This window comes from Protopterus annectens, chromosome 8.part1, assembly GCF_019279795.1.
Source record: "Protopterus annectens isolate FY-2018-M chromosome 8.part1, PAN1.0, whole genome shotgun sequence".
NCBI lineage: Eukaryota > Metazoa > Chordata > Ceratodontiformes > Protopteridae > Protopterus > Protopterus annectens.
The window spans coordinates 148,057,727-148,129,815 of record NC_056742.1 but is presented as its reverse complement, the minus strand read 5'-3'; positions in this window follow the sequence as shown (position 1 = coordinate 148,129,815).

The following is a 72,089-nucleotide window of genomic DNA, read 5'->3' as shown; positions in this document are numbered from 1 at the left end:
CCACCCCTTCCTTCTACACCCTTTTTAATAGGTGCATGTCAATTTTTAAAAAGCTTGCTTAAAGGAAATTATCCCGATCAATGCAACTAGATCATAAGTCTTTTATACTGAAAAATTTCACTAGTGAAACAGTGTTGCTATCATCAAAAATTATCTGTTGTTACAGAATAGCATAGTTTTTGGAGTTGCAATATCAGATGTATGTGATTGTATGGAATTCATTAAAAAGACATGACTTCCTTTTGAGTTACTATATGCTTCTACATGCTTCATTGCTGATTGCCCTAAAAAAGTCCTATACACCTCCTTAATTACTGCTGTCTCTTGTCCCACATTACGAGCAACCTCACTCATACAACTAACTACTCTTTTTTTATTGTTGTTTTTAATGACACGAAGATGCATTCTTACCAACAGCCCTAGGATAATACTTCTCATTAAATATTTTATGAAGTTTAGTACTAAGAGATGCATAAATACAGTAATAACAAAATATTAAAATGGACAGTAATAACATACATCATACATATCTTCTTAGCTCTTTGACCTATCTCTATGCATATATCCTATTACCTTTATATATTTTATGGAATCATATTGAAATCTCTCCTTTACTCATACATGTAAAATCTTTCCACTGCATTCACCAATATAAAGAAAATACCTTTCAAAAATGTTTTACATTCAACATCTCCCCATACAGCATCTTACTGCATAAATAAGCACTGGATTTCTGCAAGAATCCTCCCTTACATAACTTAAATAATCAAAGTCCATTTCATTCACACACACACACACCTCACTGATCATTTGTGGTTGTCTGCTGCGCAGTCCATATGTCTTCTGGAATTCATATTCCACCCGTGTGGAATCCGAAGATTTAAACAATCTCTGCTTCTGCGTCTGTGCGACCCGATGCAAAGGGCGTTCTTGAAGAAGAATGCCCTTAATAAAAAAGTTAATTTTTTTTTAAAGAAAAGACTTTATATTTTTCCAGACAATACACAACAGCTACTTGTTTTATTAAAAAGTGCCACCCAAGGTGGACCGCCCCTCTCACCCCACCCCACCACCCCCAGCAACTCCACTGTGTGGAAGTATGAGGAATGTTTTGTCTGCAGTTTCTTCTTGTGAGGACAAAATGTGCTTTAAATAGTTTAGTTTCTTCCTTTGTACAAATCACGACTCATTGTTTGCAGTGCGTGTATAACTCAGTCGATACTTCCAGGGCTATGGCCACTGGTACTGTTTAGAGGAGGTTTGCTTGGCTGCATTGACAGAACCTCCCAGATGATTTTTTGCTGATTTGTATGCTGCTCTGGATTTTTTTGCTTTTCAAATGTTAGTACTTTTGAAACTTTACATTTAATTGTCATTGTGATAGTGGAGCTTTTCTCCCTGGGCCACCACTGAAAATGGGCTCATTCTGGCCCAGTGGACTTTCCTGGTAAACAAACATCAATAAATAACTAATAAATAAATTATTTGAAAGTTTAGATTTTAAATTCTACTTTGGATAGAGATTTAGTTTTTGGTTCCTCGGGTACAGAGATTATCAGAAAGTGTAATGAAAGGGTTAAGAATGATAAGATTTTTTTAGCCCTCCTTTTCCAAATTTTCTAAGGTACTCTTAACTCCTCATCCAATTTTGCCAAACAAATTATTTCAACAACATGCTGTTCAGCAGACATTTAAGAAGAAATGGCAAAGGGGGTTACAAAAAATTCAGGAACTCCCAAAACCAAGGACAGTCAAGCAAGTCAGAATGACTGTTTAAGGGACCATGTACCCCCATCCCACCCTGGTAGTCTCTTTTCTCTTCCAGGAAGTCTGAATGCCCACTTTTCTCTTTAGTAACAGATAGTTTCAAACAAAAGGGTTCTAAAAATCATTCAAGTTTATAGATGGCACTGGCAGTGGGAGGAAATTCCTCCTTTTCGGGGGGGGGGGGTAATTCCTCATCCACCAGATCAGCCTCTTTTATTTCTCCAGGACATCAACACATGCTATCCCAGGGAGTGATAGAACCAGTTCTTCCTTCCCAAGATGGAAAGGATTTTTATTCAAGGATGTTTTTAGTGCAAAAGAAGTAATGGAAATGCTTGGAGACTAGCTCTGGGTCTTTCTTTCCAAAATGTGTTTGTGATAGGGCCGCAGTTCAAAATTATGTCACTTCACAACCTGTTACTACTTCTTCCTCATTCAAGTTTCCTGGTAACAGAAGATTTAAAAGATGTTTATCACATCCTTATTCATCCAGACTTCAGGTGTTTCTCAAGGTTCTTACTATATTTGGGATGTGGAAGGGGAAGTGTCCAGGAGCTCATGGAGAATGGTCCTTGCAAAGACTGATCTAGACCTAGAGAAAGAATCAAGCTTATAATGCCTTGTAAAGATATGTATAGAGGACCATGCTGCTGCTTCTAGAATACTTGTAGAATCCAACCCTTTACAAAAAGCCATAGATGAAGCCAAGGCCCTGGTAGAGTGGGCCTTGACTCTGCCTAGAATAATCTCATTGTGGTGAGTAATACAAAAGGTTAAAGCCTGAAACAACCATTTGGAAACAGCCTGTTTTGATATGGGTTGTCCCTTATTCTTACCTTCACAAGAAATGAGTCACTGATCCTAAGATTTGAAAGATTTAGTTCTGTCGAGATAGTACCAGAGTTGTCTATGGACATCCACTGTATGGAGTATTCTTTCTCCCTCATTTTTAGGTTCAGAAAGAAAATGGATAGTTTGTCTTAAAGTAATCAAGAATACTACTTTAAGAATAAAATAAAGATTACTTTTCAAAGAAACCCTGTCTTTGTGGAAAATGAGAGAGGGTTGACTCACCATAAAAGCTTGCATCTTCTCAGATACTCTTCTTGTGGAGGTCAGAACAGTCAATAAAACAGTTTTCCATGTTAAGAATTTCAAATCAGCCAGATTAATTAAGATCCTGATTATGGATCACATGTTTTGTTAGAGGCCACTTATGCAAAACCCCTTTCAAGAACATTTGGACATGCAACTGCCTTGAAAGAGGAGAATTCATGGGCAGACATGCTGAAATGGCTGATAAGTAAACCCTGATAGAGGAATAAGAAAGGCCATGGGTTAATAACTCACACAAGTATTGTAAAACCAGAGAACAATTAGACCTGAATGAGTGCTGGATATGTTGTTGGCACCAACTAGAAAACTTTTTTCCCTTTGCTAATATATGATTTTCTAGTAGCAGGCTTTCTTTCCTCCATTTGTACCTGTTGCACCTCCTCAGAAAACAGGTGCTCAAAAGGATCTAAGACCCTATTATCCAAGCAGTCAATTGAAGATGATTAAAATTTTGGTGCATCAACCACCCCTGTTCTTGTGTGATTAGATTCCCTGGACAATTTCAAAAGAAGGGAGAACCACAGTTGCCTGGGCCAGAAGGGAGTCACCATAATGATCATGTGGGGTTTCTTCTGAATCTTCAGTGTACCCTGGATATTAGTTGAAAGGGTGGAAAGGCATACAGGAACTTTCCTGCACAAAGAAAATAAAGGCACCTGTCTTCCAGGCCTTCTTGTGTGTGTTCTGCAACAGACTTTTTCAAATTGATTGCTCAGAGAGTAGGCAAAGAGGTCTGATTTAGGAACTACCTGCAGATGAATCAAATGTTGGAAGACCCCCGGATGTTGTTTACATTCGTGTGGGTCTGCCCTGATCCTGCACAGTTTGTCTGCTACACAATTTTCTTCTGACTGAATGTAAGATGCCTGTAGAGTGATATTTTGTTGTGAAGCTATATCCCAAGCTAACATGGCTAGTCTGCAGAGGGGTACAATCTCGTTCTCCCTTGCTTGTTGATGTACCATATATGTGCGGTATTGCTTGTAACCACTTGAAGATGTCCCAGTGACAAAAGATGGTTCAGAGAATCAAAACAAGCATCTCCTTGATATTTATGTGCTTACATCTGTCCTTGGTGTCCCACAACCCTTGCACTTTCATCTCTCCTGAAACTGCTCCCCACACTAAGTCTGAAGCATTTGTGGTGACTGCTTTGGAGCAGTGAGGAAGAAGGAGAGACCATGATTTAAAGATACTGTTGTCTCCACTAAGTGATTTCTTTTGTGACAAACCCCAGTACTGGGATATGAAAAGATAGAGGGTGTTGATGCTAGGACCAAAGAGATTTCAGATACAACTGTATCTTTGTCATGTGGAGTCTTGCCAGGCATATCATGAGAATCATAGATGCCCCGAGACCCAAAATCTGGAGGTATTCCCTCATAGTGATTGAAGTCTGAGTGGAAAAACTTAGAAATAGATCTAAATAAAAATCTATTTTTCCTGTGGAAGAAAATCTGTTTGAACTGAGGTGTTTAGTTGACATCCCAAAAACACAATCCTGTGTGAGGGAGTCAAAAAAGACTTTTGAATGTTCTCTTAGAATCCCAGCTTGTGCAAGAGATTTCTCACTCGAGAGAGATTCCTAACATTTTGAAAAAAAACTCTGCAAAGATAAGCAAGTCTTCTAAATACAGAAAGATTTGGATACACTGTAGCCTGCAATGAGCTGTAGCTGGAGTTAGACACTTTGGAGTATCTACTGTACCAAGAGTGTTCACAAAGGGTAAGGCAGAGAACTGATAATGTGATCCAGACACACAATATCTTAAAAAACACCTGAAGTATGGACAGGTTGTGAAGTGGCATTATTTTGAATTTAGGCACTATCACAAACAGGTTTAGGAAAGAAAGATCCAGAACTGGTCTCCACATATTTTCTTTTTGTGGGACTAGGAACATCATTGAATAAAACCCCATTCCCTGCCTGGAAAGGAGGAACTGGTTATATCACTCCCTGGGACAGCATGTGATGAAGAACAGGTAGAAACAAAACAGTCTGATCTGCAGGATTAGGAATGGCCCCTTGGAAAGGAGGGATTTTCTCCCACTGCCATCTGTAACCCTGATGGATGATTTTCAGAACCTATTTGTCTGAAACAATCCATTGCCCAAGAGAAAATTGGGGATTCAGGCATTCTGGAAGAGAAAGATGGCCAGGGTTGGGGGGGGGGTTACAAGGTTTCTTAAAGAGTCATTCAGATTTGTTGGCATGGCCTTGGTTTTGGGAGGTTTGAAACTTCTTTTTGGAACCTTCATGCCACCTCTTAAATGTCTCTTTACCTGAATTCTGTTGAGAGTGTTTATTCTTTTTTTGTTGAAATTGGACGAGGAGAAAGAAAATCCCATGGGCGATTTGGAAAAGAAGGGCTGAAAATCTTAGAGATTCCTTGGATCAGCTTGTCCCTTTCATCACATGTTTTCATTACCTTTGCAGCAGACAGACAAACACTAAATCTCTATCCAAGGAAGAATTTAAAATTTCATTTTTTAACTTCATCTGGAAAAATCTGAGAATGCATCCAAGAAAACCTCCTTAAAATTGTACCAGTGGGCATAACCCTGGAATAAGTATCCAGCGAGTCATACATACACTGCAAACAATGATCTGTGACCCATGTTAATAGAAGAAACATATTTTTCTTTAGAAGAAGACACTATGAATAAAACATTCCTTATATTTTCACAATATGACTGAATAAACCTTAACATATGAGCCTGACAGTGTAAAATTTTTAAATTTAAAGTCACAAAAGTATACACTTTTTCCCATACCTATTAATAATTTTCCCATCCTTGGAAAGAGTAGGATTGGAATTAACCAAGTGCTTAGCAGCAGAGGAGTCAACTAAGGCTATAGCTGCTAGGTCATGTTTGGGAATAGTGTATAAAAATTAAAAGTCTGAGGAATTTATATATCCTATCTGCCTTTTTAGGGACAGTTGGCTGACCATCAGGAAAATTGCAGGTAGTAAGACACACATCCTCTAAAGCAGACAGGACAGGAAAAATGGGTGTAGACTCTTGAAAATCCTTCTGTAACAACTCAATAGTATTTTCTGAGGGACTGAGAAACCTCCGTGTTCTCCCACTGAAAACACTGGGGCATTCTAGGAATTGTTTCAGAGAAACAGAAAGCCCAACATGCAGAATCAGAAAGAGAGATCTCCAGAGTCTGGAAAAGAAATCTGAGGACAAAACCCTGAATCCCTTCCTGTATCTTCCTGTCCAGATTCAGAATCTTGAATCTCTTCAGGAAAGGAGGCATCCATCTCTCTTTTACCAGAAACTACTGTACAAGAATGACCAATAGCCTGAATTAAATCCTGAGCCAGTCCCAATAAACTACTCCTATCCAGACACATTTGAGAAGGAGTAGATACATGCTTGGTTTTCTGTTTCTTTTTGACAGAAAAATGAGGCAAACCATGTTATTAATGGCAGCTGCTGCTTCCTCAGGGAAGGGCACAGCATTCTGACACAACAAGGAAACCTTCATTACTCTCCCTCCAAGGCCTGACAAGAGTGGTTCTCCCTTGCCCACAGAGGGAACCCCAACAGCCACAAAGGACGTGGTTAACCCCTGGTCTGTACTGGCTGTAGGTGCTACACCAGAGGGATCTGGAGTAAAAGATGAGTACTCTGAGGTACAATAAATGGCCACAGCAGACTCACCCACCTGCAACTGTGGAAAATGAATAGCCTGCAGTGGTGGCAAAGGCTGTTTGCTTAACTTTTTCTTTGTGAATGGATAAAGGAGCAGCCATGGGAGTGATAATCTTTTCCATTGTCAAGCCAAAAATGGTGCCTCTATCCTGGCAAAAACAAGCAACAGTGCCAGTAAAACTACCAGCCCACAAAAGTTGCTTTATTTGACAGAAAATGTACAGTAAAAAGCACTTTCAAACACTATGGCAACCTGCAACCTTAAAATAAAGACAGCTTCTCCACAGAAAATAGTTGATCAGTTAGATAACACTAAATTTAAATTGACAGAAAAAAAACTAGTGCTCCATCTAAAAGTACATTACAGTCTCAAGACAATCCATTAAAACACAACACTCCTAGCTTTAAAATAACTTTCCTGAAGAGGAAAGTAATAAAACAACAGTAAAAAGTAAAATGGAAGGGTTTTTTTCCCCAAGGGAAACTTACCTGCCCAACAAAGGAAAGCACAAGCTATCTATGTATAATCAAAAACCTCAGAGAAGCATACTGATCGGTGGCAGTAAAGCTCTGAAGGGATTCATGCCCAAACTTGTCTTTTAAGTCAGCTCAGCTAAAGCTGCTTGACAGTTTGAGTGCATGAAAGGTGCCCTGAAGCTTTGGAAGCTGGCTGGCTGTTATATCCTTTGCAGGATATAACCCATATAGCTAAAGCTACTGCAGCAGTGATCAATATGAAGAACATCACAAAGTATAATCTCTGTCATTTAAAAAGGTTCAGAGGAATTTATACATAATCATGAATTTCCAAAAGAACGGTGTGTTTTCTAAGTCTGAATGAAATTTCATGGACAGATCCTGTAACAAATTAAGGAGGTGGGGGGCACTGAATCTCTTCTAAGAGTTTGTGATTCTTTTCTATGTCATTCCCTTACAGGCAATGACATGTCATTTAATCCAGATACTAGGCTAGAGGCAGGAGAAGATATTCAGTAAAGTGTTGATGGAATACACCCTTTAAGAAATGAAGGATTATACAGAAACATAACAGATCTTCTCAAATGGTTAATAATGGGGTGAATGCCCAGATATAAATTGCTAACTGGACTGGGAAATATGATTGTATCTAGCATAAAGTGACCTTCGCAGCTGCCTGGGGCCTAGTACTAGCTGGGGACTCCATAAATCATCATTACCATCATCAGTCCATTTTTTCCCATCTTCTACAAGGAGTTGAGAAGTCATGTCAACTTTCACAATCTCTGTCAATTTAATGAAACTTTCCTATATTCTTCAACAGTCATGACTGACGGTCCCAGATCTTCTCTCACACAATATATCCACCTCTTTGCAGGACAGATTCATTTCCTCTTGCCTTGATCATGTCTGTCACAAATCTTTACCAGATTGTCTTCTGCTTTTCTACACATGTGCCTGAGCCACCATAATTTGTTCTATTTGACCATCTCTGCAATTGGAGCTACTTTGGCTTGTACGCTTTTGTCCTCATTTCTTTGTCTATCCCACAGTGTGCATGTTACCACTTATCTCAGGCACTTCATCTCCATCACCTCTAGCTTCCTCAATCGCTCTGCCATTACTGCATAGGCTCCTGTACCACTATATTGTACACATTACTTTTCAGCTTCTTTTGCATTCCTTTATCATACACTACCCATGAAACTCTGTGCCAGTTGGCTTCAGCCCCTCTGATTCTAGCATTGACCTCCTCATTCAGACTTCCCTTTTCCTCAACTAACCCTCCCAGTTACTTGAAGCTGTTAACCCATTCCACTGTTTTCCCTTCTAACTCAATTTTCAGCTTCTTCTGATTTCCCTCATTTGTTGACATTACAACTATTTTATCTCTACTCAGTTCTATACCGTGTGCCTTCACTTTTGCATGCTATTCACCTAAACGTTGCTGATGTTTTGATTAGAGTCTGCCTGTAATGTCACATCATCTGCATACAGCAACTTTGTTGATCTGTCCCCTCTGACCCATTTGGTAATGTAGTCCATCACCAGTCTGAATAGCAGTGGGCTCAGAGCTGAACCTTGATGCACACCTGCTTGTCAGCATTAAAAAATATATATAGGTATAAATATTTAGGCCTTCTCCATTTCCTTGTATCAATATGTGACAGCTCCACTTTCTTCTCTCTCACTGGCTGAAATGTAGAACCAGTGAAAGTGAGACTTCCTAAACCTTGTCACATTCAAAAAGGAATCATAGTGGACAAGTCTGCAATCTAGCAGTAATGTGGTCTTCTGAAAAAGCCAGTACCATGCAGTTCTTAATGTTATTATATTTAGTGTGGATCTGGTAAGTAACTATGCAGTGCACTATGTATTTTTATATGTATGAGGGGGTCACCCTCTAGTAATGAGAATAGCATATAGCTCTGCTTGTGATCCGCCCTCCCTGGTTTTGCAGAATGTCAGATTGTGGTTCACATTTTTTACCTTCACTTTATCCTCATAAAATGCTTCATTTTTTGGTAAACCATTGAGGTTTACAGTCACTCAGTAATGTCAGTCATTAGCCTTTCATAGTTCATATTGCTAAGAAAATGCATCTTGATGCAAAATCCATTGTTTGCTTAAGATTTTAAGTGAATTAGAGTTGTCTACTTCTCATCTGTCCCTAATTTTGCAAAACATTTTGATATTTTTTAACAAGAAACATCTTTGTTAAAGTATCACTTATGACATAGGCAATCATACATCTCTATAAATGAAAATAAACCATATTGACATATTATCAGTTACAAACATACATCACCTATAATCTTCTATAGAGTTGTCAGTCAGACATTACATAGCTCATTCCTCCTCCAAAACATTATTCTGGATGTATTGTTTCCACAATTCCCATTTTTTTTCTATGTAATTTGCCCCTATCCTTTTCTAAAGATCCCACTTCCAGTTTTTTTATCTCTGTTACTATATTCACTACTTCTAGTATGGTTGGCTTCATAGCTTTCAACCAATTAGGGACACATGTTAACCGAATAACGGACAAATCCAGAGAAAATCAGGGACACTTTTAAAATAGTATTATTAACTTACAACATTGACAGAATAACATAAGGTGAATTAATTTACATCTTTTGAAGGTAAAGAAGTCTAAAACCCTTAATTATTGTCACTATTTATTAAGTGTAATTCACCACCTTTCCTCTAAAAGTCATCTGTTTTAGGAGGGATTAAGAGGGACAGAGCTAAAATATGAGTCAAAATCAGGGACATCTCTGTAAATCAGGGACATCTCTGTAAATCAGGGACAGTTGAGAGGTATGGTTGGCTTAGACTTTGATTTCCATTTTCTAGTAATTGTTTTTGGCAGCTACCAGAATTAAACTCAACAAGGTCCTTAGGTCTAGGCAATGCTGATTCTGTATCACAGCTCTAAAATAATCATGTCCTTAGTTACACCAATAAGCTGACCCAGTATTTCTGACAGAGTAGTCTGCAGGGAATTTTTAAAGTCTGCCAACTCAATACATTCCCAAACAATAAGTTCCTAATTACTATTTTCTTTCTTGTCACATCTCCCCTGAGGACCTGAGGAAAAATTATTTGGAGTCTGCTTCGGTTATAAAAATACTATGCAAATACCTCCAAGTAAATATTTTAAATCTTCTGGACTTTGCTACATATTTGGGAGCCATACTTATATCCTGTCATTGTTTCTTTGTGAATTACTTATCCAGTCTCTCTTCTCAATCCTTTCTAACCTCCTCTGATTGACTCCTATGGTTATAATGCAATATTTTATATGCCCTACTAATTATCCCATTCTTAACGGTAGCTTATTTTCTAGATTCGTCTAAATCTCTACCTGTGTTTGTCTTTCACTTAGTTTCTCACTATTCCTTTGTCTTATAGTTAGGCAGCATAGGATGGTGGTTTGTAGGATGACATTGGTGATCAAGAAGAGGAGGATGAGTGTGAGGGCAGCACCAAGGATCAAATGGTGGAAATTGAAAAAGGGTAATTGTGAGGTGGAGTTCAAGGAAGAGTTAAGACAGGCACTGGGTGGCAGTGAAGAGTTACCGAATAGCTGGGTAACTACAGCAGAGCTAGTAAGAGAGATGGCTAGAAAGGTGCTTGGTATGACATCTGGAAAGAGGAAGGAGGACAAGGAGACCTGGTGGTGGAATGAAGAAGTACAGGAGAGTATACAGAGAAAGAGGTTGGCGAAGAAGTGGGATTGTCAGAGAGATGGAGAAAGTAGACAAGAGTATAAGGAGAATAAGGTGCATGGCAAAGAGAGAGGTGGCAAAGGGTAAGGATAAGGCGTATGAAGAGCTGTATGAAAGGTTGGACACTAAGGAGGGAGAAAAGGACCTGTACCGATTGGCTAGACAAAGGGACCGAGCTAGTAAAAATGTGCAGCAGGTAAGGGTGATAAAGGATAATGAGGGAAATGTACTCACAAGCGAGGAGAGTGTGTTGAGCAGATGGAAAGAGTACTTTGAGGGGCTGATGAATGAAGAGAATGAAAGGGAGAGAAGGTTGGATGATGTATGGATAGTGAATCATGAAGTGCAGTGGATTAGCAAGAAGGAAGTAAGGATAGCTATGAAGAGGATGAAGAATGGAAAGGCTGTTGGTCCAGATGACATACCTGTGGAAGCATGGAGGTGTTTAGGTGAAATGGTAATGGAGTTTTTAACTAGATTGTTCAATGAAATCTTGAATTGTGAGAGGATGCCTGAGGAATGGAGAAAAAATGTTTTGGTACCGATTTTTAAGAATAAGGGTGATGTGCAGAGCTGTAGTAACTGCAGAGGGATTAAAGTGATCAGTCACAGCATGAAGTTATGGGAAAGAGTAGTGGAAGCTAGGTTAAGAAGGGAGGTGATGATTAGTGATCAGCAGTATGGTTTCATGCTAGGAAAGAGCACTACAGATGCGATGTTTGCTCTGAGAGTGTTGATGGAGAAGTACAGAGAAGGTCAGAAGGAGTTGCATTGTGTCTTTGCGGACTTAGAAAAAGCATATGACAGAGTACCTAGAGAGGAGTTGTGGTATTGTATGAGGAAGTCGGGAGTGTCAGAGAAGTATGTAAGAGTGGTACAGGATGACAGCGGTGAGGTCTGCGGAGGGAGTGATGGATGCATTTAAGGTGGAGGTGGGATTACATCAAGGATCAGCTCTGAGCCTTTCTTATTTACAATGGTGATGGACAGGTTGACAGATGAGATCAGACAGGAGTCCCCATGGACTATGATGTTTGCAGATGACATTGTAATCTGTAGTGAGAGTAGGGAACAGGCGGAGAAGTCCCTGGAGAGGTGGAGATATACTCTATAGAGAAGAGGAATGAAGGTCAGCAGGACTAAGACAGAATATGTGTGTGTGAATGAGAGGGAGGATAGAGGAATGGTGAGGATGCAGGGAGTAGAGGTGGTGAAGGTGGATGAGTTTAAATACTTGGGATCAACAGTTCAGAGTAATGGTGAGTGTAGAAGAGGGGTGAAAAAGAGAGTACAAGCAGGATGGAGAAGAGTGTCAGGAGTGATTTGTGACAGACAAGTACCAGTAAGAGTGAAAGGGAAGTTCTACAAGAGGGTAGTGAGACCAGCTATGTTATATGGGTTGGAGACAGTGGCATTGACAAAAAGGCAGGAGTCAGAGCTTGACGTGGCAGAGTTGAAGATGTTAAGCTTTGCACTGGGTGTGATGAGGATGGACAGGATTGCAAGATTACGTTGGTTTGGACATGTGCTGAGGAGGGATGCAGAGAATATTGGGAAAAAGATGCTAAGGATGAAGCTGCCAAGTAACAGGAAAAGAGGAAGGCCTAAGATAAAGTTTATGTATGTGGTGAGAGAGGACATGCAGGTGGTTGGTGTGACAGTGCAAGATGCAGAGGACAGGAAGAAATGGAAACAGTTAATCTGCTGTGGCGACCCCTAATGGGAGCAGCCGAAAGAAGAAGTATAATATTTCTGCCATTCTTGGTATAAATGTTTTATTTTGATTTTCTGGTAAATCAGTATTACAAACAATCAATAATGCCAGTTATTAGAGTTTCATATTTGTTATTGCTCAGAAAATGCATGTGAGTGCAACACCCAATGGCCTGTTGACTTTCTAAATAGATTACAGTTCTCTGCCTCTCAGCTGTCCTTTTTTTTTTTTTTTTTTTTTCCAGAATGCCTCTGATTTGCTTTGTACGTTTGTTCTGTCCCTTGTTATTTATTTATTTTTTTCATTTTCTGGTATATCACTGAGGATTACAGTCAGTCAGAAATGAGTGTGGTAATTCTTATTTTTCAGAAAATGCATGTCCATGCAACACCTGTTTTCGTTAACATTTACACTGAATTAAAATTGTCTGGCACTTAAGGCCCTGATCTGTTTATAAACTGCTTCCTATAGTCAAAAGTACAGGGTTTGATTCCTTCCAACTCCATTTGCCTCCTGTGTGACTTTGAACAAGTCATTTATCCAGACCGTGCTTCTGGGTTGTTCCTGAAAAGGGAAACTTTGTCAAGTGTGTTTGCTAGGATAACACACATATAATTACAAAATAGCAGTAGTAGTAATAGTAATAATAAAAATAATAATACGTAAAATGTGTCCCTTCATATGTTGCACTGACCAATATAAACTGCAGTGGACAAATGTCTTTTTCTAACTAGGACTATAAGTGCACATGTTTGGGGACAAGGTACAGAAAGTTAAGCATAGGGACCCACATAGCCATTTTATTATGAGTGAAGTCATGAAACATGTCACTAGGTAATAGTTCTGTGTAGGAATGAAGTCCTTCTAATGTTACATATATTAACAGATTACAAAAGTGTTTCACATTGTTAGAAGGGCCAGCACAAGTACTGAATAACTTAAGTGTGTGATTATGTGTTAGAAAGCTAAAATGAATGTTTTATTGATGGAGGCAAGTGCATGCATTAACTAAATTCAGTGAGACTTGGAGTTTACAGGGAAATGTTTTTCTGTCCTGTCAGCCAGATTACAGCCACATTGTGGAAGTGAGGATCATGAACTCTGTGTGTAAAATAACAAAGGTGCAGCGAGAGGGTTCATAAGAATTCTTTCTTCAATAACTGTGGGACTATGTGCTGCAGACATTAGGATTGTTTGGTTGATAAAAGTTTTCCAGACTATCCAAAACCCTTATATATCACTCCTCACACTCAGGAGAGGGAATGCATTGGGCCGGTTCACCTCTGAGCCCACATCTCTTCATACTGGTGATGGACTACATTAGTAAACAGGCCAGAGGGGTCAGATCAACAAACCTACTGTATGTAGAAGATGTCACATTACAAGCAGACTCTGAACAGGGACTTCAGCAAATGATAGGGGGATGGAATGCAAAAGTTAAGGCATACAGGATGAAGCTGAGAACAGACTAGACAGTGGTCATGGCAGCAAATGGAGAAATCAAAAGAGGATGGAAACTGAGAATAAAGAAAATAGTGGAAGATTTTAACAGCTTAAGGTATCTGAAAGTGTGGCAGAGGAGCAGTGAAGTCTGAATGAGGAGCAGAGATTCTGCAGCCAACTAGCACCGAGTGACAAACATAGTGTGTGACAAAAGAATGCCAAAGAAGCTGAACACTAGGGTGTACAAAAATAACAGTGTCACCAGTGTTTCTGTATGGCACAGAAACCTAGGTAATGAAGGCAGTGCAGCTTAGGAAGGTTGAAGTGATGCAGATGAAGTGCCTGACAGGTAGCACTTTGTGGGATAGGTGCAGAAATAAGGGCATTGGGACAGAGAATAGCCTCAGTTGCAGCGAAGGTCAAAGACAACAGATTACAGTGATTTGGTCATGCACATGAAAGTGGAAGATGATTTGGTAAGGAAAGTTTTAGAGAAACAGGAAGAAGGCAAGAGGAGATGAAGTCATTCAGCCAAGGGATGAATGAACTGTGTGAGGCAAGACCTGTAACAGGCAGGCATGATTGTCAAAGAAGGTAAGAGAGTGGGTCTGGGTCAGGAGAGGTGGTGACAGTTGATGTACCACATTCCCATCTAGAAATGGGGAAAATAGGTTGATGATGATGAGACCTGCAGTAGGGCACACAACACAACTGAAGAAGACATTTGCTTGTCATTGAGGGTGTAGCTGCTGCCTAAATGACAAGAATGCCGTTGTAGTCCAAGGAAGAATTACTGGCATGTCTGCTCTGCTGTTCTGTACTCATTCTGTGTCTAGCATGCCTGCTTAGAAAGTATTACTAAACCAAATAAAAAAAAATGTATATATATATATATATATATATATATATATATATATATATATATATATATATATATATATATATATATATACATCAGAAATAGGTTAACAATTCAACATGCTTTCCTGGCCTTTTATTTGAACATGACAGTAAAGCTATTTTGGGCATTATACTGCAATGCACGAAGTTCACCAATATTTCCACTCATTGATATATGTTTGTTCATGTCTTTTGGTGCTTGTCTCACTTCATTTGTCTTATGAAGCTTTCTAAACTCTTTAACAGTAACGAGGGTAACATACTGTGTCTTGCTTCCTTTTGAACTTCTGTCTTTTATCCTGTAACCTCCACCTTACCCTTGCTGGAGCCATAACATGCATATTTATTTGATACTGTGCACGTCAGTGGTTGAAGAGGTCAGTGGTAGCTGGTGCTGTCATGTTCCTTGATAATCTTGCCTTACTATTTATTCAAGCTAAAGTAAACAGCTACAGTAGCCCAATAAAATACTTAATCTGGTTCTCAGCTGAACTGCTTAACTGGCCTCTTTAGCTCACACCACAATACGTGGACGTAACTTAGAGGTGTCACAACCTTATTTCCTTCTAAGCAGATTTTTACTCATGACTCCTCTTCAAAGTAAATATTAGACTTTGTAATTAATGCAAGAAAGTGATTTTATCAAAATGGTGCATGTCAGGACAACGATATTACAGCACAAAAACAGCTCTAGCTATTACAAAGCTGCTTCTACTTCTCCAGTTTTTTATTCTCCCTTTTGATCACAAAGTGATCTAAAATTTATAAAAGTGTCAAGTATGGTATCTTCCTAGAAGTTGTCTCAGTAAAATAACTTTTGGAATAAAATGATGGTAATAGGCATAGAAATTGTTTATAAACCAATGTACTTTGAGTAGTAATCTGCCATTTAGTCAAATGCTTGTAATACCGAACATTTTTTTCAACCTTAAGAAATCCAAGCCTCATAATACTGAAGACTGCTGACATCTGTGTATGGAAAGTCTTGGTACACTGGGGAGTGGGAATTTGCACTTTCCCCACTGTGGTGAAATCTTGGTGTTGGTATATATAAGTTGCAGTGAGTATAGGGCAAGCATGGGAGTTTTAATTTATTTTTATTGTTTTTTTTTCAGTTAAGTGGCTTTCGATGTTTTGGAGATAAATATTTTTTTGAGCATTTGGGTTTTTGATGAAAGTACATAGATGTATAGACACACACACACACATACATACTCTGGAATATTAAAGGAGGTGAAACCACCAGTCATATAAAAATAATCCATTTTATTGTATATAAACAAAAATAAGGCAGGTTCTTCCAAGCAGAACAAAATCATGTGGTTTAACTAAATGCACAGCAAATACCTTATACTACTTATACTAAAAACGTTTATAGTATTTTCATGTTTTAAAAAACTTCCATCTCTGCCTACCTTACTACTTAAATACTTAGAAGGGAATCACATTACCAATGTTACAGAACAGAAGCACCTTGATCTAACACTTGACCCACTTATTAATTTCATTAAACAAACCGGGAAAAGCCGAAAGACACAACAACAACAACAACACAGATTACATCACCTCAAAAATAATCACACAGTTAAAATTGTGGTGTGTCTTCTACCTTCCATCCCCATAGCCAAAAATCTTGCAATTCACAACTTTGAATATGCTCTCACCTACTGAGCATGCATTCATCCTACAACTTGTAGAAACTACAAAATACAGAATAAAAAGTAAGCAGAATAGCAACCTTAAATGCCCAAAATTCCCATCACTATGATGTACTAAAGACTTTTCACTGGCTCCCAATGACAGGCAGGGCTAATTTCTTACTTGGTACACTAAGGTTAAAAATCTTACACCTAGGATACTGTCCTCTTCTTAGTGGAAAACAACGTCTTAGAGAACAGTACAAGCAGTAGCCAAGACAGCATTTTTATAGTTTTAAGGCCAACATTCAAACAAGCAACAGGGAAAAAAGCCTTGGCAGAACTGGGCCTGTTTTCTAGAACCAACTGTTTAGTGAGGCAAAAAAAAAAAATCACATCTTAGAAACTTTTTAAAGTGCTTTCAAATAATTGCTATAATGATGCCAAATGCACATTCTTCCATGATACTGGCTAATACTATTCATAAATTCATATACATCGAAACTGACTTCACTTGGCATTACTTTACAGCAATATAAACTTATAAAAGTATATATTTGTCTCTTTGTACATGTACGTACTGCATACTTTATAAATGGTTATTCTTATTGTATGTTTTATAACCTGTGCAAGCTTTCTTGATGGATTCCTGTTAACATTGTATGTGCTGTTATTTTTAATAAATCCAGGGTGTGACTGAAAAGGATCAGTTGACCAGCTTACTTACCAGGTTAGCATATTGCAAATAAATACTTTTAACTCAGTACTGTACTGCTGGGAGACGGTCTCTTTTTGTAGCTCTGTCACTGGACTCCTCTGACAGGATCAATTTCCAGTGTTATTATTCAAGGCCTTCCTCATTATGATTGAGTGCTTCCTGCCAACAGCAGCCACCCTGGACACCCAGAGCCTTTCCACCACAAGTGGCAAATGCTCTGCAATTGGGCTTTTATTAGCCTTCTTTTTATATTATATCCATCAATTCTCAATGAACCTTTACTTATTAATGCAGTCAAGGGTCTTCTGTTGTTATAGCAACAGATATTGCGTAACACAAACACTTACTATATTAAAAAATCCAACAAAGTATGACTGGGGCCATGAAGAAGTAAACCATTAAGAGAAAAAAAACAACAAGCGCTTTCACGTTATAAACAAGGCTTTCTCAAGTAACTTGAGAAAAAGTATTGATGCAATTAGCACACGATTCCAGCTTATAAAGGCAGTTTATGATCAGTTAGTATATCCTTTGGTATCCCTGTCTTGGAAAGCAACAAGCCTAGTTCACTAGATATAGATTCAGCATTAGCTTTTTATAGTGGGGTGGCTTCTGGGTATTTAGTTTCATAGTCCAAGCTAACTGAAATGTATTGAAATCTATAGCTGGAATTTTACTAATGGCCCAACAGTATCCATTGCAATATGTTCAAATGACATCTCTAGGGCAGGCTTTGGAATCTTAAGGATTTTCAGAGCCTGGATGAGGGTCTACCTTCTGACACTAAGGGTATCTTTTAGTAGAAGTTCTCAATTTCTTTCATTATTCTGGAATAGTAAAACTTTATTAGGATCTATGCTTTAGCTTTATCTATTCCTAGGTGTCCCCCTAGTACATGGGTATGTGCCAATATCATCACCAGGTTTCTAAATGGTCTTGCGTATTGTATTACTTCCTCTCTTGTAACTCAAAGTATTGGTAAGAAGTAGGAACATCTTGTTCAGGTTCTTCCCATACAATCCTAGCTAGATTTCCATTGCTGTGCTCAAGATGTCATCTCTCCACTGTGCCTTTTAAAAATGTAGTCAGCTTACTTGAAGGTTCATATGTTCATAGTCAAGTACTAGGCTACCTGCCCTTGTGGGACACTTTAAGTCTATCCATTTACCTTTTAGTGCTTGAATTAACCTATCCCATTTTGTCTTAGATTCGCCTTATTCATTAATTATATGTTATCCCTAGAGAGACAGAATAACTGGGATTATACCTTAGATAATTTCAGGTGATCAGTGCATTGGGATAAAGCATTTAGGAGCTGCCTCTGTCCAATAGTAGTACAGGGGACATTCTGGGGGTAAAGTTTCTATTGCCCATCCATAGATTCAAGTTGCACTTGAATATGGACATGGATGAGCTTTGTTTTATATGGGTGAGTAGTCTATTCCAAAGCAGTGGTATTCCCTGCGAGATATACCTGTTTGTGTCCCTCCAAACCATTCTGTTGATGTTGCAGGAGAGATTTAGATCCCTAGACAGAGTATTTCTGATGCCATTTCACTTTCTGATGTGCAGTAGGTCCATCAGTATTGAGTTGGAGGATGCCTTGAATGCCAGACATGGGTCACCTCTTAGCATTTTGTAAGATACTGAGTATAGTGACACGGCTTTGAGTCAGTCCATGTATGACACAGTTTTTGGCATTGTATCTTTTTAGTAAAGTATCTCTGTGTGCATTCCAGTTGCTGCTTGTTTCTGGACAGATTTACACCAAAGGACACATTATGCTCAATGACTGGCCTAATGGGAACTGAGTAAAGGGAAATAATGACATTCCTAAATCTAGACACAATCCCTTTGTTTATAAGCTGTGCAATGTAGAAGGACTTTCTTCTAACAATGGATGCATGCTGGTTGAAAGTTAGGTCACTGTCCACATAAGTTCCCAAATCCCAAAGAATTATGCCAGTTCTTATGACATCTTGTCATTGTGGTAGTCTTCCTGGGTAGCTGGCTTCCCATATGATATTTTAATGCATTTTTGGCATTTAGTTTCAGTCCATGATTTTGGCATCAGTTATTAATCTGGGACAAACCAGTGTTCCACACCAGAGGTCAATTCCTCGTTGGTCAGATCCGACCACAAGCTAATCAGCCTAGACATCCACATCCCACCCCCAGCCCCAGTTAGGGAAACCATTGTAAAAAACTTCTCAAAAGCCAACTTCACACTTCTTAAGACAGAAGTGGCAAACTTCATGACACCCATGCAGATGGACAATAGAGGTATGACTGCCGAATCCTACACAAATGCACTTTATAAGCACTTACACGAGTGCATGGATCATGCTATCCCTAATAGAACCAAGATGTTATCCTCCAAAAAAAGGAAGCCAATCTGGTGGTCCTCTGCCATAAACAAACTCTACAACAGAAGAAAGAAACTGTTGCAAAAAAGAGTAAAATCCCATGACTGGAGGAACTCCCTGGTCAACCTCGGTAAGAAGCTGAGATCCCTCATAAAATCCTCCAAAGCTAGTTACGAAAACAAAATTGCCACTGACTCTAAAGACAACTACAAAGCATTCTATAGCTATGTCAAGAATCTAAATGGGAACACTCAGATCTGCTCTGAGTTACAGCATAATGGCACTAAATATACAGAACCAACTGATATTGCCAACATCTTAGCAGATAGGTTCAGTGCTAACTTTACCCCCCTCTCACCCCTAGAGGGCCCATCTCTATACCGGAAGAATGCAAAGTTCCTATAATCACGGCTGCACAGGTAAAAAACACACTCTCCAAAGCCAAGAACACAGCATCCATGGGACCTGACAATATCCCAGGCTGCGTTCTACACGAACTACAGAATGAACTGGCACCCTACCTAAGTACCATGTTCAATCATAGCCTCACCTCAGGCTTTGTACCCACTGAATGGCGCACCATGACAGTTATCCCAATCCACAAAGGGGGAGCCACGACAGACCCTGGGAACTACCGCCCCATTAGCTTGACGAGCCTGGTCTGCAAGGCCATGGAATGTATCATCATGGAACTCATAAACAAAGACATTGGTAATCTCCAAACTCTGGACCCTACTCAGTTTGGATTTGTAAAAGGCAGATCATGTCTCCTAAACCTGATTGACTTCTTTGAAGCAGTCACCAAAGCCATAGATGAGGGTAAAATGGTTCACACAGCTTATCTTGATCTCGCCAAGGCTTTCCCCCACTCTGGAATTATAGATAAGCTCACTAAACTAGGTATAAATCCCTATGTCACAAGATGGGTTGCCAACTGGCTCATGGACAGAACCCACACTGTGAAAGTAGCGGATTCCAAATCCGATATCAGACCAGTGACAAGTGGAGTACCACAGGGTTCAGTCTTGGGTCCTCTCCTGTTTGGTATCTACTTCTCTGAAGTGCAGGCCAACACAGAAGGTCTTTGGCTAACAAAGTTCGCAGATGACTGCAAACTAGGAGCCATAATCGAAATTCCTAACGATGTGGACAAACTACAAAAGGGCCTCACTGAGACAGATACCTGGTGTCAAAGCCATGGCCTGAAGCTCAATGCCAAAAAGTGCATTGTCATCCCCTTTGGTAAAAACTCTATACCCATGAACTACCACATAGCTGGTAGTCTACTTAATGCCGAAAATGTGATGAGACCTTGGGACACAGGTGGACAGTAGTCTCTCCTTTGATAATCACATTGCCACAGTGGTCAGGAAATCCTTCTATGTGGCTCATCTCATCACAAAAGGATTCTCATCCAGAAAACATTGTTCCCCTCTACTCATCACTCATTAGACCCATTATAGAGTGCAACGCCCCATTTTGGTATGTACCTCACAAGACATCTACAACAACTGGAAAGACCACAGAAATACCTCACAAAGAGGATTACTGGCCTCAAACAGATGCCCTATGCAGACTGTCTCAAAAAACTACAGCTTTACTCCATCGCATATCGCCTACTCAGGGGCGATCTCTGCCTAACATACAAAGCTATGTCAAACCCAGAGCTGTTGGACATGGCTCCACTTAAAGAAATCCCAATCCCTCCGAGCTACACGCTCTAGGGACCTTAACCTTGTCACCACAATAAACAGAACATGCTGGAGGGATAGATTCCTGTCCCAGAGACTTCCCATACTCTGGAACAGACTACCTATCTATGTCAAACAGAGCTCCTCATTAGCACTCTTCAAGAAAAATCTTGATGATTGGATGGAAAATGGGAAATTCACCCCAGGGATCACTTCTGTGGCTCTGCTCAACAGGGGCACAGGAAAATAATTTTCTTGGGTGGCGAAAGCCAGGGTACATTTTTTGGCTAGGCTTGTATGGGCCCTAGGGCCGATAGCCTAGTACCTACCTATGAACCTATGAACAAACCTTCTTGCAGGATGGCTAAGTCATTTGGGGATCTAATGACTGCTCCTAGCTTCCAGTAATCTAAAAATTTAGTCAGCCAGAGTCCTTAATTTTGGCTTTTACTTCAGAGAAGTAGATTCCAAACAGGAGAGATCCCAGTACTGAACCCTGGGGGATTCCATTGGTGACTGGTCTGTTTGTGGAGATAGCTTCCCCTGTTTTGATTTCCTGTATCCTATTTATAAGCCACTTGGCAATGTATCAAGTCATGTATGTAAGGTCTGCAAACTCTGAGGTTTCCTCAAGTTATACTGTCATGAGATGGAAGGCACTTTTCCCCTAACAATACAAACATTGGGGTCTCAGTGTCTAACTTTTCTCTTAGAAAAGGCAACTCATATTATTATTATATAGAGCCACTTGTTATCTTTGTCTTATATAGTTTTTCTTGTTTCCTGTCTTTATGAACCTGATGCATAGAATCCTCTTCTTTTCCTTAGAGCTCTTATATTTTGAATCAACAGGAATATCATTAGTGCTTAGTCCAAGGTTATATTGTCACTCAGTAACTACTTTCTCCTTTCCCCTTACTGTATGTAGTTAAGCCTCTGTCTTACAATGACTGAACACCATACTCTCAATTTTCTCTTCTTCCCTAGGTTGCTGTCCTTCTGCAAAGGGTTGATCTTCAATTTTTCTTTTTCTTTTTTATTTACAGATATCTGTTGCCCATTTTCAACCCTTATTTGAATTCTCTGTCCTACAATAACAGTTGTTGGTTTAGAACTCTGACCAGGTGCTGGTTCTCCTTCTTTAACTTACTGTAACCAATCTTGTACCTTAGGGCTTCCTAAACCTTTGTTGAATTCCTTCACATTAATGAATATGTCTGGTGGTTGTGCCACCTAACTTATCTAGGATAGGCAGATACACATCTCTGGCATTGTTAATCTGCTGGATTCCCTCCCCACACTGAAATGATGTTCTGTCAAAATAAGTACCTTCTTCCCAATTGCCTCCACATCTCTTCCCTATAATCATGATGTATGATAAACTGAGAACAGCAGCAACTGGATGGACTACTTTCCAAACCCAGTCAGTATTGGCTCTATATTAGATCATCAAAATCTTCTTTCATCGATGGCTTATTCATCTACCTTTATCCATTGAAACTAACTTTAGCAAACATCGAAATTACAGGGTAAATAACCGATTGGCCACTGTCCCACAGAAACACACATTGCACTAAATCAAACACACCCAAGTGGGGGGGGTTGCCCCCCACACCTCCCCCAGCTATATATACCAACTCCTAGAGTGCACTACGGTGGGGAAAAAGGCAAAGTGGGGTATTGTCCAGTTGTTAATTAACCTGTAAAAAATGTTGATGTTTGCTGAAGTCAGTTTCAATGGATATGGGTTGATGAATAAGCTGTCAATGAAAGAAGATTTCGACAATCTAATATAGACCCATCAGTATTTCAGTCTGAATAATAGGATACTGTTTGTTATCACTGTGAATATATACCACTGCTGCTGCTTTGATAGTTTTCTTCTTACACACATACTGATGTCCTTCCATATCACAGCATTCATTACATTAGGGATTCCCTGCCTAGGGCAGCCTGACGTCCAGCCAGTATACCAAAGCCTTAGGTTGCTTTAAGGTATGCCATATATCACACATATGCTCCTCGTGTAGCATGGGGCATAAAGGTGATGTCCAGATGTAGCAACCACTGAGCTTCTTTGCTGCCAGTCTGAACGCCATCTCTTGATCATTGGTCTGAACGCCTATATTCCATTTCTGGTTTTGGAACAGTTGCAGATAACTGCCCTGTTGGGGTTTCTTTTCTACTTGTCTTTTTGGTTGCTTGTGGGATTTCATGTCATCTAAAAAGGGCAAATGCCAGTGTGGGAGACAGATTCTCCATAAAGACTGCCATGAGAGTGTCTGTTTTACCTTCGTGCCTCACTCAACCATATGTCCTGTTTTATCTGTCAGGCTTTTGTACCTAAAACTTTGTGTAGTAGACTTTCTTCTTTGGCACTATATCTTGAGAATCAGTGACTTAAACTTCTCACAAAAGATACTATGGAGGGAACTTCTCAACCCGAGGGACAAGTGTCAGGGAAAAAGAAGGCTAAGAAGCCTAGGCTGGAATCTTCTGCTGTTCAGCCTCTGCAGAATGTTTCTCCCGAGGTGAGTGAATGCTCAGAGGTTTGCCCTGCTTTGTTGTCGAATTCTTCTGCTGCAACTGAGTTGGAGGCTGTCAGGTATCTGACTTTAAGCATGTGTGAGGAGGCTTTGTAGACGTCCATTTTGGATGTTCAGAGGGATCCGCTGTTGATCATTTCTGAGGAGCCTAGGGAAGTTCCTTAGATTTTAGTCAGAGAAGAAGTTCCTACTACTATTATTAAATGCCATGCTGGGTCAGAGCCTTCCAAATTTTATAAGGCAGATGTCCCTTTAAAGAAAAAACAAAAAAATAAACATGTTTTTCCTACCCCTAAGGATCCATAGTGTGAGTGGCAGGTCTTCAGTCAGGGTTTGCTTAGTGCTTTGATGGTATTAAATCCTGCTCAGGGTGTTTCTATTCCAGCTCCCCCTTGCTGCTCCACTCCCCTTAAAAGACCCAGGGAATAGGATTCCTCTGATGAGGAGTTGGATTCTGATGAGGAATCCCTTGCTTACTCTTCTCAGATTCCTTCTCCTTTGGACTATGGGTTAGAGGAAGAGAAATCTACCAATCCTGATACTCCCTTTGAAGAGATTTCTTTTGGAGACACAATTTCCAGGATGATGGAGTTTATTAAATGGGATTATGCTCAAGGCTGAGATCGATAACCGGTACTATGAGTTGCTGCAGATGGCATCTCCTAAACCTTCTGCTGTTCCTCGTGTTTTGGCTGCTTTGTTGTATGCATTTTCCAGTGCCTCTAAAGCTTGTTATTTGCAGCTCCCTGTTCCCAAGAAACCTGATAGCATTTATTGGGTGCCTGAGGACTGTAACCTTTTGTACATGTGTCCTGCTGCTGACCCCTCAGTGGTGTCTGTAACTTCTGACAAGCCCTGTCAATTGCTTCCTTCATTCAAGTTACTGCCTTCTGATAAAGACAGCAGAACCATGGCAAAGCTAAGTAAGAAGGTTTATATCTGGGCTACCTTGGCGTTTAGGGATATTAATTATCAGATCCATATGACCAGATATGTGTTGGCTCTTCTGTCTCTGGCTTGTCAGGTTATTTCTGATCTTCCAAACACTGAGGGTAAAATTTCTGCTCTTTCGCTGTTAGGGACTTCCTTGCAAGTGGCTCATCATTCCATCAAGTGTCATTATGATGCAGCAGATGCTTCTTCTAGGTCTGCTGATTTTGGGTCAGTGATGAAGAGGTATTCTTGGCTATGACTTCAACCATTGTCTGATGATATCAAGGCTAAGCTGATGGATGACCCTCTTGATAGTAAACACTTGTCTGGGGAAGCTGTTGCTGACTTGTTTAAGTCCCTTCAGGATAAGGGGAAGGCTTTACAGGAACTTAAACATGTTTGTTTCTCCTGTTACTAAATTTCAGAGAAACTCCCCCAATAAGTCAGCCTTGGTTCACAGGCAATCTCACCCTCCTCCTAAGGGCAAAAGGGTGGCAAGCGGGCTCCTTCTGCTAAGGCTACTCAGACTTCAGGGGGTTAGAAGTCTTCCTTTCCATATAAACCAGGCGCTGTCTTAACTATCCATTTCTTCCCAGCCACATTCCTCTTTCTCTTTGCCTCTCTCTTTTCCTGTTTGGCTACAGATTACGCAGGATTCCTGGGTTCTGTCCATTATTCGCCAAGGGTATTTTATGGTGTGGAAGCCCCTTCCCCCTTTTATGGGTATTCCTCAGCCTCCTCAGGAACAACTCCCCTTTTTCCCAGAGGTGCTTCAGGTCCTTTTGATTAAGGGTATTATTCAAGAGGTGCCGGTTTCTCAAAGGCGGAGGGGGGTTTACTCCAGAATGTTTCTAGTACCCAGAAAAGAGAGTACTTGGAGACCAATTCTAGATCTCACTCATCTAAACACTTTTCTGAAGGAGCCCACTTTCCAAATGTTGTCCCTTCAGACTTTGTTCCCTTTTTTTTATTCCTCCAGCTTATATGGTGTCTCTGGATCTCAAGGATGCTTATCTCCATATTCCAATCCATCCCCTTTTCAGGAAGTTTTTGCATTTCTCTGTTGTTTCCCGGCATCTTCAGTTCTTTGCTTTGCCCTTTGGCCTTTCTACTGCCCCAAAGGTATTCACCAAATGCCTCACTCCTGTGATTGCTTTTTGCAGGCTTTAGAAGATTCAAGTATATCCCTATATGGGCGACCTGCTTTTTCAGGCATCCTCTCCAGAGATACTGTCAAAAAATCTAAATTTTGTCATCTCTCTTTGTCAGAGTCTGGGGTTTACAATAAACTTCAAAAAGTCTTCTCTGACTCCTTCTCAGGACCATGTTTTTCTGGGTTGCAGGATTCAGACAGTACCGGTGCTGGGATCCCTGCTCCTCCCAATGCCTTGACTCACATTTCCTGCTTTCAAACTCTTTTTTCTCTGGTCTCCATTACAGCCAGAGAGTTTCTGAGAGTTTTGGAATTAATGGCATCCACCATCCCTATGCTTCCTCTGGCCAAACTACACATGAGGAAGTTTCAGTGGTTCCTGAAGTCAGTTTGGCTTTAACATGCACATTCCCTAGAATTTGTAGATGTTCTTCGTTTTTCACTGTTGCAGTCCTAATGAATGGGTTATCCGGCTCCCGGTAGCCCTCAGTCGGCCCGAATACCAGAGTCCTTGGTATATGATGTCGGCTGCTGTTGGATGTAAACTGATGTCAGAATGTCAGGTATAAAGGAAGGCAGCCAACACCATTTCCTTCGTCTTTCTTGCAGCGGAGCCCGAAGTAGATGCAATTTGTACTAGTGCCAGTCGGCCGATTACCTTCTTTCTGCATTCCAACTACCAGGTTAAAGACATCTTCAGATAAGTACCCCATTGGGGATCCTCTTTTCTTGCTTTAACGAATGTCAGATAAAGTTAATAACTGTCTTGCCTGTGGAAAACAGATTCCGCAGCGTGATTTTCATTCTTATTGTATAACTTGTTTGGGCCTTGAGCACAACATCCCTAACTGTGATCTTTCAACCGCGTACCATATGCCGTAGAGCTAAGATTTTATATAAGCATTTCGGAGTCTGGCCTAAGTTCATCGGTATGGCATCTTTTGGTCTCCCGACTTTGGATATACCTAGAAAATGCAAGGACTAGGACCGCGACAGGCCTAGGGTTAAAGCTGCTGACGACATGCCAGTGAAATTGGTTGTCAGCCCAGCGGTAGCTAGTGAGGTGTTTTCACAGCCCCTACAGTCCACAGAGTTTCAGCCACAGGCCTCTGCCGAGACCTTTACGGAGTTCTCCATGTCGCAGGCTGCTATCTTGTCTTTAGACCCTCCGCCTGTTGCCGCCTCAGATGGGTCCGGAGCTGCTATGCAGGCACCGGCTTCTGACGCTTCTTCTCTTCGACATGAGACCAGAGCCAGACCAACTACCTTAGTTCAGATGTCTGCAGTTGTTAGGCCTCTCGAGTCCCTCCGGATTACTAGCAAACCTTTCAGCCGCAAATCTACCCACAAGCAGGCATCGGCCTTCTCTCCTGTGCCTCAGTCCCAGTTTGTTAAGATGGCTGATGATTTTCTTACCCTTATTAAGGGCTCTCACTCCCCCCTTCCAAGAGGGCTAGGGAATTATCTCCTGATGTTTTTTCTGAATCATATTCTGAGGTTTCCAGTATTTCTGCTGGTGAGGAAGGAAATTCTCAACTTTTTTCTGGCTTTGAGGATTCTATCCCCTCTGCCTCCCCTCCAGAAGATTTTTCCTTTGGGGATACTTTGAATACTCTTAGGGAGCACTTTAAATGGGAAAGTCAGGATTTCCCTCTGTCTAAGAAGAGGATCCGGGAATTTTGACATTTGCCACAGCATAAACTTCTGGCTATACCTCCTGTTTTGGAAGTTGTGGATGCTGTTTTCATGGAAACTTAACTCGTAATTATGTTCCTCCTGCTCCGAGAAAACCTGATAGGTATTATAGGGTTCCTGATTCTCATCAGTTTCTTTTTCGAAACCCTTCTGCTGATCCTGAGATTATTTCTCAAGGTCCCAAGGGTGTTAAGGCTACTATTGCTAAAAACCCTGTACCTTCTGATAAGAAGTCTAGGGTCTTGAACAGGTGGGGTAAAAAGGTCTATACCTCTGCAGCTCTTGCCATTAGATCTGTGAATTGTCTTTTTCACATGCTTAAGTATCAGCAGCATACTTTGGAGGCTATTAAGGCTAAGCTCGGGATATTCCTTCCATGTCAGAGAACAAAGACTTAGAAGATTTACTAAATTATGCCACTCTGGTTAATAAGCATTCTCGTCATTGTGGTTTTGACACCTTGGAGGCTTTGTGCAGAGCAGCAGCCACTGGTTCCGTTATTAGAAGGCCTGCTTGGCTTAGGGAGCAGCCTCTTTCTGAACCTGTAAAATCTAAATTTCTGGATCTTCCTTTGCACAAAGACAACCTTTTTGGTAACAAGGCTGAGGAGGTACTGAAAAAGTTGGAGGATAAGGCAAAATCTATGCAAGCTGTAAAAGATTTCCTTCAGGTTCAGCCTCCTCAGTTTAGTAGGCATTATCCTTCCAAGAAATGGTCTTTCCCTGATCCTGGCAAGCAGGGTTGCTCTAGGCCTAGGGGTTTCAGATCTTCCAGAGGGTGGGCTTCTGCCCCTCAAAGTTCTAGACAATGACATCCTTCTTCTGCTAAATCAGGGAGTTCCAAGCCAGCTTCCCAAAGCAAGTATTCGCAATGACTCCGGCCTTCTTGTGCCTACCTCTGCAGGCCCAGGGTTTCCTTTGGAGGGAATGTTAGCCTGGTTCGCAGGGGTATGGGAAATCATCACAGACAACAAATAGGTACTCAACATAGTAAACCAAGGTTACAAGTTTTATTTTCACACCTTCCCTGTTCTACAAAGGTACCCAGACATTCCCAGAACTCCCAGGGCAGAGGTAGAGAATCAAATTTCTTCTCTACTGACTATGGGGGCTATAGAGCCAGTTCCTGCAAATCAGGCAAGCCTAGGTTTCTATTCAAGACTTTTTCTGGTACCCAAATAAGGGGGCACCTGGTGCCCTATTCTGGATCTGTCTATTCCAAACACTTTTCTGGTGATTCCCAAATTCAAGGTGCTCACTCTTCAACAGTTACTGACAATGTTGGACAAGGATTCATGACTGGTAACTTTGGATCTCAAGGAGGCTTATCTGCACATTCCAATAACTGAAATTTGCAGGCAGTTTCTTCATTTTTGGGCTGGGGAGCAACACTTCCAATTCTCTGCGCTGACTCCCAGAGTTTTCACAAAGTGCCTGGCGCCAGCCATTGCTTTTTGCAGGCAGAGGAACATTCAAATTTATCGTTACCTGGATGACTGTCTCTTTCAAGCAAACTCTGCAGAACAGTTAAAAAGGATTTGGACCGTGAAAACCATTCTCACTTTTTGGGTTACACTGTCAATGAGAAGAAGTCAAAGTTGGTTCCTATAAGGGAGATTGTTTTCCTGGGAGCGAGTCTGAATACAGCCACCCAGATGGTATTCCTCCCTCAAGACAAACAATAAGATCTGTCGGCTTATTTCAAGAACTTGGCAAGCATGACCCAGCTCTCTGCAAGGCAATTACTGCAAGCACTGGGGTTCATGGCTTCATGTATTCTGATGATCCCATATGCAAGGCTGCATATGAGAACTTCAGTGGTACCTCAAGAACCTTTAGTGTCAACACACAGGACTTAGACTTGATTCTTCCCCTTATTCCCTGTCTGCAACTGGAGTTTCTCTGGTGGGCAACAGCCTGTTCTCAGAACAAGGGTCCGCCTTTCCACCCACCACCTGCCAGCCAGACTCTCACCACTGATGCCTCAGATTATGTATAGGGGCACATCTGGAAGGCAGGGGCATACAAGGGACTTGGAGCACACAACAGATTCTTCTGCACATAAACTTAAAAGAATGGATGGCAGTGCAGCAGGCCTTGCTGGCCTTCAAGGACCTACTCTACCCTGGGACTCTTCAGGACAGACAACACTACAGTCATGTGGTACATCAACAAGCAGGAGGGGACTCACTCTTACCATTTGTGCAGACTCGGCATGAAACTATGCTCCTTAGCAGCTTCCATGGGCATACATCTAATAGCCCAGTATTTTCCAGGGAGGCTAAACTCCTTGGCGGATCAATTGAGCAGGCATGTTCTGGATCCTCATGAGTGGCAAATGAACAAGATCATTTTCCATTGCATCACTCAGCATTGGGGCACTCCTCATGTGGATCATTTCTCCTTTCACACCAATCATCTCCTTCCAACCTTCTGCACCAGACAAAGCATGGAGAGTGGACGCTTTGTCCTTCAAATGGACACAACTCTCAATTTATGCCTTCCCCCCTCTGCCTCTTCTTCCCAGAATGCTGCTAAAGATAAGGGAAGAAAAGCCAAAGGCTATTCTTATAGCACCAGATTGGCCCAGGCAGGATTGGTATCCCCTTCTTCGCAGCCTTTCCCAAGCTCAGCCTTGGCATCTTCCCTTGATACCAGATCTGTTGGTTCAGGAAGAGGGAAAGTTTCTTCATCCTCATCTTCAAACTCTGCATTTAACTGCCTGGCTAATTCTTTAAATCTTTCCCAACAGGTGGTGAAAGTTCTTCATGAGACCAGGAGGCCTAGCACCAGGAAATCCTCTACAGATAAATGGAAGATATTTTGCTCTTGGATGCAGGCTAAAGGAGAAGACTCTGCCCAACATTCTCTTTCCCTCATTCTTGATTATCTAGCAGGTTTGCTTACTGGTGGACTTTCCTTTTCTTCAATTAAGATTCATGCTTCAGCAATTTCTGCCCATTGTTCTTTTGAACAACCAATTTTTTCTCACCCCTTGATGAAACAGTTCCTGATGGGAGCTACCAATCTTAGACCTCCCAGAAAAGCTCCTACTCCTGCTTGGGATCTTAATGTTGTCCTGGAGAAGATTACTCTTTCTCCCTTTGAACCTGCTGCCTCTGCAGACCTAAAGTTCCTTTCATGGAAGACTGCTTTTCTTTTGGCTATTACTTCCATCAGAAGGGTTTCTGAGCTGCAAGCCTTAATGGCAGTAGAACCTTACATTATTTTTCATACAGCCTGGATTTCTCTGAGAACTAATCCCTCCTTTGTGCCTAAGGTGGTTTCCAGTCTGGCACTTAACCAGTCTGTTCATCTGCCTACATTCTTCAGTAACCCACAGAATAAAGGGGTAAGGATTCTTCACTCTCTTAATGTGCACAGGCAGTTGAGATTTTACTTAAATAGGACTAAACCCTTTCAGAAGTCTCAGCAGTTGTTGGTTAATTTTGCTCCTGGGACTCAGGGTAAAGCTATTTCCAAACAAACCATCTCCAAATGGATTGCTCATTGTATTCACTTTTGTTACCTGCAGCATAGAAAGGTCCCCCCCAGGGCATTAGGACCCATTCTACTAGAGCAGCCTCTGCTTCTGCAGCTTTTTTGAGAGGTGTGCCTACTAAGCACATTCTAGAAGCAGCCACTTGGTCTTCTGTCCATACTGTCACAAAGCATTACAACCTATCTTTGTTTTCTAAGTCTAGGGCTAGTTTTGCAAGGCCTCCTTACTAATCCTTAATCTGTGATTCTTCCTCCCCCCTTTTGTTTTTTTCCTGGGTTTTGGGAATCAACCCATATGTTAGAACTGCAACAGTGAAACATGAAGAACATAGTACAGTTGTGTACACTTACCATAAATGTAGATGTTTGAGTGTATTCACTGTTGCAGTCCTGGTTTCCCACCCTCCATTCCCCTTTTTTTCCTAAGGCACAGACTACTTATGTTATTTTTGGGTGGCTTTTTTCCAGGGTGTTTCCTTCCTGGTTTGGCCTTCTTTTGGGGGCTCCTGACAGTTAAGGCAAGAAAAACTGAGGAAATGGGTCGGCCTCCTCCCTTTATACCTGATGTTCTGACATCAGTTTACAACCGACGGCAGCTGACGTCATATACCAAGCTCTCTGGTATCCGGGCCGACTGAGGGCTACCGGGAGCCGGATAACCCATATGTTAGGACTGCAAAAGTGAATACACTCTAACATCTACATTTATGGTAAGTGTACACAACTGTACTTTCCTCTTCTACCTTGTCTCAAGAAGGAACTTCACTGGTGGATCCAGCATTTGTCCATAACTCAAGAGCTCCCTTTTCATCCCCCCTTCTGTCTCAGGAGCTGTTCACAGACACTTCAACATGGGATGGGGAGCAGCTTTTGGCTCCCTAAAGGTGCAGGGGGCTATGCTCACCTCTTCAACAGAAGGAGCACATCAATGTCAAAGAGATGAGAGCCCTTCTGCTGCTTCTTCAGGATTTTCATCCTCTTTTCACTCCTGGACCTCTCAAGGTATTTATAGACAACACCACAATGATGTGGTATGTAAACAGACAGGGAGGAACATGATCTTATATTCTTTGCCAGTTGGCACTCCGGGTATGGGATCTTGCTGTCCAATATAAAGTGACTCCTCTGGCAGTTTACATTCCCTCAGGTCAGAACATTGTGGCAGACACTCTGAGCAGGTCCTTAACTCAATCCCACAAATGGATGCCTCACAGGGATGTGTTTCTGGACACTGTCCACCATTAGGAAACTCCTCAAGTAGATCTATTTGCCTCCCCTCTGAACAGACATCTTCTGTTTTGTGCCAGAGTTCCAGGTCTTATGGTGTGGAAAGTGGATGTGCTCTATTTTTCTTGGAAGGGGATGTTTCTTTATGCTTTCTTTCTCCTTCCTGTCATTCCAAAAGTCCTGTTCAAAATTCAACAGGACACTCCCAAAATCGTATTGGTGAGTCCCTTTTGTCAGAGACAGCATTGGTTCCCTCTTCTTCTGTTTAGCCAAGGGCAATCATCACAAGTTATCTCACAGGGTGGAGCTACTCACACAAGACAAAGGATCTCTCATCCATCCTCACCTGTCCGCTCTTCAACTGACACTGTTGGTGTTGGCTTTTGATTCCACATAGACATCTTTTTTTTTCAGAGGATGTGCTTAGGGTCCTGCAGGAGCCCAGGAAACCCAATACTAGGAAGTCCTACTCATCCAAATGGACAAAGTTTTCTGTTGGATGTCTCTGTCATAACCTGGGTCCAGTTTCTGTGGATGTTCATTTGGTTCTCTCTTATTTGTGTGAATTGCTCAATGCTGGGTTAGCCTATTCTTCTGTTAAGACCCATTTATCAGCTGTCTCTACCTGTCTGCCTTTATCTCCTTTAGCTTCTAGATTTGAAGCTAAACAATTTCTTAAAGGCATTCTTCATATTAGGCCTCCCATGAAGCCTGTTCCTCCTCTGTGGGATCTTAATTTTGTTTTGGAAAAAATTGACTCAGGCTCCTTTTGAGCCTGCTTCTTCAGCTTCATTGTGACATTGCCTCTTGGAAGACTGTACTTCTGTTGGCCCTTACTTCTGTCAGATAGGTGTCTGAGATTCAAGCCTTTATAGCTTGTCCTCCTTTTATGGTGTTTCATAAGGACAGGGTGTCCTTGTGTATTAATCCTTCTGTTATGCCCAAGGTGGTGAATGAGTTGTCACTTAGTCTATTCATTTTCCCACTTTTTTCCCTTCTCCACAATCTGCTAGTGAGAAGGTGCTGCACGTTAGATGTGCATAGACAACTCAGGATTTTATTTGGATAAGACTAAGACTATTAGGAAATCTGATCAGCTTTTTGTTTTATTTTCATCCTAGGTCCTTGGGATTAGCTGTATCCAAGCAGACTATTTCTGCTTGGATTTCAAAAGCTATTTCTCTTTGTTACTCTTTTCACGGTAAGAGAATTCCTTATTCTGTAAAGGCTCATTCTACTAGAGCTGTGGCTTCTTCTGGTGCTTTTTTCAAGGGTTTGGATACTAACTCTATTCTTGAGGCAGCTACCTGGACTTCTGTGCATACTTTTACCAAGCACTACAGGTTGGATGAACTCTCCAGAGCTAGAGATGGTTTTGCTAAGGCCATCCTTCATGACTTCCTAGAGAGCTCTTCTGGTCCTGCCTCCTCCAAAGTTTCTTCCTGAGCTTTGGCACTCTCCCTAATGTAATGAATATTGCAAAAGTGATATGGCAGGACATAGTACAGTTGTGTAACATTTTACCATACTGGTAGATGTTCTTCCCTTCACTCTTGTAGTATTCATTCCCTCCCACCTCCCCCTGGTCCATTTCTCTTCTGGATGTACTGGTTACCTCTTGGTTTTCCTTGGACTGGTGTTCCTACTGGGGCTTTCAGTTCTGAGGATGGTATGTCCAAATGTCACCTTTACACCCTACAGTAGATGAGCAGCATAAGTGTGATGCACAGTGTACCTTAAAGCAGCCTATGGCTGTGGTATACTGGCTGGATGTTGGGCTGCCCTAGGCAGGGAATCCCTAATGTAATGAATACTGCAACAGTGAAGGGAAGGACATCTACCATTATGGTAAGATTTTACATAACTGCACTTTCTTTTGTGTTACCATACTGCAGATGTCCTTCCTTAAAAGTTTGGAATGCTGCAACAGTGATTAGTAGGACATCTATTGCTACAGTAAATTCTTACAGAGCTATACTTTCTCTGCTATTAAGGCATTGCAGTTAATTAACGTGGCAATTGCATAGTAACATAATAGTGTTAAAACCATTTTAGAAGATAATCCATCACATTCTACAGGCATAATATCACTAACAGCATGCTTTTCAGAGATTATAGTTTTCAAAGGTTTAACAGAAGTTACTGTCACTTGTACAAATGTAGCTACGTGAACATTTTTCCATACTTAATAGATTGCTATAATATTCTTTCTTTTTGTAATTATGTTAACCATCTGGAGCTAACAATAAATTAATGATCTCCTGTGTTACATAATTGTAAACTTATTGTTTTCTTATGAGGAAAAGGTGTAGCTATGAAACTTTCGAGCTTGTGTCTCTGATCTAACACAAACATTGGCAAGTAAAACCTTTATGACATCATCACAGCTGCAGTAGTCGGTCATGTCAATGTTCATGATGGCTTTCAGTATTTCTTCAGTTAACTGAGCTAGTAATTTCCTGACCCAGCCAGTTCAGTTTCATCCCATCTGGTTAACATAAAGTTCAAAGGTGTTAAGATACATTTCCAGTTCCTCCTCAGAGTTAGTTTTTTCAGTGGTGGTAAAAATGTCAAGTAGCCATTGCCTTAGATGTCATTACCATTCCCCCAGCTGCAGCTGCTTCTTCTGAAGTATGTGCTTTACCGTTGTCATCTTGGCACATAGCTCTACAGAATAGTACACTCAAAAAATCTTAGAATATTAAAAGACTGTCTCTCTTCTGGGGAGAAATTACTGTCGCATTGTCATGCCTGGGTTTCAGAAATTTGGCTTTAATTACTTGTACTAAAACATCCCCCCGCAAACTATATATATGTACATGAGTTTATAATGAATAATCTCTAGTGAGATTTGATCAAAATACAAAACACTGAGTAAATTGATCAGTTATTACCACTAATCATAATTAAAATCAATGAAAAAAGTCATCACAAATATGTCAATACGTTACATTTGCGATTAAAAAAAGAAAAATAATAAGCAACTTTTACATGAAGGACTTTGCTCCACACACCCCAAAAATTAAATTTACTAACTAGGGTCACACAAGCACAATCACGAAGAAAAGGAAAATGCCCATGAATTATGTAACATAACACTTGATATAATGAACTTCAACTGTTATATATTTCGACCAAATGTACCACACCGGCATTTTAGCATGCAATAAAATGTATGCAGCAGTAACTTCTACAACACTCACGTAGATATAGATTTATATATGCAAGCCCTGCCCCTCTACTCAGTCTCGTACAGACTACTCAGAGTTGCCTGTGTCTGGCATACAGGGCTGTCTCAGACTCAGCCTTGATGGAGTTGCTTTATATCCGTAAGACAAAGTTCAGTCGCACAACCGACACACAAGGCCATAACCTGGTCTGTGGCATTAACAGAACTTGTTGGTGGGATAGATTTGTGTGCCAAAGACTCCCCCCATCTGTGGAATAGACTCCCTCTCCATGTCAAGCAGAGTACCTCTCTAGCCCTCTTTAAGAGGAACCTGGAAGACACGATGAAAAACAGAAGATATACCCCTGGGATCCCACCTGTATACCTGCTGGACAGGGAAAACAGGTGCTGACATTGTGGGAACATGGAAGAAATTCTTGGCTAGGCTTATAAGGGCCTCCTATATATATATTTATGTAGGTTTCCTTCACATGATTGAACAGACACTTTGCCAAGTGAGTGTGTTGCATGGCAAAAGAGCATTTTGCCAAACAAACTTTTCATCAAGTGCTGCAATTATTGAATGGGGTTAAATGGACAGTGTATTGGTAAGGTAAGTATGGGAAAGACCGAGCATTACAAGTGGAAGTGTGTGCATGTGTTTGCAAGTTAGGTTTAGATTAAGGGCTAGGTAAGGGAACAGATTTACTGTTGTGCATCTGGTGAGATTTTGTTTACAGTGCATGTCTGATTATTTTGTATAGTGGTAGTTTTACTGAAAGTTTTTTTTTTTTTTTTTTTCAGGCAGAGTAGGGTTAGCATTAAGGGCAGCTTTAAGGTTAACACACATTATAAGGTGGAGCAGGAGAGGTGCCCATTTGATATACAGTCAGATACACACACACACACACACACACACACACACCTACTTCAGTAGATTGAATTAACACAACACCAAAATTTAAATACTGCAGATGAAAAAAGTGAATGTTCGAAGTACTGATATGTTAAAAAATCGAAACCCACAATACTGAAAAAGTTGTTGTAGATGTTAGGCACTACTCCCGACACCCTATATATACTTATGAAAATAAATATAAAACCATCTTCCTTGTTTTCCTAAAAAGAAATTATTAACTTAAAACTGTGCAATGTATTCTACTGAAATCACAGTTTACCACAATGTAATTTAAAGGTGTACAACTGCATTTCTATTAAACTTTTCATTTAACATCTTCAAAACTGTTGCTTCAGTTTTAGTAAAGTGCATACAATCGTAATTCCTTTTACGATTTAACAGAAGTTCAAAATCATTATACCTCCATAAAACAGTCATGCCATTACTGCTGTAACTCTAAATTTATCTGCCGCTTTATAATTATATACCTGCTGCTTAAGAATATTAAAACTCCTTTTAAATTATGTTTATATGCTAATGCATATATTTCTTTGATTTTTTTAAAACTTATTACTGTTAACACCGCCAAGAGTGCCAGGTACGTATTATATAATATCCACCTTTTGAAGAGGGCCAAAGAGGCGCTTTGCTTGACATGTATGGGCAGTCTATTCCAGAGTCTGGGGAGTCTCTGGGTCAGGAACCTATCCTGTAACTGCTCTAGTTTCATTTTTCCTGGTTTTATCACCCTACAATTTACTTACATCGTTTTTCACAATTTCAAAAGCCTTTTGCTCTTTGCAAGGAACGTATTTCATGGATAATAACATGAGTATGTTGTCCTGCTTTATGCCGAGTGGTTGTTGCATTATATGTAAACCAAAGGCTTTTAGTGATAGTGTTCTTTTGCAGCTTCTTTTATAGATCAGTTCTTTTTAAAAAGATCATCTCTACAAAATAGGTATTCTCAATATACTTTTCCATGGAATTGCTGTGAAAACTGTACCACTAAAAATCTGAAATCCCAGAATGCTGACTTGCTGCATTACCATGAAAACACTGTAGCCCTTGAGCTGCTGTTTTTAAAAATATGTTTCTGTATCTTGAAAAATGTTTTGGTTTATAAATGTATGTATATATTTATGTAATAGGTTCAATGGTAGTTACTAGGTTTGCAGGTCAGGAGACCATAGAGGAGCCTAGACCACATTCCCTTTTGTCCCAAAGCACTGTTTCATTAAGTGACTACCTGACTGTCACACAACAGGCAAATATGAGCTAAAGGAATCAATGCCTGTACCACAGGAACTACACCTCACAGTCCTAACAATCTGCATTGACTAATTTATCTTATGCATTACGTTTTTGTAATGATAAATGTTATGTCTACAGTTCTTGCATAACTGTCCCACATTGTAGCTGAAAATGGGTCTTGGACCTGTTATCTACCTGATTAAGAAACAAATACAAACATAAAAATGTGGCTCAAATTCTCTGAAATCAGCATTTTGGTTGCATGTTCTCTGTCATGTCCCCTGTGCTGTAGACATACATTGTGTTACTTTAGGCATAATTCCCAACCAGTTCTGCAGGTCTCTAAAATGCTTTCATCATCATCATCAACTCTCTTTTTCCCACTTTTTTGTATGGGGTCAGGGTGTTGTGTAAACTGTCACCACCTCTCCCAGTCCAATACCACTCTCCTACCTTTTTTAACACTCATGAGTGACTGTTGCAGGTCTTCCCTCACATAATCTGTCTACCTTTTTGCTGTATTCCCATATTTCCTCTTGCCTTCTTCCTGTTTGTCCCAAATCTTCTTCACCAGATTGTCTACTTCTTTTTTGCATGTGTGCCCAAACCACCATAATCTGTTCTTTGACCTTGTCTACTTTGTCTTCTAATCTGATTTCCTCATTTCTTCATCTGTCCAATAGTGTGCATCCTACCATCCATCTCAGGCACTTCATCTCCATCCCCACTAGTTTACTCAACTGCTCTGCCTTTACTGCCCAGCATATTGTACCATACATAAGTACTGGTTGTACCACTGTTTTGTATACCTTACTTTTCAGCTGCTTTGGCATTTTTCTGTCATGTAATAACCCTGGCACTTTGTGCCAGTTGGCTGCAGCCACTCTGATTCTAGTTTTGACCTCCTCATTCAAACCTCCTTTCTCATCAACCCACCCTCCCAATTACTTTGGCACACTTTTAAAGGGAGTGTGCTCCTCCTTCCATGTTTATTTTCTTTACCAAGTAAGTCTCAAAAGTGTCCAACATATAGCAGTTCAAATTCTGTGAATCCAGTTGAAAGTTGGGGTACCTCACTTACAGAAAGAGAAGATGTGGAGACAGTTGGTCCCATTTTCTCCTATCTGTCTCTGTAGCCTTTTATAAAAGTTTTACTAAAGTGTCCAGCTGCCCCATTCACCTGAGGGTGAAATATAAATGTCTTTAGCTGTATCACTTAAAAAAAATGTCAAAGTTTGTGCACTGCTATGGACATGAATAAGAAGCCTTAATCAGTAACAATTTCTTGGAGAACTCCTGCCCTAGAAAAGAGCAATAACAGTTCTTTTGCTCTGAATTTTTCATCAGTAGGGGTCTTGCCTGATAACATTTTGTGCATAATCAATGATTACTATGATAAACTGATGGCTCTTACTTTCATAACTGAACCTACAATGCCCATTACTATTTTCTGAAATGCCACTTCCATGATCCATAAGGGTAACACATGGCTGTTAAATACTGGGTTGGATGCTGTCCTTTGGCATTCTGAACAAGATGCACACTTTTTTCTATACTCTTAATAATGCCTAACTAGTAAAATCTAGCCAAAATATTAACTTTTGCTTTATCCATTCCTAAATAACTGTCCCAAAATGTGGCTCTGAGATAACTTCATTATTGATGTTCTAAGATGCTTTAGAATTAATAAATGTTTCAGTATATGTGCTTTATATCTGGCTATCCTGTAGATCAGACTATTTATTATCTCATAGTATCATCAGAGAGTGGAGCTGTTTTGTTGTTGACTCCTTGTCTAATCCTGTATTCTCTCTAGCTCTGCTTGGTTTATTGCATCCCCACTGGGCCTTCTTGAAGCTGACAAAGCTTATGTGGAAGTCAGCCAAGGCAGCATTATTTTCATCAGTTTTTTTATATGAGGTAGATGACATGGGCATTTCTCCTCTATTTACAGGAGGCCATGACCTTCTCTCCTATATTTATAGGCAAGGCTTCTCTCCTTAATCAAGCTCATCCTCTATAAAAGGCAACTCATGAGCGTCATTTTTTTTCACCATGGCCACTGGTAGTTTCACTTTCTCTTCATTAGTTATTATTATTATTATTTTTTTTTTTGCCATTAGAGTCCCGCTTCATTTTCTGATAGCCCTGTATTCTCCACACTAGCTTATTTTATTTTTAACTACTGGAATCTTTATGTATGACTCAGTATCACACTTACTACCGTTTTCACCCAAATCCAATTCTGAATTTCTTTTGTTTTTCTAGCCATTCACTTTTTTCTTACTGGGGCTATGTATCTTAACTATATAGCCAGTTGACTGCCTCACTATCTTCTGCAGCTCTTTTAACTGGTGAAAATATTAACCAATTATCATATCACAAATTATGTTAGACACAAAACCTACTGAGTGTAACACTTTACCTAAAATAAACTGTATTACTATGTGTCCTTTTTCCTTCATGTACACTTTTTTACTTTAATTTTCTGTTTACTCATTTTATGTTTGCAAACATATTATGAGCTAACTGGTATAATCATGTTCCTTGCATTTAATAATCCTTACATCTATTTTCTCCACCACAATATTATATTTAACAAGCTCAGCAACAACACTGTGAAAGAAATATTATTCTGTACTTGTATAAGGAAGATGATGTAGATGGTGAAAGAAAAGAGAGAGACAACATGGATGAAAAAGTGGTAGAGAACTAGGTTATGTGTGGATGTTCTGAAGGCAACATGAAGTGAGATGCTATAGGACAATGCCAGATGAGTGAACAAGTTGAGGAAAGAAGCAAGAGGGAGGTTATATCAGGAATTATAGGAGGAACTATCAGGTGAGAGATACAGAATGGGGAGAAAAGGAGTTGGGGGTTAAGGGGCTGAAGTTAGTTTGAACAAACCAGAATCAAGAAAAGGCAAAACAATAGTTAGAAAGGTGGCTTGCATTATGAAGGGTTGGAGTAGAAAGTGATAGAAAATATTTAGCAAGGAATCTGGAGGACAACAGAAATAAATGTAGGAAATAATAGCTGGTAGGTTTGTGAGGCAATATGTGTGGAGACCAGGATGTAGGAAAGTTGTTTTTTTTGTGTGTGACTTTAGTTGAGGGTCACATGAGGCAAGATGAGGGATGTGAGTGATAACATTATGATAGATTGGGGAGATATTTTATTTGGAGGGGAGAGAGTTGCTAAACAATAATAATACAATATAAAGGAGTGAAGAAAATTAGGTACTTTGAAGGAATGTAGACAAGAGAGTGGAATGAGTTTCAGGGGGATTATTACACGTTGCTAGGACTGAGGATTACAGGGAAGTTTAATAGTGTTTCTCAAGGCATGATGGAGAGGAACAGCTTTCTGGACTTTGTTCGAGATGAGATGGAAACTGTACAGCCAAATAGTAGTGGGAAGTATAAATTGCTTTCCTGATAAACTCAGATGAAAACATTTATGAGATGGTAATGGTAGTAGGGACGCAGAGAGTTCTAGGAGATCTAGTATAAGAAAGCCACATTTGTCTTGTGAAATGGAGATTATCTACTGATAACTTGAGAGGAGTGGAAGAGTTTGTGGGTAAGACAGAGAAGACAGATGGGGATCTTGTCTGATTGCAGAGCTACTTTTCATTCTGCACACCGCAGATTTCTTTTTCAGGTGCTGAAGAAGAGTGAATATGAACACTGTTTTTTAGAAGTGGTCAGAGCTTCATATAGAAGGGCTGACTTGAGGACAGCAACAGCCAACCTAGATAGCTGGGTGAAGTAGTTGTGTCTTGTGTCACTGATTTTGTTCCTGCAGTAAATGGGGATACTGGTTGAGACTAAAGAGGCGACCAAAGATATGGAGAGTGGCACAGTTTCTGCTTATTTGTAGGTGGCTACATATGTCGGAGCCATTTGCCAAGTATTTTGGAGATATTACAGGGGTTCAAAGGAGAATGGGGGTGGAATATTAACCTAAACGTTAACAGCAGTTTAAGTGTGCAAGCTGGCAGGGCTACAGCAGAAGGGCAATGTTATCTTCAGCAAATGCCAGTACCTGTCACAACCAAATAAACTTTACACTGTACAGCTACAGATTAGAGTAATAATCACTGGGCCCTCAGAATTTTACCCACTTCAGACTTAGCCTTGCACTTTCCATTGCAATCTTCCCAATAGTAAACTTGACCAAGATTATTTTTTCACAAAAACACAGATAGTATTTTACATGAGAAGTTAGTGATATATGTCTTCATGAGCAGTATCCCTGTCCCTGTCTTTATAGTTCTGCTATCACCAGCTAGACTACTGTACTACACTAATACCCAATTACTGTTTACCATTAAAATAAATCAACATTTAGATATCAATCTGGTATCAATAGCTCTCAATCAGTCTTTGGTGAAAGGCAGCAGCTTATACTATTTTAGTGCATACCCTTAAGCTAGTAAACTACTACACAAAAATTTATAACTGAAGAATAAAACTATTTTATTGAAATACATAAAAATGAGCAATGATATTTGTAAAAACATCAAATGCACAGTCTTATATAACCTTTCATTAAAAACTCAAAATAAATGTGTTTGAACAGAGTTATAGAAAAGAACTAACAGTTTATCTTGACATATTACTGGCAATGGCTAAATATGTACTTCATTTTCTATTGCTGGCATGCATGAACAAATAGTAGCTATAGCTCTTCATACACCATTAGTTCTACATTGAGATGTGTTCAGGATTCTAATTCAGCTGTACACTCCAAAAGTAAGGCAACAATTCACCAACTGACTGTTTATAGTTCTATTTAAAAGAGACCAAGTGAGAATTTCTTGATTTTTCTATAATTAAAATATTTGGTGTTTTCACAGCCTTTAATTCTGTGGAAGGTCATATTATTTATTTATTTATTTAAATTTGTTGACCGGGAGTGTCCGACTGGACGTAGGTCCATTTTCAGCGGAGGCCCGGGGAGAAAAGCTCCACAGTTAAAATAAACAGACAGTATTTACATTGGATTACATAGTGACTAACAATTTACATAGCAATTACTTACAACATATTTACAGATGAAGAACATAGTACATCAGTAGACAGCTAGAATCTTTATCTGTGAAGTGCATACCAGACATTAACAAATGTTACAAGAAGAAGTTTGTGCTGTATAATAAGTACTGGCTTATGAGCGTCTGAGTTTGCTATAATCAAGGTAGTTAGTGGAGTGGAAAGAAAGGTAGTGGTTGGATGGGGTAGATGATATTAGAGTGGGAGTTGCAAGGGCATAGCCAGCATGTTTTTAGTTGGGCTTTTAGTAAAGTTTTGAAGTGGGTGCATGATGGTATGGAGGTAATTGTGGGTGGGAGTGAGTTCCATAATTTGGCTATGGCGCAAGAGAATAGTGCTTCACCAGCAGAGTTATTGGCTTTAGTGATCTGCAAGTGATTTTTGCTGTTGGATCTTAGTGGTCTGGTGGTGTGATAGGGTTGGAGTAGATTCTGGAGGGATGGGACATTTAGTGGATGGTTTACTAGTTTGTGGGCGAGTGAGAGTTGAAACCACTGAAGGAGGTGAGGGAGTTCAAGCCAGCCCAGTTCAGCAAGTGAGAGACAGTGGTGACTATGGTAGGATGCACCTGTGGCGAATTTGGCGATTTTGTTGTAGCAGGTCTCTAGCTTGTTTAGATTACATTGCCTTAGGTTGGTATATATTAGAGAGGCATAAAGTAGGGTGGAGATAAGGTGGGAATTTGCTATTGAAATCTTTGCTGCTTTGGTGAGAAATTGCTTATTTCTGTATAACACTCCTAGTTTTTTGTGGACTTTTTTTATAGTCATGGATATGTGAATATCAAATTTTAGTTTATTGTCTATTTCCACTCCTAGAAATTTGGTGTGTTCAGTTGGGTATATAGCGGTGTTGTCTTTTGCCGTGATGTTAAAGTGAGAGTTGTTTTGAGTATGTTTGGTGGGTTGGAAGATGAGTAGTTTAGTTTTGTTTGGGTTGAGTATTAATCAGGCATCGGATAACCATGTTTCAACAGAGGAAAAGGCTTCCTGTGTGACTTTTTGCAGTCTTGGTAGGGACTGGGCTGAGCAGATGATGGTCGAGTCATCTGCGTATTGTATGAGTGTGCCATGTTTGGTGGCAGAGGCTAGATTATTGGTGTAAACAGAGAAGAGTAGGGGTCCAAGGATGGATCCTTGGTGAACCCCTATGGAGACAGGTAGTTGGGGAGATATATAATTCTGCCATACAACGGATTGTTGGCGGTCAGACAGGTAACTCTGAAACCAGTTGGTGACCGATTGTGAAAAGGATAGGTTATTGAGGACAGAGATAAGTTGTTTGTGTGGGACCATGTCAAATGCTTTAGATAGGTCTAGGAAAGTAGCAGAGGAGAGATAGCCATTGTTTTTATGCTGAAGGATAGTGTTAGTAAAGGAGAGTAAGGCAGTGGGGGTGCTATATTTTGGTCGGAAACCATGCTGAGTACTGGAAAGGAGGTAGTCTGAGACCTGAGAGTGTATGCATCTCTCTAGTATTTTGGAGAGTGGCGAGAGAATAGCTATGGGGCAGTAATTGGTTAGTTCTGTGGAGGGTCCGCCTTTGTGGAGGGGAATTATATGTGATACTTTCCACAGTGTGGAATCACAGGTACATATAAGGTAATGTATTTTGAGCTGAAGGCACTGACAATATGTAGACATTTGAGAAGCAGATTTAATTTCATTTCCTAATATTTCTACTGTATTTTCTGTAAAAAGATCATATACTAAGTGGCATTTTCATTTATTTATTTACACATTTGTAGACTGGGTAACTACAGTGAATGAAGGACCCTTTTCAGGCATGACCTGGATCAAAAGGCATCCAGTGTTTATCAAACTTATGATACAACCAATGACATACAAAGCAGTGATACAATGAACAAAGTATACATAACATCAAAGAGAATGATAATTATGGTATAGTAAATGTAATGGGATTGAAAATAGAGATCTCGCATTTAGAAAAGTGAGACACAGAGTTAATATATCACAAACAGTGCAAATGTCAGGTATTAGTAGCACATTAGTAAACTAAGTTAAAGTTGTAAAAGTGGTTTGGGTGTTATAAAGTTGGAGGAGTTATATTAAGAAAAAATAAAAAAAGGAAGGCTCACAGTAATTTATGGTATATATACAGATGTTTGTATGACCTACTTTTGACTAAGTAAAAGTTTTCGTAGTTTAAGCTGAGCTATGTAAGATGGTAATGGAGCAGTACTCTACCTTTGTTGTTAAAGTAATGACATTAATAGCTATCAATAATGTGAGATTTTTGAAAGTTATGTAGACTGTTGGAGTTGCATATGTCTGGGGTGCTTTTGGTTCTTATCTTGATTGTGGGGCTATATGGTAAACTACAAAACAGTTGAAAGAATGAGACAGACTATAACATACAATTCTAAAGCAGCTTTAATAAAAAAAAGATCAATCATCATTTGCTTGCAAGCAAAGTGTAAATCATCTCACTCACTACAAAAGGGGCCTTAAACTTCTATAGTAGCTGGCATATATCTGCTTGGCCAAGGTAGTCTTTGAATCACGTTATCAGTCACTCAGGCAGTGGTCGTCAAACTCATGTCTTGCAGGGGTGTGAGTAAATTAAGCAACTGTCCTGACTCTTATACAGATGAGTATATATGTCTCATCTGCTGACACATAATAACAGAAGAACTGACATTTTATGGAAATCTTATGACATTGATCAAAAATAACATTTTATTTCCTGACTTGTAAACAAGGACTTGTGACATCTATGAGAACACTGTGTTATTTACCTTTGGTACCTCTGTCTACGTACAAGAGTCCTCAATATGCAAAGTAGCTTGATTTAACATGCCACTGTGTGACATAGGGGGGAATTTAATAAAGCCTACATGGTCTTATTTACCATATTGGGATTGTGCCACACTGCTTACATGAAAGTAAGCAGGTCTGTGATCCAGTAAGCACTGCAGAGTGGCACTCACGAGCGAGCCATTACGAGAAGTTCCACGGCATGCAAATCACCTCATAAAGAGGTGAATCTAATGCACAAGGCAAACAGAGTGATCCAGCAAACAGATAGGCAGCCCTGTCAGTGTCCATAGTGTACATGGAAATATTCTGTGTAAAGGAATACAGACAGCCAAAAGGGGCTGCAAAAATGTAGATAGATGGACAGAAATGGCATACCACAGACAGAAATGAATGAAACTATTCTCCATGTGTCACAAAAGATACAGGAAAATATGGTAATGTAAATTTTTTTGAATAATCTGGGCATGTTTGTGCACTCCGTTACAGTGTACAAACATGCCTTATATATAAAAAAAGTGGAAAAAGCAAATCAATACTATGATACAGAAATGTATTACTAGACCCTGCATGGAGCATCTACAATGGTGCATTGGTGCTGTTGCTAATGTGATAGGGCTTGAAAGTGTGTAGTTTTCAGGTTGTGAGCATGGATCCCTAGGCAAATAAGGTGGATTTTCTGAATAGCAAAATGGAGTACTCATGTCCACATATCCTCTCTGTGTAGTTAAAGAACCATGTCAGAGGAGGAGGTAGCTGACATCAGAAGAGGATTTGTCGAAGACCTGCTAAGCTGATTTTAGCATAGCTGCACCTTTTTGCATGGCTCACTGCTGTGATGAGCATGGAAACATTGGAGGGGTGTCCACCAACTTCTAAGATATGTTTACCTACTGGGTGCTTGTTTCTGCATGTTTGAGCAGTGTGCCACTGTGCTGAGCCTGGAAAGTTTGGGGGGCTATCCAGTGATTGTTAATCTTTGTTTGCTCGCCGTGCATTTGCCCAGTATACCACATTGCTGAGAGTATTTAAAAAGCAATGATGTATTAATTAGTTGTGACCCTTGTTTAACTTAAATTAGGGTCAGTAAATGATGTTAATGATGGGTTGGGAGGGTGGCCTAATGGTTAAGGTGTTTGCCTTACAAACACAAAGTGCAGGGTGTGAGTCTCATAAGGGACAATTGGCTAGGCTTAAAATGGCAGTTAACTTAGTACTAACCTATGAACCTGTGATATACCAGGCAGGTGGAGTGCATCATAGGTAGCCAATCACACAGTCAGCACCTACAGCAGAGCGTTATAAGGTATGCATGCACCCTACATTCTGATTTTTCACCCATACCTTGCACCATTAGAGTATAAACTTGGGAATTTTAAGTGAAGGAATGTTAGAGGCTGCTACAGGTCTGCTACATCTGTATGTGCTAGATGCCTAAGTCAATGCTGCTGCTGGTGCTGTTGACAATAAGCATAGGCAGAGAAGAGTGTTCAGGCCCAGGTTAACCTTCCAGGAGCTATATGAGCTGGAGATTGTACAGCACTACAGGATGGACAGGGACATACTGCATGAACTCACTAAGCTCTGCCACCCTCAACTCAGATCCAGAGCCAACAGAGGGAAACCCATCCCAGTGGAAACAAAGGTATGTGTTGCCCTTAGGATAATAGTCACAAGTACCTTCCAAAGACCAACTGGGGATATGAAGGGGTGTTACAGGCATCAGCATCCAGGGTACTCCACCAGTTCCTGGATGACATGCTACCACATGCCAGTGGGCACATATATTTTTCACTCACCCCTGAGGTGATGGCCAGCAATATGCAACACATCTACCATGTAGCACACTACCCTGAGGTACTGGGTGCCATAGATTGCACTCATGTAGACATCAAGGTACTACCCAGTGAGCAAGGTAGGATCTACCTCACCTGCAAGGGTTACCACTCCATAAACTGCCAGGTCATGTGCATTGCTCAGGGCATTATCATGAATGTGTGTGCTGGCAACCCTGGCAGTTATCATGACTCCCATATCTGGCACGTATCATAGCTGTATCAAATGCTTGCTAGGAGGGACATCCCACACAGCCATCTAGTGGGGGATGCTGGCTACGCCCTGGAACCATGGATGATGACACCCTTCAGAAATGCACACCCATGAATGAACACCATAACAAGGCACACAAACAAACTAGGGACATCATAGAGCATGTGTTTAGGCTGCTGAAGTCATGGCTCCGGTGTCTCGATATATCTGGTGGAGCCCTGCAATACTGTCCAGCCACATGTGCACATATGTTCACAGTATGTGCCATGCTATGCAATATGATCCCGTGGAAACAGCTGCAGCAGGATCAGCAAAGGGAAGGGATACACAGCCCCCCGCCAGTGCCTAGGTCACCACAGCCACACTCACAAGAGGACTTGGGGGAGGGGCCCCCTGATGATGTCCCTGTAAGCAGACATACGCATGCCAAATATGCCCTGGCATTGGCTAAGAGACAACGCACATTCACTGACAACCATGGGCCCTAGGGACTGACATCTTACTCCTACTCACATACATATAGTAAACATGTTGATGCCAGGCAACCCACACAACCTGTACCTATCCATGTATTGGTTTTGTACTGCTTGCATCACACAGAGTCAGTCCTGAACTATAGGTCTCTCAACTGCTGCATTTGCAAGGTAAGTCTCTAATCTACACACTAATTCTAAGGATTGCTATAATAGATCATATGTATGGATCTGCTGCTCTTATGCAAGGAAATATAGTGGGGTAATTGGACAAATGTAACATCCACATGGGACTACAGATACCCAGTCCAATAGTATGTGTTTCTTAATATTCACTAGGCCTCATGGTTGGAATATTCACTACATAAGTCAGGGGAGATGTTAAACAGTGGGCTCACATGATATTTGGACAACTTTATATCCCACCAGGTCATGTGCCATTGTTCCCCCATCCCCAACACAACAGTGTACCCATACAACTGCTTTAACAGAAAATCACCTATGGTATATCAGTGGACCAGGCAATCTCAGGGCTGTAACATAGATGTTGCTTACACCATTGTATGTCTTTCCTCATGCAGGATAAGAATGTACATATATTTATGTGTGATGAATGATTCCTCTCTGTCTGGTGACCTGAGTGGCTCAATGGACTAGGGAAGCTAGCATGGGTGATGGTGTTGATGGTTCTAATCTGGAATAACTCACATTTTTGCATGTGAGGTAGTACTATGTTGTTGTTTTCAGACTGTCATACCACTTAGCGCAAGAAATCTGGACAAAGCCAGTAAGAATGGGACGCAAAGGCCCAAACATAGGGACAGATGTCAAATATTGTCCCCATAAACCTAGAAAGTCACTGGAAGTAAAGGTCTTGCAATATTACACATGTTCTGAAAGATATAATGTCTTAAACACAAATGTTTGTCTGTAAATTGTATAATGTAGTGATGTCAATTTTCAACAGTTCACCAGAAGACCACAAATGTATGAGGAACAGACCAAATATATGAGGCAAAACTCTGGACATTCTGTGGAAATCAGGACAGTTGAGAGGTATGCAGACTGTCAGTCTGTTGGTGGTGTAACATTACCAACCACAGTCACAGATTAAGTACAGCACTCAGCTGGGGAATGCTGTGGACAGCTTGAGTGAAGTGCAGTACTGCAGAAAAAAAGGCAGATGTTAATGTCTGTAACATACAAAGTCCCAGACTGTTGTACAGGTAGATGTGGACTGGAGTCACCTTATAAGTACTGACAGTTTCACTGGGCATGATCATGCACTTAGTTAAAATGAACGTACTCCTGTGGCCCCTTTAGCAAAATGACCTGTTATCTATAAATGTCTACACATACAGATAAACGTATACATATCCATTTCTCACTATCTGTCTCTCACATGCATAGTATAGCTATCACTATGTAGTGTCAAATAGATATGTACTGATATGTATAGCTATATATATATATATATATATATATATATATATATATATATATATATATATATATATATATATATTAAAATGATACACCCCATATATATATATATATATATATATATATATATATATATATATATATATATATATAAAACACATATACATATCATACACACATGCAGCTACAGTTTTATATATAATCCCTGTTATTTACAGACATATTGTGTGAATGTCTATATTGTCTAATACATCCTAATAATGGTGAGTAAATCTCCACTATCACAGAGCCATACCATTGCTCAAAGGATGCAAGCTAAGGATGCAACAGTACAAATTCCACTTACCCACAGACCCCTGTGTCTGCTGGATGTCACCACAGAGACAGACACAGGTGAGCAGGTGCTGTAATGTATAATGATGTCAACACCTGTATGGACAGGCAAACTTGCCCCTGCCCACAGGTATGCCTATGTGACTGCAAGCAGTCACATATGGCCATACTGGTAACTGTACACACGTAGCTAGGATAATTACAGTTATCTCACTGCTAGGATACTAGATGCAGATAAAAGTATGAAGCAATATCACACTGCAGGCCACAGACGCTGGTCAACACAGGCCTAGTTTGTGTAAAGCACAAGTACTGTGCCTGCTATTACACTTACAACAAACAATGTGTGGCACATGTGGTAAGTGCTGTGATCAATAGTATATAAGACTAGATAGATAGGGTTTCTACTCTCACTCCAACCCACTTGGTTCATGAGTGTGTGTGTGTGTGTGTGTGTGTGTGTGTGTGTGTGTGTGTGTGTGTGTGTGTGTGTGTGTGTGTGTGTGTGTGTGTCCGTCCTACTGCAAATGAATGGGCATGCCCTCATGGGCTATTCACCTGCAATGGTTATGCAATTTTTGGCCCTGTAACTTCCTGCTGGCTTCCACACTGCCCTCTTCTACAAGCCCTGATGATATCAGCCACTTTAAGACTACCAGCTGACAGTGTAATATCAGATGTAAGTCATGGCACATGGGATAACTACTGTGATCTCTAGGGTATAAGATTAAATCAGTAAGGGTTCTAATCTCACTCCAGCCCACTTGGTGCATGACTGTGTCAGTGTGTGTTTACATGTATCCTTCTGCAAATTAATGGACATGCCCTCATGAGCTATCCACCTGCAATGGTTATGCACTTTCTGTCCCTCTAACCTGCTGCTGGCTTCCACAATGCCCTCTTCTACAAGACATGATGATTTCAGCCATCTTAAGACTACAGGCTGACAGTGTAATATCAGATGCAAGCTGTGGCACATGTGGTAAGTACTTTGATCTATAGTTTGTAAAACTAGATAGATAGGGGGTCCAATCTCACTCCAGCCCACTTTGTGTGTGTCTGTGTGTGTGTGTGTGTGTGTGTGTGTGTGTGTGTGTGTGTGTGTGTGTGTGTGTGTGTGTGTGTGTGTGTGTGTGTGTGTGTGTGTGTGTGTGTGTGTGTATGTATCCATATGGTGTAACCTAGACATATGTAGGGTTTTGCAGTGTTTTGTTTGTAGTGGGGTGATGTCACCCCCCCCAAAGGACTGACCACAACAAAGTCTGTGTATGTCAAATATAATATGTCCTAAAATAATACTACTAGCAAACATGAGGTGTGCTGCATGCACCACGTACTGTGATCTGTAGAATGTGCCATTACATAGGTAAGTGTGCACACCTACATACAGCCAACCTCCACTATGTGTGTGCCTTAGTGTGTCCTATACAGACTGATTGGAAGTGGTGATAGCCACAATGTAGCCATGTATTTGTGGGAGTCTGTTAGAGCATTTTACAACACGTTACAGAACCATCGGTAGTTCATAGGTTCCTAGGTATGTACTAGGCTAATGGCCCTGGAGCCTTTACAAGCCTAGCCCATAGGATTACCCTGGCATCATGCCACCCAATCTTAGTTCCCAGTACCTCTGTTGAGTAGAGCCACTGGAGTGATCCTCGGGGTGAATTTTCTATGTCCCATCCACTCATCAAGATTTCTTTTGAAGAGGGCCAGTGAGGTGCTCTGTTTGACATGTATGGGAAGTCTATTCCATAGCATCGGCAGTCTCTGGGTTATGAACCTGTCCCTCCAGCTTATTCTGTTGATTCTGGTAATGAGGTTGAGGTCTCTGGAACATGTGGTGCAGAGGGATTGGGATTTCTATAGATGTAGCATTTCTAACAGAGCTGGGTCAGAGATGGCTTTGTAAGTCAAGCAGAGATCGCCTCTAAGTACACGATATGAGGCAGAGAATAGTTGGAGTTTCTTGAGTCTGTCCATATAGGACAAATGTTTAAGTTATAAGATCCTCTTTGTGAGGTACTTTTGTGGCCTCTCCAGTTGTTGCAGGTGTCTAGTGAGGTACATGCCATATGGGGCATAGTACTCAATGATTGGCCTAATGAGGGAAGAGTAGAGGGAGACAATTACCTCTTTCTTCCTGAATGCAAAACCCTTAGTAATCAGGTGTGCCACATAGCAGGGCTTTCTGACCACAGAGGCAATGTGGTGTTCAAAAGAGAGGTTGCTGTCAACCTGTGTTCCCAGATATGTTGTAATACCTTCTGTGTTCAGTGGACTACCATCAATGTTGTAATTCATGGGAACCAGGTTTTTCCCAAAGGGGATGACAACGCATTTTTTTGGCATTGAGCTTTAGGCCATGGTTCTGACACCAGTCATTGGTCTCAGTGAGGTCTTTCTGTAGGTTGTCAATATCACTTGGGGAGTTAATAATAGCTCCAAACTTGCAATTGTATGCAAACTTTCTCAGCCAGAGTCCCTGCATGCTGGCCTGGACTTCAGAGAAGTAGATACCAAACAGGAGAGGACCAAGGACCAAACCCTGTGGAACTCCAATTGTGACTGGTCAGCAGTGTGACTTGGAGTCATCTACTTTCACACTGTGGGTTCTATCTGTAAGCCAGTTTGCAACCCACCTAGTGATACAGGGGTTGATGCCTAGCTTAGTGAGTTTTTCTATGATTCCTTAGTGGGGAAGGGTATCAAAGGCTTTGGCCAGATCAAGGTAGGCTGTATGAACCACCTTGCCTTCATCTACAGCTCTGGTGGCTGACTCAAAGATGTTAACCAGGTCGAGCAGGCATGATCTACCCTTCACAAAACCAAACTGTGTGGGATCCAGAGTTTGGAGATTCCATATAACCTTGTTTATTATGTCCATGATGATGTGTTCAATAGCTTTGTGTATCAGACTCGTCAGGCTAATGGGATGATAGTTCCCAGGGTCTGTAGTCACTCCCTCTTTTGTGGAATGACTGTACCAGTGCACCATTCAGTAGGGACAAAGCCTGAGGTGAGGCTGTGAATGAACAGGGGACACAGGTGAGGTGCCAGTTAATTCTGTACTTCATGTAGAATACAGCCAGGGATATTGTCAGGTCCCATAGAAGCTGTATTCTTGGCCTTGGATAGTGCTGTTTTAACCTGTGCAGCAGTAATACTGGGTGCCTGGCAATCTACTGGTATTGTGATTGGTCCTTTGGTGAGGGTGATAGTGGTAAAGTTGGCACTGAATCTGTTGGCAATATATGTTGGCTTGGTATAGGAGGTACCATTGTGCAGTAGCTCAGAGCAAATCTAGGTATTGCTGTGGAGATTCTTTATATAACTACAGAAGGCCTTGTGGTTGTCTTTGCTATCTGCTGCAATTCTGTTTTCATAGCTAGCTTTAGAGGATTTGATGAGGGATCTCAATTTTTTGCTGAGGCTGATAAGGGAGTTTTTCCAGTCTTGGGACTTCACCTTATTCCATGCATCAGTTTCCTCCTTCTGTTGTAGAGTTTGTTTATGGCAGGGGACCACCAGATTGGCTTCCTTTTTGAGGAGAGGGTCTTGATTCTATTGGGTATGATGAAATCCATGCATTTGTGTACGTGTTCGTACAGTGCATTGGTGTATGATTCGGTGATCATGCAACTGTTCTTCATTTGCATGGGTGCTGTGAAATTAGCCACCTGACAGGCAGATCCTGGCATGTGACAGGCAGCTGACTGTTACTTTCTCCTTATTCAATGTAGTGACCACTTGTGGTATATAGGCTACGTAGTGCTTACCACTCCCACTGATAAGCTAGAAGGCTTCCCTCCAACACAGAAAGGCTTGGGGGGCTCAGAGGCTTGCAAACAGTCTTGGATACAGCAAATCTATATCTGGACTAGACTAGTTACAGGTAAGGCAGAAAACAAGCTTGGAATATATATATATATATATATATATATATATATATATATATATATATATATATATATATAGTAAAGTGGAAAGGGAGAAAGGAGGAACAGAAGATAATTCAAGGTTAAGAGCTTAAGTGGGTTGGCTTTCTCAAATGTTCTCTCTGTATTAGATAGAATGAGCTAATGACAGTAGCAAAAACACTTTAAATGCAGTACAAGCTAGCACACTTGAGTGTGTAGCAATATTAAGGCAAATACAGTTTAAATAAATGCAGATAAGTTAAAAATGACAAAAACAAGTGCAGAGAGCAGTAAGTTATGAAAAATCAAAATGGAGGCACCAAGTACAGAATAAGAGCACTTGAACACCTAAATGCAAACAGACCAGCAAATTAAGGTAATAAGGTAGAAGACAGTTATGTAACAGCAGCTCAAGAGGGGGGGACAGAGTAGATTAAAATGCTATAGGGGATGTCCTTCCCAAGTGCTCTATCTGTACAGAGCAGAGGAAATGGGACTGGTAGGAGTGTCTGAAATCAAATTATGACCTCACTGTACTCAGTTGAGTGAGCAAATGAGATGGGCTCAGGAGGAGTGTCCAAAAACAGATTTACAGCAGGGGTGGGCAATTCCAAAGCCACCAAGATTAACACCACAACAAGAACAGGGAGGGGGATGGGAGCCTAAGAACAGGGAGGGGGGTTGGAGACTAACTGCAGCTAGACAGAGAGCCCAGTGAATTAAACACAGAGAGTACTGTGTCCTTCAACTGTCACTGGTTGGAAAGATGTGGATGCATTCACCGTTGTACAACCAATACTGACAGGTTTGGAACTTACATCCCTGACTGACACTGGTATACTGAATGTGGCAGTCATCACAGCTATCACTGTGTCCAGTGGCACCTTTGCCATGTCACTACACAGGCATATTATACAACTGTAGCAGCCACACAGGTTCCAAGGTACAACAATACACATTGTAGACAACATGTCCTCTGGAGTCCATGTCAGGACCATACATGTGTAGTCTATCTACAAAATGCTTTGGAGGGGATGTGTATGGCTCAATACAGGGAGGTGTCAGTTTCTACTGTGTACCTCCCATGTATCCATGATAAGACTAACACATGTGTCATCTCTGCTACACACCAACAACATCAGTGTGGTATGCATAATGCATGCTGGTGACACAGGTATGTTACACAGGCAGTACACCCTACATGAAACAGGATCCCCATGCATGCCACACACACATCTGATGTGATGCACATCATGTGCAGGTTACACATTGGGATGCAGAATACAATGATCATAACTGTTGCCGGGCAACTGTTGGTACTGAGCACAGGATATATGTAGATGCATCATCTCCATCAAAGCCCTGGTGGCATTTATGAAGGGTAGCAGACCTTCTCACAGATTAAGGATGCATGAGTATGTTGAATGCCAACATTGTCCTTGTTAGCCTGTTGTACATATATGAATCTATAGAGCCATTCAGTTATAGTGAGGTACCTTGCTGATGACATATATCCGCTGTGCTGACATGCCATCCTGTGTTGATTCATTTCTAATTTGTATCTGTAGGTTATCCCAACAGACTCCTGTAACAGAAACATAAACAGGCCCATGACACACCTGTCATTGTATTACTATACAGCCACTTCAACAACATACAACATAAGGACCACATAAGGTATACAAATATATGTGGTGTACTCATGACAAATGCCAGTATACTGTATCTCTCGTTAACTACTACAAGTGGCAGAGTGAACCAACACTGTATTACACAAGTGCATGTTAAGTAATATAGTCACCTTCTGCATCAGACTCATAGATTCATTTCCCTGCATCGATGTCAAAGATGACAGGAATGTGGCACAGATATCATTACTTGCACAGGGTGTTGTGTGGGGATGCAGGAGGCCTAGGCTGGCCCAAACGGTAGACAGCATGTGTGTAAGCCAGGGGTGAGCATGTAAGATGAACCATGGACAGGTGCTGTGTGTGTCTGTAGGTGACCTGGATTTGATAGTGGTGTGTGAGTGTGTGCATGTACACAGTTAAGCTCAGTGCTAGCCCTACACATGTGTATGTTGGACAGCTTTGGACTGTACATAGTAGAGTTGACAGTTCACCGTTTCTGGCCCCAAACATGGGAACTGGCTATGTCAGGATTTGCACTCGCACCTCTATGCCCAGGGTCAGAAGTGGTGCAATACCTGATGGTGACTGCTGTCTGCTGGGACCATGTCCCCCACTGGACCACCAAGGCCATGAGCCCATGCCCTGCAACATCATGGTGTGGACAGCACACTCCCCTCTCTACCACTGGATGCACTGCCACTACGGGAGCATGAGTGTGCACGGCCATGTGGACTCTCAGCAGATGCTATTGCTGACCTACCTCCATGGGTCCAATGCTCAACTCCAATCACACATTCCAGCACAAACAATGTGCAATCCATAACAGACACTGCCTCATCCAACTTTCTGTCCACTGCATCAGTCAAATGATCTAGGGTGTCTCTAATGTGGTGGAGGCTGTCATAGATGTCAGACTGGACAGCATCCATATCCCTAAGCATACGCCTGGTATTTCTTTCAGAATGTGCCTGTGCCTCCATGATGGCCTGAAACATGTGCCGGGTGACCCATAATGTAACCCCTGCAAAAGGTGATGGACAGAGAGCAGGCCTCCTACAAACACCCCTGTCAATCCGCCTGTGTGGGACCTCACCAGCTCTCTGGCTACGGCCAGTGTCTACACTCACTGGAGCCATAGTTGCCACACTTTCCAATATTTGTGGCCTCTGGGGATGGGGTATATCTGGGCATACAGACTGTGTGCAGTGACAATGGGGCAGAAGAGTGATGTCTACCTCCGGGACACATTCAGCCCCCACCACCCCGACCTGTGCCTCACTGTGGCCGCCATCATAATCAGTGTCCGAGGAGACACTGACATCAGGTTGTGTAGGGGACAGATTCCAACCCCCCACAGTCACCTGCAATAAGAATGAATAAAGCAGTACATGAATACCTGCACGATTGTGTATGAAAAGCATCCAAGACTTATTACAATGAAATCCCACAACTGGATTAGCGGTCAAACAACTTCTTTCTCTGCCTTCATTCACAAAGCACTACCTTGGAACACAATTCATAGGTTCATAGGTAGGTACTAGGCTATTGGCCCTAGGACCTATACAAGCCTAGCCAAAAAGGTACCCTGGCTATCGCCACCCAGGAAAGTTATTTTCCTGTACCCCTGTCAAGCAGAACCACAGAAGTGATCCCCGGGGTGGATTTCTTATTACCCATCCAATCATCAATATTTTTCTTGAAGAGTGCTAATGAGGAGCTCTGTTTGACATAGATAGGTAGTCTGTTCCACAGTATGGGGAGTCTCTGGGACAGGAATCTATCCCTCCAGCATGTTCTGTTTATTGTGGTGACAAGTTTTATGTCCCTAGAGTGTGTAGCTCGGAGGGATTGGAATTTCTTTAAGTGGAGCATGTCCAACAGCTCTGGGTTTGACATAGCTTTGTATGTTAGGCAGAGATTGCCTCTGAGTAGGCGATATGTGACGGAGTAAAGCTGGAGTTTTTTGAGACGGTCTGCGTAAGGCATCTGTTTGAGGCCAGTAATCCTCTTTGTGAGGTATTTTTGCGGCCTTTCCAGTTGTTGTAGATGTCTTGTGAGGTACATACCAAAAGGTGTGCTGTACTCTATAATGGGTCTAATGAGTGATGAGTAGAGGGGAACAATGACCTCTTTTTTCCTGGATGAGAAACCTTTTGTGATGAGGTATGCCATGTAGAAGGATTTCCTGACCACTGTGGTGATGTGATTATCAAAGGAGAGACTACTGTCCACCTGTGTCCCAAGGTCTCTTATCACACTTTTGGTGTTAAGTAGACTACCGCCTATGTGGTAGTTCATGGGTACAGAGTTTTTACCAAAGGGGATGACAATGCACTTTTTCGCATTGAACTTGAGACCATGTCTTTGACACCAGGCATCTGTCTCAGTGAGGCCCTTTTGTAGGATGTCCACATCGTTAGGAGTTTTGATTATGGCTCCTAGTTTGCAGTCATCTGCAAATTTAGTTAGCCAAAGACCTTCTGTGTTAGCCTGTACTTCAGAGAAGTAGATACCAAACAGGAGTGGACCCAGGACTGAACCATGTGGTACTCCACTTGTCACTGGTCTGAAGTCTGATTTGGAGTCTGCGACTTTCACAGTGTGGGTTCTGTCAGTAAGCCAGTTGGCAACCCATCTTGTGACATAGGGATTTATACCTAGTTTAGTGAGTTTATCTATAATTCCAGAGTGGGGGATGGTGTTGAATGCCTTGACGAGATCTAGATAGGCTGTGTGAACCCCCTTACCCTCATCTATGGCTTTGGTGACTACTTCAAAGAAGTCTATCAGGTTTAGGAGACATGATCTGCCTTTTACAAACCCAAACTGTGTGGGGTCCAGAGTTTGGAGATCTCCAATGTCTTTGTTTATGAGTTCCATGATGATACATTCCATGGCCTTGCAGACGAGGCTCGTCAGGCTAATGGAGCGGTAGTTCCTGGGGTCTGTTGTGGTCCCCCTTTGTGGAGTGGGATAACTGTCATGGTGCGCCATTCAATGGGCACAAAGCCTGAGGTGAGGCTATGATTGAACATGGTACTTAGGTGGGGTGCCAGTTCATTCTGTAGTTCATGTAGAAGGCAGCCTGTGATGTTGTCATGTCCCATGGATGCTGTGTTCTTGGCTTTGGAGAGTGAGGTTTTTACCTGTGCAGCCATGATTAGAGGAACTTTGTATTCTTCCAGTATAAAGATGGGCCCTTTAGGGGGTGAGAGGGGGGTAAAGTTAGCACTGAACCTATCTGCCAGGATGTTGGCAATATCAGTTGGTTCTGTATATTTAGTGTCATTGTGCTGTAACTCAAAGCAGCTCTGAGTGTTGCCATTGAGATTCTTGACATAGCTATAGAATGCTTTGTGGTTGTCTTTAGAATCAGTGGCAATTTTGTTTTCATAACTAGCTTTGGAGGATTTTATGAGGGATCTCAACTTCTTACTGAGGCTGACCAGGGAGTTCCTCCAATCGTGGGATTTTACTCTTTTTTGCAATAGTTTCTTTCTTCTGTTGTAGAGTTTGTTTATGGCAGAAGACCACCAGATTGGCTTCCTTTTTTTGGAGGATAGCATCTTGGTTCTGTTAGAGATATCACGATCCATGCACTTGTATAAATGCTTATAAAGTGCATTTGTGTAGGATTCAGCAGTCATACCTCTATTGTCCATCTGCATGGGTGTTGTGAAGTTTGCCAATTCTGTCTTAAGAAGTGTGAAGTTGGCTTTGGAGAAATTTTTTACAGTTGTTTTCCTAATGGGGGTGGGAGTGGGTTGTTGCTGTCTGGGGTGATTAGCTTGTGGTCAGATCTGACCAACGAGGAGCTGACCTCTGGTGTGGAACACTGGTCACCCATGTTGGTGATGACCAGGTCTAGGAAATTGCTGCCCCTGGTGGGGGTGTGGATAAGTTAATCCAAGGCATTGGAATTGATGATTTCCAGAAAACGTTGAGCAAAAGAGTTGGTACATGAGTAGTTTTCCCAGTTAATGGTAGGGTAATTGAAATCACCCATTATTAGAGTGTTGGGTTGTACCTTAATATTTTCCAGTGTATCAAGAAAAGAGGAGTGGGAATCCTGGGGCGTGGTGGGGGGTCTGTAGCAAGCTACAGTCTGGATTGCGGTTTTGCCCAGAGTTAGTTGAACTTGGATAATCTCGGATGCATTATGCTGAGCACTAGCTTGAAGGTGTGGATATCCTTAATGAATATGGACACACCTCCACCTTTAGTGTTTCAGTCCAGGTTTGGTGGCCATAAGATGTGGTGTGAATTATAGCCTGGTAATGCATGGGTGCTGTCTGGAGCTTAGAACCAGGTCTCTGTCACTGCACAGATGTCAATGTTCTCCATTTTAAGGAGTGCCTCGAGTGAGTTCATTTTGAGGTTTAGACTTCTAGCATTGAGTAGCATTATCCTCAGATTTTGCTTGCTTGTACCTGTTAGAGTGGTGAATTTGTCATTTGAACCTTGCCTAAAAAAGGCACTATAGGGGTGGCAAAAGCCTTTGCCAGTATCCGGAATCCCAAGGGCGACAGGTGCAGGCCATCTCTGGCAAAGCAGCGTGGTCTATCGATCATGTCATCCCAGGCAGACAGATACTGGATTCCCTTAGAATGACCCAAAAAGCTTAGCCAATTGTTAAAGTCAATCATTTTGTCCTTGTACTGTGGTGTCATTCTGGGTGATGGCAAGATGCTACTCAGGGCTAGGGTCATACTGGCCTGGGCTACAAGATCAGAGAGCTCCTCCATGTCTCTTTTCATGTAGTCCAGGGAGGTATGTCTCAGGTTATTCACACCAACATGGACAATGACAGAGTCATATTTGTACTTGTTATAGAGTGACCTGAGTGCATGCGTTATGTGGCAGATTCTGCCACCTGACAGGCAGCTGACAGTAACTTTTTCCTTGTTTAGCCTGGTGAGTGGAACATCAGTGTGCCTGACTATAGAGTCACCTATTCAAATACTCAGGACCTTTAGAACCATCACCACCCAATAATATGTCATAAGACCAGTGCCAGACATATAGTAGTGTGATATTACAACCACTATGAAGGGACAGTCTAACAACAGGAGTGTGCCACAATGACAAAAGACAATGCAGCCTTGGAGTATTGTACATCCCCTGTAGGTGTAACACAACAGGATATCAATGACATGTCATTGCCACAGATGTAAGAGAGGCTTACTGCTGTAATCCTTAGTCCCCATAACCGTATCCCCTTATCTGCATTCTATTATACACAAAATACAGTTACATACCTGGTGAAGTGCAGTACTCCTCTGCTGAAATGTGCTACTAGTAATGTTTTGCAAAGGTGTGCTCTGTGTGAGTAAGGTCTCATACAGAATGGTTCCCCATAGCCAGCCTCTTGCCCTTTAAACATGCTCCCCATGATTACCGCTAAACCAATCTGTGGTTCTAAAATGCTAGCTGCAGTCAAAACAGCTGAATTCCACTATCATTAGCCAATGCCATGCGACCACTGTGCAATATATAAGGCATTCATGTAGAACAGGGCCCCATTCTTAGCTGTTGAGATGGACACTACTGGGGTGAGGAGACTACATAATTGCAGAGGTTAGGTCTGTAGCAGAAGCCTTTACATAGAGCTGTGTGTGCCACATGCTACAGCTGCCTCTGCAGTTAATAGACATAGGCAGAGGCAGACAGTGTGAACACTTTGGAGGAAAACAAGCTGTAGGTATATCTGTGTCAGCTGTGCCAGCCTCGTTATAGAGGCAGTGCCAGGGTGAGGGTACCCTTTACACTCCAATTAAGGCATCTGTTTAAAGTATGTATGTTAGGCAACTGTGTCAATAACAGAGTACTAGGTGACATATAGTGCTGCTATATGGATATGTAAAGTTTGTCCCTACCTGCAGGACTGAGACTTCATGCACTGATAAGCAGTTATTTAATTTACAATGCTTTGCATAGATAAAGAGTGCATTAGTGATCCACTAATTGTTGTCTTTACAATAATGTAATTGAAATGCAGCACAACACTGGATTTGAACCCAGGACTGTGTGTGACAAAATGTACTGCATGCAAGTCATTTAACAGACTGAGCTATTGATTCACTTCTACATCAGCTGTATTTGCAAGATATATGTGCATACATACATACAGGCTGTGACAAAATGTTTCTACATCCATCAGTATGTGCATGGCTTTATATGGATATTTTTCTGCAACAGAGTCCCAGTTGAACATGTATTTTGCCATTAATACCTTAGCAGGTGACTTTCTACATGTTGCTGATAAAATGGTACATTTACCTGCTATCACAGGCATCAGTTACATCCATTATCATGTCTTTGGCTGTCTGGTGGTGTGCTGTTGCACCAGAATCCAAGGTACACTCCTATTTTTTTCATTACTTTTTATTCCAGTTTTCACAGTGCAGTACACACCTCCACTGAAACATGTCTAATGACTGTAACTGGCAATAATTGTGTCTTGTTTAAATTACCTGTTTTAAGTAAGACTTGTGGGGTGTGGAAAGGTGTGCGAAATGGAGAGCTATGTATGGGATGCATTTTTTTGGGACAGGTGCCCATTTTTTTTCAAGATGAGAGTGGAACGTTGAGAAAGGGACATAGGTACATGTGGGTGAGGTAAGTTGGGTAGGTGAGGATGCATTTGAAAACAAACAAGACAACAGACAGTGGTGGTGTGTGGCACACGAGTGAGGTGAACACCTTGGATAGGGTGGGTGTCCAAGTCCCATGTGCCTCCAAATAGCAGCAGGAGGACTCACATACCCACCCTAGGATTGTTGGCACTGCTTCTTCACTGCCCCAAGGGTGGCTGTGCTGGAGGTTTGGCACCAGGGTGAGGCTCCACACCATGTCAGCCAGCGTGTGCTCAGTCTGGTGCAGGCAACAGTCATAGCCATGAAGGACTATCCTGCGCATCAGGACTGGTAGCTCATCCTGAGTGACTACTCCCCCTCTGCCACCACTCCCAGAGGGGGACTGGGCCCCACCACAGGGGAGGTCCTACCTGACACAGCAGGTAGTGCAGGGGTAGCAGAGGGAGCACCACTGGTTTGGGTCCCAGACATGCTGGGACCCAGCGCCATGGCTGGTTGAGGTAAGGTAGGGAGATCAGCCAGAACTGGCCTATCTTGATATGCTGTGGTAAATGAGGTAAAGCAATAAGTATGGTTAATAACAGCCAAACCATTGTTAGTATTAACAGAATGGAACATCATATTTATTAATCCAAATACATATTAATGCATATTATGTGCAAGACAACATTATGTAATTTAACAGTCTGTATGCTAACAGCATGCAATGTGAAGTAAACCATAAGGCCAACAAAACAGTTTAACAAAATATGTTAATATTGAATCATAATAAAACATAACAATAATCACACGCATTTTCCAAAGTATAGTTAAACAAATTATGTTAATATTAAATCATAATACATTACAAAAATGAATAAATTAGGATAAGGGTTGGGGAGAGAGAAAAACATTCCATTAGTGACACTGCAGATGATATCCCTGACAATATTGGTCATATACTTCTACAGGTGTGTACTGACAGTTGTGATTACAATGACTATGATTCTCCTACAGCTGTTATAGCAATAAAATACTTCTCAAGCTGACAGTGTGGAACAATAAGGGCCTAGCACTAACAAATGCAGGTACAGAACTACTCAGAATGGTTTCACATAATGTGGACTTATATAACTACCAGGTTGTTCTGTAAATGAATTTGGTAATACATTGCATTCCAAGTAGTAATTTCTCTGGTACTCGTGTGACAGATGGAGTAGTCAGTTTTAATTACATTACGAGAAATCGTGACACTTGAGAGGCATGTTTGTGTACGTTAATTAAACTAGAGAGCAGTCATGGCTTAGTTGGCAGGCCTGGGAGTAGAACCCACTAGCTATGACTGCAGGGGACATCTGCAAATAATTTAATAATTGACTGCAGCAGTATAGTGCAGATATGCAAGAGATACAGCCATACTGGGATTACGCAGTTTTATTTCTGACTCAACAGGTTTATAAACATATTCTTGCTATTGAATGTAACATTCTGTGAGATCTAAACACAATAGCTACACATAATATGGGCTAACTCACCCATAACATTTTTGTGTTCATGGGGAGAGAGAAATTGTGAGCATTATGTGACTGATACTGAAAATGTAGTGCAACATAGCACTGGATTCAAACCCAGTGCTGTGTCTGGCAAAATGCACTGTGCACATGGAATTTAACAGACTGAGCTACTGAGTCACTGCTGACTACTAGGTGACTCATACTTGCCTGGAGATCACCTGGAAACATACTATGAATTGTGCAATACAAGTTACAGGACATTCATCTAGCATTCTACTACTGCTACAGTGTTATACTAGACTGCAGTGACAATAGAACACACGTGCATGGTATAAAACCATACTGCATATATTACTACAGCTTTATTTCACTTTCAGCAGTACTGCTGAACACATTTTATTGTTATTGATTTGAAATATATGTGAAATCCACACACAATATCTGGCTGTGGAGTGGGCTACCTCACCCATATACCTTTATTATCTGAAGCCTATGGAAGACATAGCATTATATGAGCAGTACTGGCCTAAAGACAGCCTTGAACAGTACTATGAGTTAAGCAATACAGTTTTCAGCTATTAGATTTGCATTCTACAGCTATTACAGTGTTATAGGTTCATAGGTTCATACTAGGCTATCTGCCCTGGGGCATTTATAAGCCTAGCCAGATTGTGTTTGGCTTACGCCACCCCTTGATTTGAGTATAATGTGTCCTTTTTAAAGTTTAGTTTACTGTGCCTCTGTCTAATAGTGACACGGAAGTAATCCCCGGGACAAACCTACGATCCCCCATCCACTCATCAAGATTCTTCTTGAAGAGAGTCAGTGAGGTGCTCTGCCTAACATGAATTGGAATTCTATTCCAGAGCGAAGGGAGCCTCTGGGTTATGAATCTGTCCCTCCAGCATGTTCTATTTATTTCTGTGCTGAGGTTCAAGTCCCTCGACCGCGTGGCTCTAAGGGATTTAGATTTACTGCGGTGGAGCATGTCCATTAATTCTTTGTTGGACATAGATTTATATGTCAGGCATAGATCACCTCGAAGTATGCAACTGAGTAGAGCTGGAGTTTTTTTAACCGAGCAGCATATGGCATCTGTTTGAGTCCCTTGATCCTCCTGGTGAGGTACATTTGGGGTCTTTCTAATTGCTGCAGGTGTCGGGTAAGGTACATCCCAAAGGGGGCATTGTATTCTGTGATGGGTCTGATGAGGGATGAATAAAGGGGCACGATTACCTCTCTTGATCTAGATGTGAATCCTTTCATGATAAGGTGGGCTATGTAGAAGGTCTTTCTAACCACTTTGGCAATGTGGTTGTCAAAGGAGAGATTGCTATCAACTTGGGTCCCCAGATCCCTAATTACTTTCTCTGTACTTAATGGGTTACCACCTATGTGGTAATTTGTGGGCACATTGTTTTTGCCAAAGGGTATGATTATACACTTTTTGGCATTTAGCTTTAGACCATGGCTCTGGCACCAGTTATCCATCTCTGCGAGACCTTTTTGTAGGATGTTTGTGTCAGCTGGAGAGTCTATTATGGTGCCCAGTTTGCAGTCATCTGCGAACTTGGTGAGCCATAGTCCTCCCACGTTGGCCTGTACCTCAGAAAAGTAAATACCGAACAAGAGAGGTCCCAGGACAGAACCTTGTGGGATGCCCCTTGTGGGACGCCACTTGTGACCGGTTTCATGACTGCAGCAACCTTACTTTACAGACTCAGTGCATACAGCTCTACTGCAATGGTTATAACAAGACAATTCTGATGTGCAGCATTTTCCTTGCTGTTATTGATATTGTTTCTTGTTTTTATTGAACTACAGTTGTTATTCATTTATTGCACTACAACTCTAATTCCACATTTATTATACTACAGCTCTAATTCCACATTTATTGCACTGCAGACCTTATTGTATGTACTTTATTGCAGTTAATACTTTACTCTTTCTTGCTTATTGCACTGTAGTTGGCATAATACATCCATACTCACCACCGTCATGGTGCAACCTGGCCAGGCAGCTGGCATGGGACTCAACATTACAAGCCCTCTCAGCTACAGCTGTTGGGAGAGAAGCACACCATTATGCATACCAGTTTTGCAGACATTCAGATTACATATTGGTAAAACAGAAGAATAATTACTTGCTCATTTGTGGGACATTCCCTGCCCCTGCTTCTTGGACCCAGGTGTCCAAGGTTCCCCTCTTTTGCCTTTTCAGGTCATCATTGTGGTGACAACACTACTCACCTGTGCAAGGGATACCAGTAACACTGTTGAGTTCTCCAGCCAACCAGTCCCAGGTCTCTGGCTTACACTCAGAGCCCTAGAAAATGCCCTGCAGCAGCCTATCTTTATAGTTTTTTACAAGGAGCCCAACCATGACCCTGGACTCCTGAATGCCCCACCACTGAACCTGAAAGTGCACACCTTCTGCAATACCAGCAGCAAAACTGATAGTTGACTGAACTCCAATGGATTCTGCAGAATTCCCCCATTGCCCTTAATATAGACTGCTTTCCCACACTTACACGTCATTGAGCAACATTCAAAAAGTGATGATTCACTTAGCAGCATGCAAAGCGGCTAAGCAGAGAGGTGCCGTGTGAGAATTCGCATAAATGTGCTTTAAGCAAAGCGTAGCACTGAGCAAACATTAGCAGCCATTAACATGTTTATGTGGTGCTTAGCATGATTGAGCAGAGCTAAGCAGAGCACACCAAAGGACAGAAGTGTCATATGTGAATATTGGATGAAGACAGATGAAGGCTGCCAGCTTAGCCAGATTGAATTTTGGAGATAATTCTATCATCTGTAAATATTAATGTAAACCACAGGCTTGTTGTCTTAAATGGTAAAAATAGTGTTACATGTGGAACTGGAAAAAAATGTAACAACGGTGCACTCTACTGACCAAGTAAAGCATGTTGTGATCCTTTGATGTTAGGACTCGGAGTCAGTGACTCTAGAGTGGAGCAACCTGCTTATTGTTTTAAGGCCAAAGTTAATGGCCAGAATTTGCATGCATAAATGTCCTTTATTGTCTGGTTTCTGCCCAGAGGTGAAAAATGTAAATGTAGTTTCTGATATCCTGGGAACCCAGGGAAGTATGAATAATGATGTAATGTAACCCAGTGAAGTGTGAAGAATGATGTAATGTGAACCAGGAATGTGATTTTAAAAACAGAGACAATCAGAGAGCATTAAGCATTTTTGTCTTGACCATCCAACTCATCAGCACTGTCTTGCTCTATATGTAAGTTTATCTTAGACTTGTGTATTCTCTTAGAAGTAGCTAGAAACTAGAAAGATTAGACTTGTTTTTCTGTGATGTCAGAACTGTACTACTGAATTATTTTAAGTAGTTCTCTGTGATCTCTGAACCCTTGACTAGCGCTGTGTAGTAAAAAGTATTGTCTTGTGTTTTGACTATTTGTTATTAAATATTGTTAAACCCTTTCAACTGTGGCTGTTTTTGTAGAGATAATTTAAGCTGTTTAGAGTACTTTCATGCCTTTAGTAAAATTGTACAAAGCCACTTCAATAGCTTTAGCCCTGGGCTATACTACCAATTGGATAATAATATTTCACAGCAATAATTGAACACCCATTTAAGGGCCTTTGAGTAGCTGATAAATATTAGTGGATAGTGGCAACTGGTATTACCATATAGTCTGGGAAAAGGGGCACAGCTGGGGAACCTGTGCCAGCATTCCCCAGGAGTGTGTGTGTGTGTGTGTGTGTGTGTGTGTGTGTGTGTGTGTGTGTGTGTGTGTGTGTGTGTGTGTGTGTGTGTGTGTGTGTGTGTGTGTGTGTGTGTGTGTGTTTGTGTGTGTGTGTGTGTGTGTGTGTGTCAGCTACTTGGGCAGGGGCATGAAGCACTGGTTGGACAGAAAGGATGCTGGAGGTTTTAGCTTGCCCACTAGGCTGAGATCTGGACCCTATAGCTGTGCCAGTGGGAGTCTTATTGGGGACCTCGAGAGCAAGGGAGCGTCCAGCCCCAGACTGACTGTGATCTCTGTGTGCTCTTAAGAGAAATTGCACTGTACTGTGTGTATTTGTTATCCTTTCCTCCTGTATGAGATGCCCCTCACTGGTGTTAGTGGTGAGGATTGAGGCTCCTTGATTGCTGGGCCAGGGCACGGGTGTCACATATTAATTGTTTGGCAGTGGTGGGATATCCACACTACATATTAATTGGTTAGCAAATACTAATTGGGTTGTAGTGGTGTGGGTAGAGTGAATTCCTGTGGTTGTGTACAGTGAGCTCTAAAGGTGTTTTGTGCTCTAAATCAGCCATGCAGTGAATACTCAGAGTTCATATCATAATTGTTTTATTTATTTTGTTAGTTTAGTTAGTCAGGGTGAGCAGGCAGCATGTCAGCAGAGGAGTATGGAAAGCTGACAAGGAGCCAGCTGGCGAAGATGTGCCAGGCTAGGGGACTGGTGCATGGAAGCCTGACTAAGGCAGATCTAATTGCAGCCTTGGTTATAGCTGCATCAGAAAACAGCAACCAGGAGAACAATCAGACTGGCAGTGGAGATATAATACCCTCGGAGAATGGACAGCTCAACCTTCATGCAGAGGACTTAAAAATCCATCTGGAGCTAAAGAGATGAGTTGGAAGCCAGGCATTTAGAGATAGAAGCAGCTGAGAGACTGAGGAGTCCACAGGCTGTGGTGAATGAGAAACTGCTACACCTGGAAGCTGAGGAAAAGGAGCGGCAGAGGAAGCATGAGAGGGAAATGCTGAATCTTTGCCAGAGTCATGGAGTTAATGGGGAAGGGAGTAACTGGACCCCCAGAAGCACAAAACATCAGTACATTTCTTCTACACTTTAAAGAGGGGGGATACTTTTGATAGTTTCATTGATATGTTTGAGAGGGTATGCAAACAGTATGTTGTTGACAAAAGACTCTGGGTATAGTTCCTGACCCGTTACTCCATGGTAAAGCTGTAACTGTTTTGTCAAAAATGTCTGCTGTTGCATGTTTTGATTATACTGCTGTTAAAAATCACTTATTAGAATTGTTTAACCTAACACCTGAAATGTATAGGGAAAAGTTTTGTGAGCATAAACGCAAGGACGATGAAAGTGTGTGTGAATATGTTGCTGAACTGAGTACTTATTTCCATAGGTGGGTGAGTGGATGTCAGGTCACCACTTTTGAAGGGCTGGCAGACCTTTTGGTGAGGGAACAAGCCCTTAGCACATTGCCTGAGGACATGAGGATCTGGTTAGCTGATAGACAATGTCCTACTTCAGATGAGTTGGGGAAGAAGGGAAACTATACCTGGCAAGCAGGGCAGCCCTGCACAGGAAAGGGACCTCCAGTACTGCTCATCGGTCAAAAGGAACCCATGGTGGGCAGCCCAGACTGCCCCAATGGAATCTGCCAGTAGCAGAGGAAGCCACTAGTCTAGGTACACATCCAGGAGCTAGAGTTAAATGTTTTGAATGCAACCAGTTGGGCTATGTGGCATACAGGTGTCCATGGAGGCAAGGTGGGGAACAAAAGCTGAGGGAGCCAGTATGTGGGAAAGACAAAATGCCAATAGTAGGTTGTCTTAAGACAACAAGGGTATCAAACTACCATCCTGCAGATGTCCTGATAGGGAAGGATTTGGATGAGGCAGTACAATGTGTTTGTGCAGTTGCACGCAGTCAGGCTAGGAGACAAGCATGTAGGTCTGGTAGCCTGGGGAAACCCAGACAGACTGCATGCTTGCAGCCAGGACTGATGAGGTGGTTACTTCAGGGAGGGAACTACCCAGTAGCAGTGAGACTGAAGGTGAGCCACAGCTGCTTGTGGGTACTGATGTTCCCTGGGACAGAGTGACTGCAAAGGTAGAGGTGAGTAGTAGTACCCAGGCTAACATTGAGGCACCACTGTCAGAGGATGCCAGACTTCCTGTGGAAGGGGAGCTGGCAAGGGTTACAATGAGAGAGTTGAGACAGGCTCAGCTCTCAGACCCCACAATGCAAGGCCTGAGTCAGGTAGCTAGGGAGGCACCTGTTTCTCAAGGAAAGGGGGAATCTGTATACTAGGACAAAGGGTTTCTATACAGAGAGTAGACCCCTGAGGGAGGGCTAGAAGGTGAGAGAGTACAGCAGTTGGTAGTGCCTAGAGCCTACACTCTGGCACTTCTAGCCATAGCCCATGATATTCTCTTTGCAGGTCATATGGGCATAAAACATACAAAGAGGTGTATTATGCAGAACTTCTAATGGCCTGGAATTTCCAGAGATGGGACAGGGTACTGCAGGACCTGTGGGCAGTGCCAAAGGGTAGACAAAGCAGGAGACAAGATGAGAGCTCCTTTGATGCCTTTGCCTGTGATTGAGGAGCCATTTCAGAGGGTAGCTATGGATATTGTGGGTCCTCTGAGTACCCCAAGTTCCACAGGGAAAAAGTATATCCTAGTGGTAGTGGATTATGCTACACGATACCCTGAGGCAGTGGTGTTGTCCTCTATTGAGGCAGAGAAGGTGACAAATGCTTTGTTAGAGATTTTCAGCAGGGTAGGTTTCCCAAAAGAAATCCTGACTGATAGAGGTGCCAATTTCATGTCAGACCTGCTGGCTTGTCTGTGGAAGTCCTGTGGGGTGAAGCACATGAAGACCACCCCCTACCATCCCCAGACTAATGGTCTTGTTGAGAGGTTAAACTCTATAATCAAATCCATGCTATGGGCATTTGCAGATCAGTTTAAGAGGGAGTGGGACAAATATTTGCCCCATCTGTGTGCTTACAGAGAGGTTCCCCCAGGAATCCACAGGTTTTTCACTCTTTGAGTTGCTGAATGGGCGTAGGATGAGTGGGCCTCTAGATTTAATTTGAGATGAGTGGAAAAGTGAGTGCGAGTCTCACAAGGTGTCTGTTGTGGCATACATCTTATACCTCAGGACAAGGCTCAGGGAACTCATGGGCTTGGCACAGGAGAACCTGGCAGAAGCCCAACAACAGAAAAAGGTGTGGTATGACAGGAATGCTCGGGCTAGAGAGTATGTTGATGAACAACAGGTAATGGTTCTCATTCCTGTCAGACACAACAAGCTGCAAGCAGCTTGTGAGGGACACTACAATGTGGTAAGAAAGGTAAGTGATGTTAACTACATGGTGGAACTGCTAGGCAGAAGGCAGGGGCAGAAATTGTACCATGAAACCTTACCATGATAGGGAGGCCCATGTGCAGAGCATTTGCAGTGGATTGCAGGAGGAGTCTGAGGGAGACCTGGTGACTGATCTCCTCAGTGAGTCTCGAGCTGACACCTCAGTGAAAGGGGTAGCAATGTCCCAGCAGCTATCTCCTTTCCAGGTTCAAGAAAAATGAGCAGTGTTGCAGGAATTTGGGGACATGTTCACTGGGAAACCAAGGTGCACCCACCTGGGGTAGCACCAGGTGGATAAGGACCCCAAAGGCCTATTAGGTAGGCCCCTTATAGAGTGCCTGAGAGAGTCAAACAGACTCTGAGGGAGGAGGTACAGGAGATGTTGAAAATAGGGGTGATTCAAGAGTCCAACAGTCCCTGGGCGTCCCCAGTGGTGCTGGTGCCAAAGAAGGATGGCAGCACCAGGTTCTGTGTGGACTACAGGAAATTAAATAGTCACACAGAGTCAGATGCTTACCCCATGCCTAGGATAGATGAGGCCCTAGAGCAGCTGGATGTATCTTACAGCCATTGATCTTAGCAAGGGTTACAGGCAGGTGCCCTTGACTCCCAGTGCTAGAAAGAAGTCAGCCTTTGTGACTACTTTTGGCTTGTATGAGTTCAGAAAGATGCCCTTTGGATGAAGAATGCCCCACCAACTTTCCAGAGGTTGGTAGATCATATCCTAGCAGAAGCAGGAGGGTTTGTCCTTGCTTACTTGGATGATATTGCCATCTACAGCCATTCCTGGCAAGAGCACCTTCAACATGTCAGGGAGGTGCTGGGCAGACTACAGAGGGCAGGGTTGACCATTAAGCCAAGCAAATGTCAGGAGGGTATGGCAGAGGTCTACTACCTAGGACATAGAGTGGGGAGTGGTAAGATAAGGCCATAACCTGCCAAAGTGGAAGTTATTCAGGCATGGCCTGCACCTGTTACTAAAAAGCAGGTGAGGGCATTTTTATTGACAGCAGGGTACTACAGAAAGTCCTTCCCCAGTTATAGTAGCATAGCTGCTCCCCTAACAGACCTGACAAGGAATTACAGGCCAGATAAGGTAGTGTGGAAACCAGAATGTGAGCAGGCATTCCAGAAGCTTAAAGAAGCTTTGGGAGGACCCCCTGTGTTAGCCAGTCCAGATTACAGCAAAGAATGTGTTGTGCAGGTGGATGCTTTGAACCATGGGGTGGGGGCTGTACTTAACCAGATTTCTTCAGAGGAGGAAGAGCACCCAGTGGTTTATCTCAATCATAGGCTCCAACACAGGGATCAATGCTATGCAGCTGTAGAAAAGGAATGTCTAGCCATAATGCAGAAATGTCAGCCTTATCTGTATGGAAGGAAATTCACTGTTATGACAGCTCACAACACTCTAACCTGGTTAAACAGAGCCAGCCAGCAAAATGCCAAGTTGATAAGATGTAGCCTGGGGTTGCAAGCATATCATAAGTCCATGCAGCAACGCAGTGGGATTAGCAATGCCAATGCAGATGGCTCTCAAAACAGGGAATGGGGTAAGGTATACTCAGATAGACCTATCTCCCTCAAGCAGCATTTTGAAAGGG